Genomic DNA, 72,089 nt, shown 5'->3' with positions numbered 1-72,089 from the left:
CGATAGAGATGAGAAAGGTTTAGAGGGTTTTGGGAGTACTTTAGGTAGTTTCATTTTCGGTGTATAGTCAATTATTTATTTGAATACATTTTTGAGGATAAAGTTAATTGTAAAAATTTATTGATAGGTAAAAAAATTGATTTTAAAACTTAAAAAGGCTTTCATTAATTAAAGTTTGGATGATAAATTATTTGAATTTTTTTTTATGGTAGAAGAAAATAAATTGTGATGCAATGTAAAAACACAGAAAGAAATTTACAACTCAGAATCAGTTGTAAATGCCTAAATGGGTGGTTAAAAGGAATGTTATTTTCAAACTTGTTTCTCTTTATTTAAGAATGCATTTGAGAGATTAAATTGTCAAATAAATTTCTCTAATAATAAAATTTGAAGAAGTTATGTTATTTTTATCAATAAAACTATGTATACCAATTTTTGATATACAATTTGTATACACAGATGAGGTGTTATCATGTGATTGAATGTTTCTTTATCATATGATGACACATGTTTTAAAATCATCTAATTACATGATGACACATCACTGTGTACATGAATTGTGTACCAAAAATGGGTACACATAGTATTACTCTATTTTTATATCATTATTGCGTGGTTAAAATTTATAAAACAATGAATTAGGGAATATTTATAAAATTGAATCTCTATTATAAATAATAATCCCTTTGTAAAAAAAATTAACCGCTTAAAAACATGAGCATAACAGTTAAGAGGCTTGATATAAATATAATTACTAATTCAAATATAAAATAATTTTTGTACCAAAGAATAATAAATTAGTAAGATTTCAAAGAATGAAAAAAGAGTTTTAGATTTTTTCTAAATGTCATAATTTTTATTAAAACTTACACAGATACATAATTTCAAATTAGAGTTAAAGATTGTTAAGATTAATAAATCAAACAAAAAAAAAATCATTACATCATTAGTATGATCATATTTTGCTATTTTAAATGAGTAATACTATGTGTACACACTTTGGGTACACAAATGTATACACACTCATATGTGTCATCATATGATTGGTTATTGTTTTATTCTTAATTCAAAATCATCCAATCACATGATGACACATATAAATGTGTACATATTTGTGTATCCAAAGTGGGTACACATAGTTTTATTGATTTTAAATTTCATGTATTTGCTAAGCGTCTAAACGTTTTTTATTTTTTATTTAAGTTTTTGAATTCATGTTCATGTTCATGGATTTTAGGGCTGTTGGGTGAGTTTTATTTTTATTTTTTTAACAAATTTAAGTTTTAATAAAAGGTTCAGTTGCCATGGGTTTATGGTTAAAATAAAAAAAAAAAAACATTTTTCTAAGGAAATCTTATAAAATTTTTTACAAAACCCCTAAAATCGGTGTGAAAAAATCGTTAGCTTCTCCATGCTCCTAAAAGAAATTTTATCTACCTCAACATTTGCATAAAAAATTGTTGCAAAGCCCTTACAAAAAAGTATGTGACATTTTTTTTATACATTGTGTGAAAAAAATGTTACAATTTGGGTATTTTCTTTCTTGTAATTATCAATTTTTTTTCCATATTTTATGCATCTTAAATCCACGCATAAACATCTAATAAGACAATTCATACTGATATTTACATATGGATGTAATGATGTTTCCAAATTTTAAAAGTTGATAGAACAAACAAGATTTTTCGATTGAATGGGCTAGGGTTTAAAAGGGTTTTGACAGATGGTTAAAAATATAAACAAAATTATATTTAATTACTCGTTATTAATTACATAAGTATATGGTACTGTAATCAATTTAGCAAAATGAAATTAAAATTTAAAAACTACGTATCAAAAAACCTAGAATTGAAATTTAAAAGGGTTTTGACAGATAGTTAAGAATATAAATAAAATTATATTTAATTACTCATTTTTAATTACATAAGTATATGGTACTCGTAATCAATTTAGCAAAATGAAATTAAAATTTAAAAACTACGTATCAAAAAACCTAGAATAGAAAAATATCAATTTGCCTCCCTAAATGATAAATATAAAAAAAACCCCAACCTTGAACTCCCTAATTCAAGAGTTAAGAACTGCTTTAAAACTGACACTTCCCCACTTCTTGCAATCCCACAAGCTCATCAAATTTGAAAAAGTGACTCTTTCCCTTTACTCATGATCCCAAGAGTCTAACAAGTTTCAAAACTAACTTTTTATCCCCTACCTTGTGATCTTACGAGTTATTCATTGTTTAAAAACTTGTAAAAACCTCCTTTTCCCTAAATGGTTTCACCTCATGATTTAGCTTGCGGATTACAAGTTGTGATGACAACCCACAAGGTTGGATTTCCCAACCCAAAATGCATTTTTCAACTCTCATTTCAACAACAATCAAATCTACACCTATTTTAATACAAAATTTCTAACAAAATTCATCCAAACACAAAAGATTTGATATAATCATTATTCAAAACTGAAAATTTAATATAACAAAGGCCTAAAATCTTCATTCAATCGCTTAAATCTCAACATCAAATTGAATAAAACATGACAAGGAACGATGAATTAACCACTTTTGCCATTTATGTCACCGAAAAACTAGAAAAATCGTCGGAGAAAAGAGTTGGACGTCGCCTCTCAGATTGCCTTACGTCACCTCACGTTTTTTCTTGAATTTGCATAGTGAATTCGCAAGAATTATGAAGTGGTGGAAATAGTTAAGGTTTGTTTAATAGGGGGTATGTTGATAAGCTTGGATAAATTTGTTTTGCACGCTTGACTTTTAGGTATTTAATATAATTTTCCAAAAAAAAAAAATCATGATTAATATACAATTCAATAGTCATCAAAAATGAAAATATTTTTATTTTTAGATTGGCCAAAAGACTTGTTCTCACCTAAGGTTAAGTGTAATCTCAAACTTCTACCATTCAACTTTAAAAAACCCATAGTCCAACCTATAAGTAGGGTTGGACGCGAACCGAGCTCGTTCGAGCTTGAGCTCGAGCCCGAAACGAGCCAACCCTATACGAGCTCAAGTTACTCGCCAAAATTTTCAATTAAAAATTTTGATACAAAATAACGTCGTTTTGACCAATATGTATTAAAACGATGTCGTTTTAATAACAAAAAACAAGTCGAGCTGAATTCCAACCGAGTTCAAGCTTAGCTTTCACAAGCTCGAGCTCAGCTCGTCTCAAATCTAACCTTAACAATAAGCAAAATTCTATTAAAATTCTCAATTAAAGTTAAAAGCAAAATCGTCATATAACAAAAAAAATTTTAAAACTAAAGTTTTATCACATTTCCCCCTCAATTTCAAAATCTAACCATTTCCTCCACCCAAAGTTTGAAAAGTATTAATTTCACGTCTAGAGTTTTGGAACCATCATCAGAGATGACGAAATTCGTCATTTTTGGTCGCGTTCATCTTCTCACTCAGATTATCTCTCCCTGTGGATGGGAACAAATTGATAGGAGGAGATAAGTTGAGAGGGAGAGCTAACATGACCAAAGAAGGCGAACTTTACTGTCTCTAGAGAGAAATTGTCACTTTTCAAACTTTGGGTAGGAAAAAATTGTTAGATTTTCAAACTAAGGGGGAAAAATGCAATAAAATTTTAGTTTTTTAAAGTTTTTGTTAAATGATGATTTTACCTTTAACATTAACTGAGTTTTTAAATAAAATTTTACTTATGAGTGAGAGTTTGAATTTTTTGAAAATTGAAAGGTATGAGTTTGGGTTTACACTTAACCTTAGGGGGGAACAAGTCTTTTGGCCTTTTAGGTTTCACCGAATCTTATGTAGTGTGGTACCGAAATGGTTAAATCAAATCTAGAGTCACAAGATTATTATACTATTTGGCCTCTTGCTAAAAAGGCCAAAAAGAAATTTTTTAAAAGGCCAAAAAACTTATTCCTACCCAAAGTTTGGTTTAACCCCAAACTCCCTCATATTAACTTTTGACACTTTAAATACCCACATTTTTGTTAAAATTATTTGTTAAGGTTAATAGTAAAATTCTTATATAAAAAATAGGCCAAAGGACTTATTCCCACCCATTGTTTACTCTTTTCCTAAGTTCTCACTCTTTATCTTTCAAAAACCCTTTTATCTTTCAAAAACCCTTTTATCTATCCATGGATTGTTAAGTCTGTTAGTTTTAAAGATAAAACACTATTTTACCAGTAATATTAAAAGTAAACTAAAATTTTATCTCTTTTTCCCCCTAGACTCTAAAAACTAATAATTTCTCTCTAGGCTAACTTTTAAAAGTAACATTTCCCCCTTAGGGTTTATGTTTCATTCTTCAACACCATCTTTGACGGCTTCTCCCTCCTAAGGCCTTTTCTCCCTCTAACGACCTCTCTCTCCCTATCTCTCTCTTCGATCGATCGTTTAAGATGGAAGATGAAATATCGTCTTCCTTGACAAAGATGAAAAATCTTGTCTTTATTAGGGAAAACAAAGCCAAGCAATGCTTCATCTTTCCATCTTTGTTTTCCACATTGAACGACTGACCAGAAGGAGATATAGAGAGAGAGAGAGACTGTCAAAGAGAGAGAAAACCTCGGGAGGGAGAAATCGCTGAAGAATAAACATAAACTCTAAGAGGAAAATGTTACTTTTTAAAATTTGATATAGGAGAAAATTATTAATTTTTAGGGTTTAAGGGAAAAATGAGATAAAATTTTAAAACTAATGGGTTTGGGTAAAAGGGTTTTTGAAAGATAAAGAATAGGAACTTAGGAAAAAAATAAACTTTGGGTGGAAATGAGTCCTTTGGCCAAAAATATATAAAAAATTAGAATTTTATCTCATTTCTCCCATTAGTTCAAAAAACTAACAATTTTCTCAGGTTCAAAGTTTTGAAAACTCACATTTTCCCTCTTAGGGTTTATATTTTCCTTCTTTTTCTCTTATGCCTTTTCCAATTGATAGCCGACGTTCTTGCTCTACTGCAGGTGATGACCTTCTTTCTTTGTCAATCTCGATGACACGATTCTAGAATTGGTCTTGAGCTCAACTGTTTTCTTCTTTGTTCTTTGATCTTAGTCTCGATCTTGATTTTTAGACAAAAATGCCTATTCTTTGTTTGTCTATCGATCTCGATTGATTTGATTTAGATAAACCTTCACCTTCATATTGAAAATCAATTAAAATTGAAGTAGAAGGTCGTCGTTCAAATCGGAGAAGAAGAATAGGTGCTAATGCATGCAATTTCACCGAACACGAGCTAGACCGTTAGAGAAGAGAATTAGGCTAAAATCAGCTCTATCTTAGGCAGAGAGGAAAGTTGGAGACTGAGGATGTTGGCCATCTAAGAGAGATCAATAGTTTATGGAGAAGAGGCAACTGTGGATGGTTGCAAAAATATGGGGTGGCAGTGAGAGAGGGAAAAATATGTGGGGGTGAGTAGAAATTGCCAAATAGTAAAGAGAATTGTAAATTTTTTAAATGATATTTTTATCCTTAATAATAATAATTAAATTTATCAGACAAATAAATATTAGAGCATTTAAAAATTAGCGTATAAAAATTTAGGGATACAGTAGCCGTTGTATTGGTCCTTTTAAAATGACAATATTGGTTACTATTTAATGTTTCCTATAAAAGAAATTAAAATGTCAAAACTCATCAACGGTTAAAGTTGTTGAATTCCATCGAAAACAAACATAAAAAAGTTATGTATTTGTATTAAAACTTATTTTTAATATAAATTAATATTACAAATTAAATTTTCATTATTAAAATTTCCCTCTCTTTCGCACAAAATTTATCTCTTTCTCGTTCTTCCGAACAAAATGTGCAAGAAGCTCTCGACAACTCTAATTCATTCTAAATCCAACTTCATCGCTCAAGGTGATTGAAGTTTTAACTGTTACAAATAATATTTTCAAATTAGGGTTTTAAATTTTAATTCTTTTATTTTACTTTTCTGTTCAAGCCCTAATCCCAATTGAATCAATTTGTTGTTTGATTATTATATGACTACTTGTCAATATATGAGTGGCATCGAGGGCTTATAGTCATATGACCAACGGTTAATACCATTCTTCAAATAATATCAACTTCGTTCTTCTCCCTTTTAATAGGCATATTATGAAGAGAAAACCAATAATTTATTATTAAACTAAAAAAAGTATTAACAAAATGGGAAGATCGAAGATGGGTTGATATTTAGATTTTTAAAAACTATGCGGTAAAACTATGCCATTGAACTAAACTTTGAATGAGATTAAATTTTCGGCCAAATTAAAAACATTAAATAGTGTCCTTACATAAATATAAATATGTTAAAAACTATAATGTAAAAATTATTAAAGCCTGCAGCCAGCCGCTCTGCCTCCTTCCCCTCATACAAATTATAATACACCAACCATTCCCTCCTCTATTATCACCCAGCCGCTATTACCCGCTCCTTCACCGCCGTCTGACATTCATGCATCTTCTCTCAAAGCAGATTGATTCCTAGAGGCAGGAAAGCTCTCTCCTTCATCATCCATTTGTGTTGTTCCAACGAAGACTTTTGCGTGAATTGCCACGCTCTGGATATTCCAACGGCTGCTCTGGGAGTTCTAAAGGTTTACTCTAATTGATTGACTTCGATTTTCCTTTATTGTTGTTGATTGTTAGAAGGTTGTTTGTTTTTTATTCTTTTATTATGTTGTTATGGTGTCAGATACTTTTTCATTTTAAAATTTTTGGTGGTGGGTTAGTTTCCCATTTTTCGGTTGTGGAGAAATGGTTCAATTCATGACACTGCAGTTGGTTTGTCTGTGTTGACTGTGGGTTGCGTGGTGGGTTTGTGAGCTCTTAGCAGCCTAGCCGTCAGGGTGTGAGGGATGATTTTGGACATAGCATTGGGCATTAAGTATTGAAAAAGTTCAATAGTTAGCAGACATGTGAAATAATTTCAAAACTTGGTTTAGTTTGTTAAAAAAGGCTTTTGCTTTCTGAAAATCTATAGGAGAAAATAAAAATGGCTACTGTAGGGTTTAGTCGAGAGGTTTATGGCTTTTTTATCTTTGTAACTTAATTTGGGCAATTTTTGTATAAGAGTGGTTACTTTGAGTTGGTTTTCACTTATTGATAGTTGAATTTAAGTAATTTATTGGGTTTAATGTTTTCATTTAGGTTTCTCTGCTAGCAAATAAAAATGTGCATTGGAGCTGAGAAAAGATTTAAAGATCAAGTGCTCTTGTTGGTATACTCTTCTGCAGTATCTGTTTGTTGATGTGTTCTTCTATTTGTTACAGCTTGTTTTTGTTGTGTCATTGTTCTCTGAAGTAATGCTTTTGTTCAATTGCAAATGGACTTGCTTTGGCTGATGGAATCTGCATGTAATAATTAAATTAATCAAATTATATAGAAGTTTTGATTAATCAATTATTTAAAGCTTAATCATACTAAGATGTTAGATGAATTACAAAGTTATAGACCAATATCAATGTTAGATGATATTAACCTCTGCCTAATTAGATTTGAGGTATTTTGGTCTGGATTATGTTTATATGAATATGGTTTTTGTTGCTTGATTATTCTATCAATGGATAATTCATTTTATATATTCTTGATTAGAATTCTTGTATGTGTGGTACTATTTTCAGGAGCAATGGATGATTTCTTAATAAGATGCAAACAACTTGTGCTGATCATGGGATTGAAATTCTAATCACTGTCTTGGACCACTGTTGTGAATTTATGGATTGGAAGAAGCATATCTTTGATTAAAACCCTTTTCACCATTCAGCCCTCTTTTTTTTTTTGGTGCCACTTTCTGTTATCCTTTGAATTTGCATAGCTCGATATGCTGTGGAGATATAGGAGTTTGCTACACATTGTGCAACAAAGAAAATTTTGGAATACACTATCTTTTAAATCAATCCATCACATATGTGCAACAACGCACCATGTACCAAATAATTATGACCGAGATGAATATTTTCACAATAAAAGGAAACCAATCATTCTTACAGCTCCTATGATATATTCAACTTTGTTGAATTGCCCTTCTGATTTGATTGCTTTGTGTTTTTTCCTTTGGTGTGCAAAACAAAGAAATTATTTTCATGATAGTCAATCAATTGGTCACATGATTAGTGTCGTTGCTCGTTTGACTGAACAATACAAGACTGTGAGAGGACTTGTTATTGAATTAGTGAATATTGGATGTGTAATAAAGGCACAAACTTTTATGCTTTTGTTGAGGATTTATTGGCGTGGAGGATTGCATGAGAGGGTTTTTGAGGCTTTTGAGGAAATGAGGCGCTTTGGCTACATGCCTAACACATTTGCACATAATGTTATTATGGATGTCTTGTTCAAGGTTGGGCATGTTGAGCTAGGTATCAAGATTTTGAAGGAGACCAAGGTGCCAAATTTCTTGAGTTTTAACATTGCATTGTGTAATTTATGTAAGACTAATGATTCAGATACGTTGCGGGATGTTATTAGGATTATGTTGAGAAAGGGGTTTTATCCCAATGTTCATACATTTGAGATGATTTTAAATTTTTTCTGCAAGAAGGGTAGGATGGTGGAGGCATATCAAGTATTAGGTCTTGTCCTTACATTGGGAACTTCTTTATCTGTCAATGTTTGGAGTGCATTGATAGATGGCTTTTGTCGCTTGAGCAAACTTGATATTGCAGGTTATTTATTGGGAAAAATGGTTGAGACTGGCTGTACTCCTAATGTTGTAACATATACATCTTTGATTAAGGGATTCATGGAATCCAAAATGGTGGATAATGCCTTTGGTATTTTAAATACTATGGAGTTAGAAGGACAAGCCCCTGACTTGGTCTTTTACAATGTATTAATAGATTGCTTATCAAAGAATGGGAGATATGATGATGCACTTAGTCTGTTTCATAGTTTGTCACAACGGAAATTGGTTCCAGACTGTTATACATTTTCTTCTTTATTATCTACTTTATGTTTGTCTAAGAGATTTTCACTTTTACCGAAGTTAGTAAATGGACTTGTGGTAGAAGCAGATCTAGTAGTTTGTAATGCACTTTTAAGTTACTTTTGTGAGGCTGGACTTCCATCTCTTGCTGTGGAATTATATAATGATATGGTGGGTAGAGGTTTGAGACCTGATAGGTACAGCTTTGTTGGATTACTTTGTGGACTATGTGGAGATGGAAGAATTGATGAAGCAGTCAGTGTGTACCAAGGGATTGTCATGACTCAGAATGCTCTTGATGCACATGTACATACTGTTATTATAGATAAACTTATAAAAGCTGGTAAATGTCATAGAGCCATTCGATTGTTTAGAAGAGCCATTGTAGAGAAATACCCACTAGATGTTGTATCATATGCTGTTGCCATTTGTGGACTTCTTAAGGGTGGGAGGATTGGAGATGCATCTACGTTGTATGGTCAGATGAAAGAGGTTGGATTATCTCCTAATGCTTACATTTACAACATGATGTTGTCTAATTTCTGTAGGGAAAAAGATATTAAAATGGTCAAACAATTGTTGCAAGAAATTATTGAGGCAAGAATTCATCTGAACTACAGGACATTCATGAGGGTAAATAATTTTGTATTTGAATTTCATCTATCTTTTTCATCCCCAAATGAATTAATGGAAGTGTTGAATTGTTCCTTGATTTTGTAGGTATCTTTTCTTCGACATGCGCTTAGGAAAAGAGATGATTCAGATGATATATTGATGCAGAAATTGATTGAGCTCTGAGGCAGGTAGAGTGTTTGTTCCTTGATTGCAGTGAGTCTAGGGATGATATGCCACTCTCTGGTGCTCCTTCTTTCATCATAGGAATCTGCTTGCTTCATGGTATCTGTCCTTTCCTCTTTCTGAACAAAAAACATACAAGCACCAAGATAGCTTCAGTTCTTAGGATTTGGATGCCATGTTTTCTTGCAATAGCTTGTTAATGTATTGATAATTCAGGGACCAATAATTTTTTTCTTCAAATAGAATGTCTAGTCATGCCCAACTATTGAACTTTAAGAATTTCCCCACTCCCTCTAAAATATGAAGTAATGGTATCTGCTTCTTGTTAGGAAAACTATTTGTATTCTGTATTTGAAACATGGCACATGATAGGCCCTTCAAATTAGGTCATCTTGATACTTTCCATTTCTGTGGAGTTGAGATTATTATATTCACATCATTCATGTGAAGTTCAGCTGAGATTTGACGTACATTCTACCTTGTTCAATTTGTTAATTAGGTTTAGTAGGGTGGTAATGAACTATGGTTTTGATGCCTACACGATTGAAAGTTTCTTTGTGCTAATGCGAATAAATAGGATTCTTCACTTGATTTTTTTCCTCGGTGCCTTTAGAGGAGTTGCTTAGATATGGTGCATGCCAAAAAGTGGAAAAGGTTTCTTTCTGCCTTGAAGGGCCACATTGAATGTTTGACTGATGTTGCATTTTCTCCTGTGCAAAATTATTTGGCTACTGCTTCTCTTGTCTGGACTGCAAGGTTGTGGAACTCTGCTGGATCTCTCCTGAATATTTTTGAAGGCCATCTGAATCGTTATGCGCAAATTTCTTTCCATCCATTAGGAAAATACATGGGAGCAAGCAGCTTTGGTAAGACATGGAGACTGTGGGACATAAATACCTGAGTAGAGTTGCTTCTTCAAGAAGGTCACAGTAGGAAAGTCTATGGAGTTGCCTTCCACCATGATGGATCAGTGGCAGATTTTTGTGGACTGGGTTCGTTGATACGTGTTTGCAACCCATGCACAGGAAGAAGTATTCCTGCCTTTGAAGGCCATGTGAAGCTGGTGGAACTTTAAATTTGTGTAGTACTTTTTCTTTTTGCTATTGAATTAATTTTCTTTTGTGTTTGTCTAAATATAATATTTCAGTAAGTTAATTCTTTTTGTGCTAATTTTTGTTTTAGGTCCTTGGCCTTAGTTTTTCATCCAATGGATATCTATTGACTAGTGGTGAGAAAATACGTGTTGCATATGGGATTTGAAGACTACTTATATTATTCCAGCACACTCGAGTATGATATCACAAGTGCAGTTTCAGCCTCAAGAAGGGTACTTCCTAGTGACAGGCTCGAATGACATGACAACTAAGGAGCATTTTCTTTGTACTATATACATTTATATAGGGGTGTGACTTGGCTTGAGCTCGGCCCGATTATCTTAAAGAGAGCTTGAGCTTGCCGAGCCAGTAATATCTTGGTTCAAGCTTAAGCTCAAGACAAGAATGAATGGTTCGAGCTCAGCTCAAAAAATAACATTTGACCCTTTAATTTTCAAAATATTAATTTAAACCCTATAATTTATATATTTATCAATTACCCTCTATATTCAAAGTCATAAAGCAAAATTTCAGGGGTATAAATATAAGATTTGAAACTATTAGGGTATATTGATATTTTACTCTAGTTAAGCTTTGAGCTCACTAGCACACTGAGCCAACCAACATCAAGCATGAGCTTGGCTTGAGAGTTGAACAAGTTTTTGTTTGGCTTATTTCAATTTGTGTGTACTTAGGTTTGATCTGGTGAAGACTTTAGGCTTATAAAATTCTAATAGGCCACATGTCACCAGAGTATATAAAAGGAAGAAGGGCAACTTGGGAGATGCAACACAAGATAATGTGGAATTGGTTACAAATGAAGGCTTGGGATTGAGACGAGGAGGAGGGAAGTAGAAGCTTTTCGGGATAGAGTTGGAACTTTTAAAAAAGGCTGGAAGGGAGGCAAACATCAAGGAGGGAAAAACAGAAAGGAAAGGGAAGGATTTTGGGTGCTATAGCCTAGAGCATCGAGCACCTCTGTTGCCGGAATTTACTTTCTGTTTCTGTCACTCAATAAGTACTGGAGAGTAGACTCCAATAAGTTGTAATTCAGAACCCAATCAATAAAAGAGAGTTTGATCGTTCCCTAGTTGTCATTTGCATCTCCTGCTTATGTTTCTAATTATATGATTGACTGTTTTGTGGTTTGGTAATTAATATACTGGAAAAGGAGAGGATTCTGCAGGTCTGTGGCAGATAAATCAGTGTGAGGCAAGACAGAATGCAGGAAGGATGTTCAGCTGAACCCAGGCTCATAACAAATCCTTGTAAGGGCTGATGTATGTTGGTGCAAGTTGAAGTGGCCTTGGTTAACTATAGCCTTATTTTAGTGTGCCTAATCGATATGATACAATTGAAGTGGGTGAGTATTGTTGCTGTTGGTTGACTGCAGATATGTTTTCCATTGCAACCGTGGATTTTGCTGACAGATGTTTAAACAGATCCCGATTACTTGTGTCTGCGTAATTGTTGGGGGCAGTTGAGATTACTTGATTCATTATTACGAATGTACAACTTTATCAAATCATACATCTAATTCATATTTTCTTTTTCTTTTGTCCATTTTAACTACCATCTCCACATTTTGGCTGGTATTCTTGGAGGAGTAAGTGCCGCGAATGTTGTTGTATTTCACAGGAATTTGTGTGGCAATCACTTTTGTTTCCATGGCAGTAGGAGGCATATCATTAGGGGACTCAAATATTCCATCCCTCCAAGCGGATCACCACAAGATGATTACGGTTTCTAGGCGCCAACTTATATTTATGTAATCATGATCGGCAACTCTTTTTGTTCCTTATAAATAAAGTCATGCTCATGATTTTATAAAACAAATTTTCTGTGTCTTCTTTTATATGTACACTATTTACCCAAAGAAAGAGCATATAAATTATATAAAACTGTCAAGTTCTTTGTATAATTTGTGTTCAAGAGACAATTCTCTATGATTATTCACACCCAAGGTTTTGATGCAGCGACAAACTTTCACTTGCTAAGTCACTTATCAACCGTTCACTTTAACAAAATCTATTGTGTTACTGTAACAAGTAAATGACAAAAAATATCCCACTTGTAAGAAATGTTAATATATATCAAATAAAAACCCTGATAAATTAATATACGATGAAATAACAGTTTTGTTGGTCTAAATTTGGGTTAAATTAATAAATTTCATAAATTTATAAAAGGCCAAAGGACTTGTTCCCATTTAGGGTTTTTTGTTTTTCAAAACTTTTTACCTAATAACTTTGTAAAACGTAAACTCTTACTTATCAAGAATTAAGTTAAACTGTTTCTATTACTCTAAGATTTAAATAACTATTTATCTTTTATCTAGAAAAATAACCAAACTATCCTCCAATTTAAATTATTAATGTAGTGAATTAATCAAACAATTTAATTTAAATTGCCAATTTACCCTTTGCCATATTCATAAATCAGTACTGCTCTAATTATTATTCGTTAATTATAGTAATTGCATTTGTTACAATTTAGTAATTTTTTTCTTTTGTATATCCAATTTGACATTTGAAATACACGTCTCCATATCCAATGAATAAAGTTAAATTCATTCTTAAAAAACTGTAGAACAGAAAAAAAAAAAATGTTTACAGATAAACAGCACTCAGTACTCTTCACAAATGGAAATATACATCTTCTAATTATCAATTTATGGGCATAATATAATGAATTATGGCACACAAATTTTCAAAGAGATAGAGCGACTCTCATATATTATCATCCATGTTCCTCACAAATTTAAAAGATAAAACTCATTAAATCAGATTTTTTTTTTTTTTCATATAAGTGGAATAAAGGCAACAGTACCATGCCATATACGAAATACAAAACCCTGAATGAATGATTTTTTTCTTTTAAATGAACATAATAATACATAAATTAGATTGATGGACATAAAAATATCAAAATCTTAACATACGCAAACTTTACTAGAAAGTTTTAGTACACTATTGAAGATATTAACATTGTCGTCATCATTTTAACTGTCATTGTTATTATCATCTTAATTGTCATTGTTATCGTAATTAGTGCTTCGATGTTTTACAAAATATTTGTGCTATTACTTTATTGCTTTTTTTGCTAACTATTTCTGTTAATTTTAATATTTTCATAAGTGAATTAATTACAAGTATGTTAATTAGATGTATACTCATAAGCACATTCATGATTCAATTGATTTTGTTTGGTTAATTACATAAGTACATTATCTATTGATGATTACTGAAATTGATTGAATAAGAAAATTTAGTAGAATAATAAGATGATTATTTTACATAAAATTAACAAATTAATTTATTAATTTATTCAAATAATTATTAATTCAATTTATAATATTTAGTTTAATTACCATAGGTAACTTACGTTCAATTAAAAGAACTTATTAAGGATGGTTATTTTGAATAGAGTAATATTATATACATAAATAATTTATATAATTTTATTCATAGAAAATGATATATCATAATATGATTGAATAATTTTAAATTAAAATAAAACAACACTTAATCATATAATGATATATCTTTATTTATACATAAAATTATACTGTTCTAGTTATAGTTTTATTATCCTTAACAAATAAAAAATGTCTTTAATAAAGTAAAAAGGTAGCATAAAAGACCAATGTCTTGTACTCATTTCATTATATAAATAGTTAATCTAATTTTTCATATGAAAAGTAAATGTTAAAAAAGTTCTTTTTACTACTAAATAATTTTTTTTGAAACTATCTATAACAAAGTCATCAAATACATTTTAATCCTAACTTTTAAAACGTTCTCTTTGTACAATTTTGTAATAGTGAGATTTTGGTCATATATAGATCAACCGACTTAGTACTCATAATGATACATCAATTTTTTATTCATCTTTGAAAATTTGATAAGCAAGTTTACAGTAATTGAATCCCTGTCATGCTAGTGAAGAGAAAACTAAATTAGGTTTACTACTTTCAGATATTTAGAATGCTTGGTTGTAATTATAAGTCCATATTGTTGTTAAAGTTGTGACAGTTTTGTTGTCACAATAGCAAATATATTTTTATCTATTTTTTTAATAACTGATGTTAAAGCTTAAATAGTTAAGAAACTAATATGCAATAACAGTTGTAATGTAATGAGTCTAGTGGTTATAGTAGTTATAATTTTAGAAGTTAATTCCAACATAAATGGTTGTAAGAGTTACAAATTGTAACTTTATATAATCATGTTTGAGGTATAAAAAAGTATGTATTTTGCCTCACTTCTTTTCTTAAAAAACCTGTATAAGCCTACATATGGTATTAAAGCTTTCAAGTTCTTAGAGGGATTGTGAAAAAGAGAGAAAACCAATAAGCTTTTCTTCACAAAAAAAAAAAACAACAAAAAAAACTTGAGAGATCAATCATGGTTTCAAATGGTTTTGTAGTAGCTTCAATTTCTATTTTTTCTAGAGAAAATTATCTTGTTTAGGCTATGAAAATGAAAATGTATTTGAAAAGTCTTGACCTATGGGAAGTAGTAAAGACAAATACAGATCCTCTTCTACTTGTCGATCTCACAATAGCATAGATGAGACACTATGTAGAAGAGTCAATTGAGAAATTCAAGGCCTTATCATGCTTGCAAGCATAGTGTCTAAAGCTATTTTTGAAAGAATTATAGCTTGCAAAACACCTAAAGAAGTCTAAGACAAGCTCAAGTAGGAGTTTTTATGCAGTGACAAAATAAGACAGATACAAGTCTTGAATCTTAAAAGGAAATTTAAGCTTCTTAGAATAAAAGATTCTAAGATAATTAAAGATTGTGCAGATAGACTTTTAAAAGTGGTGAATAAAATCATACTAGTGGGGGAAGAATTGACTGATAAGAGAGTTGTAGAGAAAATATTAGTGAGCTTAAGGCAAAGAATTAACTGACAAGTCTCGAAAGGTTCAAATAAAAAATCTCATCCCTTGAGGATTCAAGAGATCTTAATCAGATCACCTTGCTAGAGTTGGTGAATACACTATAAGCATAAGAGCAGAGAAGATCAATTAGGCAAGAAGAAGCTATAGAAGGAGCTCTCTTGGTTTAGTAAAAGGGTAAAGCTCTATCCACAAGTGAAGGGAAAAAAAATTGGTGGAAAGAAAGATAAAGAAAAGAATGAATTTCAGGAGGCCAAATGTGGAGGTAGAAAAGAAAAATGAAAGCCATGTACTCACTATAACAGGAAGTGACATTCACCAAATTGGTGCTGGCATAGGCTTGATGTCCAATGCATAACTTGCAAGCAATTTGGACATGTTGAAAAAGTGTGCAAAAGTTAAGGAGATAAACATGCATAACAAGCATAATTTGTTGACAGTAGTCAACAACAACAACAAAATGACCACTTGTTTGTTGTAACTTGCTATACAACAATCAATAACCATGAGGCTTGGCTTATTGATAGTAAATGCTCAAATCATATGATGTTTGATACAGACATCTGTATTAACATGGATAGAGGTTTCTTCTCCAAGTGAAAATGGAAAATAGAAAATTTTTGGAAATGGAAGGCAACGACACAATTGTTGTCAACACTCCAAAACATACCAAACTAATTTCAAATGTCTTATATGTGCCTAAAATTAGTTAAAGTCTTTTTTGTGTCCCTTAAATGCTCGAGAATAATTATATTTTATGCTTTGAAGACAATGCATGTAAAATTATTGATCCAACTATTGTTGAATTAGTTACTATCAAAATGAAGAATAGAAGCTTTCCAATCAGCTAGAAGTAAATTGAAATGCATGCTTTAGTTGGTTCAACTAATGAATCATCTTTTTGGCATAAAAGGCTAGGCTATTTTAATTATGCTACCTTAAAATATATGCATGATAAAAGGTCTTACATAAGATTTACCTATTGTTCATGATCACAAAAGTGTGTGCCAGCTTGAAAAGCAACAAAAATTGCCTTTTTTTGTATACCAAGCATGAAGAGCATCTGATAAGCTACAATTGATCTATATAGATATGTGTGGACCTATAAAGACACCTTCACTCAATGGTTGTAGATATTTTTTATTATTTATTGATGACTACACCAAACCTGTTTGGGTATTTTTTCTAAAACAAAAATCTAAAGTATTTGAAGAGTTTCAAAAATTCAAGTCTTTTGTTAAAAATCAATGTTGAAGAAAAAAATAAGGTGCTTAGGTTAAACAATGGAAGTGAGTACACCTTATTACAGTTTAATAAATATCTCCAAGAGGTAGGAATTCATCATCAACTTACTGTCAGTTATATTTCACAACAAAATAGAGTAAGTGAACAACAGAATAGATCCATAACAGAAATGGCTAAGTGTTGGTTGTTTCAAAAAGCTTTTCTAAAGCAATTTTGGGTTGAGACAATCAATACCTCAGTGTATCCCCTAAATATGCTTTTGTAGCATCACATGTATGCCTAAGTGCATGAAAATTAGCTAAGTCTGGGAGACACACACGCCTGTATAGGTTGGGTTACACACCTGTGTGGTCAACATGTTTAAATTTTGGATAAGGATCAGTGTTATAGTGATTTCGAAAACTACCATTAATGGGTAATGACATGCACGTCTATGTATATAGTCTACATGGTCGTGAATCATGTTTGCTAGTTAAATATAAAAAGAGTCTAGACATGTTTGGTTGATCATTTTTCATAATTTTCAAAAAATTAGAGAGAAACTGAAGAGGTTTTTGAGGCCAAAGAGTCAAGAACAAGGAAAGGATTGTTAGAGCTTGCTTATTGCCATGCAAATATTTGCTTGAACTTTGGAAGAGAGTTAAGTAATGTGGCTCTCCACTTTGTGCATTTGTTTGGGTTGATTTTGGAAATTCTTATGATGATATGTGATTGATTATGCTTGTCATTTGATACTAAATTGATTGAATTGCTAATTGGATTATAGCATTTTAAGAAGGTTTATAAAGTTTTTGATAATTGATGAATGATTAAGATGTCATGTATGTATGGTATGGGTAATAAAATTGATAGCTTGATTAGTGTTGTGGGATGATTGTGTGCTTGAAACTATGCTTATCATTTGTATTCCTAATAGAGGCTACCTTAAGGTGACTCAAACTAGGAAAAGTTAATGTATGTTAATGTTGTATACTTATATGTATTGTAAGAAGATAATCTCGATTTGAGGATTTAAGGGTAGAAGGATACTCTTTTTGGGTGTAGAAATATGTTAGGAATGATAAGTGTTGATTTTGTACAATGCTTAAATCACGGTATACTTTGATTGATTGGAAAACAACAAGTTTGACAAGTGGCATATTTTGCAAAATATGCTACGTGCCTATGTGTTGTTAGATGTATGACCATGTATATTTAGAGGGAAACAATTCCCATGTAAGAGAAACTTACAAGCATGTTAATTTAGGGTTGGATACACGTCTGTGTGGTATGAGACACACAATCAGTCACACCCTTCTCTAGAGATATAACCTTATACAAAATATGACCTAAAGAGACATGCACAACTTATTTTCTTAACTCATTCAATGGAATTATAACATGATAATAAATACTTACTTTAAACATGTGCAAAAAGGTGTAAAGGAAAACAATTGAAATACTTCCATTTATTGCAATCATAATCCAAGTGTTTGAAAAATTTATCCTTATAAATATAGTGCAAAAATCATCCATACAATCTTAATTGAAATAACAAATACATATTGTCAAATAAAGAGAAAATAACTATTTTGCTCTCGCCCTCATACAATTGTCACTATTTTCCTTGCATGTCTCATTACTCACTTTTACCTACAAACCATAGAAAAATAAACGCATGAGCGCAAAACACTTAATAAGTAGGTGACCTTTCGGTACCTTGCATAAAACAATAAACTAAAATTGGTGCGTCACTACCAGGTCTTGATGTGGTCATAACTTGGCACCTTCGTGCCTTATACATAGGCCACTCATAAAGACTACTAAAGCTTTAGTTGATCTCAATATATCTTATGCCTTAGTGAAAGTAATTGACACCTTACTTGTCAACTAACCATCATGCCTTATGGATATGCCATACGACCTATTAGACTAACTATGATACCTTGTTCACATAGGAAAGCTGGTCACAGTCCTTCCTTTACCACAATGTATATCAATAAGACTGCTAACTGAAAAACCATCTTGGATAACCCTTACCATGGGTATGTATGTAATACATCTTGTTGACCACGTGTGGAACTAACTAAAAATCCATTATCCCTTACCATGCATATCTAAACTGAACTATGTGGCTAGTGCGCTTTGGCCTTAAGTACATCATACATCTTATAGGTATCCATATCTTATAAAACCCTATTGCTTTCATGTATCCTGCCATTTATGCATATAACTAGCGACTATCTAGGTGTAGTTCACTTTCTTTAACTTTTTTGATTTTTTACTCAGATTCAACTTGCTCAGGGTCTGTGTCATTTTTCATATAGTTAGACACCTTTACTATAGTTGACTAGCTTTTATCTTGCTTGTTAAAAGTCTTTCTATTCCCTTCTTTCTTTTCTACCCCTTTATTCTACATAGCCTAAAGGTAAAACAACCTTTTACCTTATGTTGGCACATGCATGGGCATGTTTTGAGCTTGCACCCTTATGCTCTTTATAATCACACATGTACAGGTGTGGTGTTGGCTTGCATAACTTGTGCTCTTCATAATACACAAGCACAAGTATGCCTTCTTATAAGCATAGTCGTGCTTCTATTTAACCACTAAGAAAAGAACTTTATGGCTAAGGAAAAAGCCTATTATATAACACTCCTATTTCTTAGCCTTAAACTTAGCCACCTCCTTTGAGAGAGCAGTGTAGGTACGATTAGGGTCCTTTTGAGAGGGGTAATGAAAATAAATAAGTTTGGAGATGATTTTCTTTCTCTTAAATAATTTACTCCATGGTTTAGCAACCATAACATCTTTATTTGACATATCTTTTATTAGAGAACAAGACTTCTTAAATGAAAAAGAAGCTTACTAATATAGTGGGGAAGTGGCAACACATGAATCCCCTATGAGAAAGGAAGGGAGAAATAGGACAGTAAAACAAATGCATGGGATAGAGATGACAAAGAATAGTAGAAGCAAACCATGCACAAAATTGCCAAAATTAAAACAAACTAGAATTACTAAAAAACCAACTACTAACTTACCTTAGCAAAGAAACCTGCTTCCACGTTGGTAGATACTTAACTACCTTGGTAACATAAACACAAGACAGGCCATGCCAACAACAAGGGACTAATGACAACACACCACTGGGCATACTCAAACAAAGACACCAGTAAAACCAAGGCAAGAAACATGCCAACTTCTCTTAAAGCAGCAAACCTCGAGCATTGATCGAATAAGACAACTCAAGGACAAGGCAACTAGTAGACCACTACCAAAACCAATGCCAAAAACACACCATAATAGAAAATCAGCCATAAGAAAACTAGTGACACAAATTAATGAACACAACCCACAATATATAAAATACCACCCTAACCACCAAAACTACTAATGACACCCTATAAAAGATTAGATGAAAGAAAAAAAAAAACTGGCCAAAAAGTATTACCAGAGACCAGTAGGGACCCTGAAGGAATGATTAGCACTTTTAAGGCCACTAGTCACAACAGGGGTGAAAGGATAAAAGCTAAAAATTGGGAAGGGAAAACAAGAAGGAAAGAAAGTTAGATTCAATAATAAACTTATTTTATCATAATCACATTTATGAAACTTTGAAAAACGATGTATTACCTTATTCTTACCACTAAATTGTGTACATTATGGTTATTCTATTGAACTTTGTGTAGTATAGACTTGTCACTGGGTTTTGTATAGTGCGACCTACCATCAAGCTATGTGCAATATAGTTTCACCATTAAGCTATTTGCAATATGGCCATAAAAGTATTAGGGCTAATTTGTGTGATCGTCTATGTGATTTTAGTTTAAAGCTTAATTGATAAGTGTACAAGGTACACCATATGTATGACATCTAGGATGCCACATACTTTTACTAGACGTTCAGGATGTTGATATACATTGTTTGATATCAGTTATCTAGGATAACATAATCATTGGGATTTTGGCACAAGGCACTAAAATATTTGGATGGGCATTTGTGATGCCAGTTTAACATTTGGGATACCATAACTAGCTTGGATATAGAATATATTGAATTAAATTATTGTTTTATAGTTGTGTGCACGGTGCCAAAAGGTCGCCTATTTACTAAGTGTGTTCTCTCACTTTGTTTCTTTGTGATTTTATAGGTATGATTGTGGAGCAATGGGGTGGTGATAGGACCAGTGGGTAGTTTGAGATGTTGCAAGAGGCAAAAGGCAGTCATTCATGTTTTTGGAATACATTTGCTATACTCATTTTGGGATTGTTTTTATGCACAATCTTATTTTGTTTGTTGATTTGATTATGATATTGAATTGCATCTTTTGGGTATATGGAATCTTATTTATTATCATGCATTTAATAGTAGTTGTGTGTGTTTGAGAAAAGAGTTTTTAGTCAACATATCTCTTTGGGAATGTATTTTTGTAGGAATATGTGTTTGGAGAGAGGTGTTATAACTTTCAACCAAAACCCTAATAGACAAAACTTTATTTGAAGCTTGGTTTGGAGTCAAGCCATCAATAACTCATCTCAAAATTTTTGGATTTGTATGTTACATTCATGTACTTGAGGCTAAAAGAGATAAGTTGGAATAAAGAGTTATGACTAGTGTGTTCTTAGGATATAACAGTAATAGTAAAGCATATAGACTATTTGATTTATAAACACCAAAAGTTATTGTTACTAGAAATGTGAAGCTTAGTGAAATTGAGACTTAGAATTAAAGTAAGGAAGTTGTAGAGCTTGATGAAAAGAATTTAATTGAAGGATATTTTGCCCATGAACAAGATGTAAGTGTGACAAGATCTGAATCAAAAAGTAACTTAGAAAATGCAGTTAGAGGCATAAGACTATTGATTGAAATTTATGAAAGATGTAATGTTGCCTCCTTGATTGAAGTTGCCACTTATGAAGAAGCAACAAATCTACATGGATGGATGAATGCAATACATAAGAATTTATGAATGGTTAACAAAAATGAGACTTGAGAATTGGTTGACAGACCTAACAATAGAAAAGTGATTGGCCTAAAATGGGTTTTTAGAACCAAAATGAATCTAAATGGTTCTATAAACAAGTTAAAGGCTAGATTAGTTGTGACCAGGTGTTGATTTTTCAAATATATTTTCTTCAGTAGCAAGGTATGATATTATAAGACTTCTTTTAGATAGATCATAAAATATTTAAACTTACATTATTATTTACTACTATATGCATAAGATCGAGAGGTCACATATTTTTTGAATGCATTTCATTCTCCACATTGTTTTGTGATTTTGTAAGTAGAATTGTTGAGCAATAGGATAGCGAAAGAGCTAATGGATCAACTTGAGACTTTGTATAAGCAAAGGGCATTTTGGTCATTTGCTTATGTGGACCATACTATTTGTTGTTTTGCATTAGACTTGTTTTGTAATTGTTTTTACATTTGAGTTTTCTTACAGACATTGGATTTAAGTAATAATTATGATGATGCCATATTCTTTAATTACTTTTTTAGGGATTATGGAAATTTAAATTAAATACCATGCATTTATCTTACTGCTGCATATGTTTTCTCGAGATGTTTTAAGATAACACATGTCTTCGAGTACATATTTTGGGTAGGGATATGTATTTAGAGAGAGGTGTTATATATTTTTGTATCAGAGCTTGGTTTTAAGAACCAAAAAATGTTAAGTTTCATTATATGCATAAGTGTTAGAGGAGCCCTTCATACAATGTTGAGTGCTTTGTGCATCTATTGTTGTAAGTATTTAACCTATATTTTAGTTATGGTATATATGTCTGAGCATGTGTGTTATTTCAAGATGAGGAGATCTATGAGGCCAAGCCTCTGATCAAGTTACCCTAACTTTGGAAGGCAATTAAGAAAAGATATAAGGACAAGCCTCTGATGCAACTATAGTGCCACAAATTGATAGTTTTATTATTTGATAGATTGTTCAATAGGTTCTTTGAAAGAGTTGTGAGGTATCTAAGAGTTTAAGACATCCAATTAAGGTCCTTCCTATTATTAAACATCCATTTGTTACAGATTTGTCGCCCTAACAGGATCAAGTGGGTCAGGAGGTTCAAAGGAATACTGTTGCAAGTGGTAGTAAAAGACAACCTACCCTATATATAGTTTAATTAACATACATTAGCCTTTAGATTTGCGAAGTAGTGTTGGGACTGGATTAGTTCCAATTGAAAAGTGGCTTGAGGCTGTAAAGGATGTCATGAGTTTATTTGAGATGACAGATTATGAGAAGGTTCAATATGCTAGTCATTTACTGAAAACTTATGTTAAGATTTGGTGACAGATGTTATGTGATACCTACTAGATTGATGTGACAATATAGGTTGATTTTAGAGAGGCTTTCAAGAAAAAGTACTTTTTTGTAAACATTTTATACATTTGAGCCTAAAAGTTCATTAATTTGAGACATGAGTAGATGACTATTAAAGAGTTCTCTACCTATCTTAATTCAGTTGCCTGTTATGCCTCTAGGGTGGCTAGTATAAATAAGGGCAAGATAGAGATTTTTATCAATGGATTAAGGTTAAACATTACTAAGGATGTGTTGATAGGAGATAACACTTCCTAATCTTATTCCAAGGCATTGAACAGAGCTTTGAGATCTAAGGCCATCAGATTGAAGATGACCCAATGAGGGATTTGACAAAGTAGTCTAGATTAGTAACCCTAGCCCCAAGGCATGATCAGGTAGTATCAGGTGGCACTATGTAAGGGGCAAATGAGATTCTAAAGGCAAGAAAAACTTTTAGTCTAAAGGATCTAAGAGGAATTAGAAGGGTAAAAGGCCACGGTAAGATAAGTAGCCATGATGTAGGGATTAGGTGAGGCATGATAACCTTCCTCCTTCCACAAGTGTAGGCATAAACATGTTAGAGATTGTGTAGGCTAAAAGTTATATTATTGATGCAAGCAACTAGGTCATTTTGCCCATGAGTACACTATAGCAACACCAACTCTTGCTAAGAAGACCATTAAGAAAGGATAGACTAAAGTTTTTATAGCCACCCAGACTCATGCTAAAGCCAACCTATTTGTTGTGACGGGTTAGTTGATTTTCTAATCATGTTCTTTATATGTGCTAATTGATTCTAGTGTCACTCATAGTTTTATTAAATGAGGGATCATTGAGAGACTAGGGTTAAAGCGTACATTTGTTGAAAATATTTGTATTGAGATCCTTGAAAATACTAATAATCTAATGTTGTTAGATGAGATAGTGACTTTGATAGGTTGGGAGATGATAATTGATTTAATTAAATTTGACATGCCTAGCTTCGATTTAATTTTAGGTATGGACTTTCTAAGTTAGTATGGACTCGAGATTAACTACAAGAAGAAGAAAGTTCTATTTCATCTGGTTAATGGTGATGAGTTTACATTTGATGAGGGTTGTTCACTTTATATAATGGTCAATAGTGTAAAAGCAAGGATAATACTGAGTTAGGGCTATACAAGTTATTTGGCATATGTTGTGAGTAAAACTAATGGATCAATCCCAAGTTTACAGTTTACTCCTATTATATGTAAGTTTCTGGATATGCTTCCTGATGAGCTATTAGGGTTAAGACTTGAAAGAGAGGTCAAGTTCAATATTGAGCTAACTCCTAGGATAATGCTTATTTCTAAGGTACCGTACAAAATGGCCCTAACTAAACTTCAAGAATTAAAGAAGTAATTGTAGCAGCTTATTGATAAGAGTTTCTAGATAGTGGCTTTATTAGACCAAGTCATTCACCTTGGGACGTACTAACCTTTTTTTGAAAAAGAAAGGTAGGTTAATATGTATGTGCATTGATTAAAAGGAGTTGAATAAAGTGACTGTTAAAGATAAGTACCTGTTGCCAAGGATTGATGACGTGTTTGATTAATCAAAAGACGCTTTAGTATTTTCAAAAATTAACTTGAGATCTAGGTATGATTAAGTCTAGTTAGTTGAGAAAGATATTATGAATACTACATTTTGGATTAGATATAAGCATTATGAGTTTATGGTGACGTCCTTCAGCTTGATTAATGCTCCAATAGTAATAATGGACCTGATGAATAAGGTGTTTAAAAATTGTCTTGACAAATTCATCGTGCTATTTATCAATGATATTTTGATGTTTGAAGTTTTCTGAGATTGGTAGGGTACTGCAGATGATTTATAAAGGGCTTTGCTAAGTCGACCCAACCATTAACTGAGTTGACTATGAGTAATTTTCTTTTTAGATGGTCTAATGCTTATGAGATAAGTTTTCAGGAATTAAAAAGAGGATTAACTTTAGCATTAATTTTAGCATTGTCGACTGGGGGTGAGGAATATGACATTTATACATATGCTTTGCAACTTGGCTTAGGAGTTGTGTTGATATAGAAAGGAATAGTGATTACATATCCTTCTTAACAAATTTAGAAGTATGAGACCTAGTACCTTTCTCATGTTTGCTTTGAAAATCTAACGATATTATTTGTATGGGGTGAAATGCAATGTGTACACAGATTATATAAGTTTAAAGTATTTTTTCACCCAAAAAGAGTTGAATATGAGACAAAGAAGGTAGTTTGAGCTAATGAAAGATTATAACTATGATATCAGATACCATCTAGGTAAAACCAATGTTGTGATACACTTTTTGAGTAGAAAGGTGGTCTTGTCTCATATCACTACCTATCAGGAGTTATAGTAGGATTTGGTAAGGGAACAAATAGAGTTAGTTACTGGGTTTATAGATGGATTGAAGATTCAGTCGACTCTTTTTAATAAGATCTGTGTGGTGTAGTTAGCTAACGAGTGGTATGTACATATGAGACAAAGAGTTATCAAGAGTATCGAGGTAGAGTTTAATGTGGTTAGAGATGTGTTCAGGTTTTGTGACTAGGTTTATGCTCTATGTGATATTGATTTCAAGAATATGATCCTTAAAGAGGCTTATAGCTCATTTTACACTACCTACCTTGAGAGTGTAAAAATGTATTAGGACTTGAGAAGGTCATTTCAGCGGTTTGACATGAAGAAAGATGTTGTCAATTTTATTGTTAAGTGTTTTATGTGTTTGCAGGTTAAGGTTGAGCATCACTGACCGTTTGGGGTTGTTACAACACCTGAGCATTCTTGAGTGAAAAGGATATCATATTTCTATGGATTTTATTGTTGGATTACCAAGGGTCAAAGCAGATTTAATACTTTATGGGTTATTGTGGATTGTTTGACCAAGTTGGCTTATTTCATCCTGGTTAAGAATAGTACTAGTATCAATTAGTTTGGTCAAATATATGTTTGGGAAATTGTGAGATTGCATGGCATGCTCAAGACAACAGCGTTAGATAGAGATACAAGATTTGTTTCAATATTTTGATAGAGTTCACAAAGATCTATAGGTACAAGATTGAGATTTAGTACGCTTATCAGTTTTAGACTGATTGATAAACTGAGAGCATGAATCAAATGATTAAGTACATGTTGAGAGCATGTTGTATGGATCAAGAAGTGAGTTGGATTGATATGTTAACACTAATACAATTCGCTTATAATAACATTTATCAGACAACCATCCAAATGGCTCTATATAAGAGGCTTTATTAGAGAAAGTGTAAATCATGTTTTTTTGGGATAAGATAGGTAAGAAAGATACCCTCACATAGGCTTTGGGACTAGAAATGACCTAAAGGATGATTTATGATATGAGATTGATCAGGGAGAGAATGAAACAGGTCTAGGATCACCACAAGAGTTATGCAAATTAGAGAAGACAAGACTTGGAGTTTGATATGGGTGATATAGTTTTTATGAGAATAGCCCCTTAGCATCATGTGATGAGGTTTGAACAGAAAGGTAAATTGACTTCGAGGTTTATGAGACCTATTAAGATTTTAGAGCATTTAGGCAAGGTCACGTATCGACTTGTGTTACCAGTAAGTATTGACCATATTCATAATGTGTTCTATGTGTCACTGTATGAGTATATCAGTGACCTAACTTATGTGTTGAGAGTAAAGGATATGAAAGTTGAAGATAATTTAGTTTATGAGGAGCGTTTGATTCGAATTTTGGATAGACAGGTTAAACAACTTAGAAAACAATAGATTTGACTCATAAAAGTTCTTTAGTAGAACCTTTAAGTCGATGAGGCTATTTGGAAGGTGGAGTAGGGTATGAGATCCCATAGTTGTTTGAGTGAATTTTGAGGATGAAATTCTTTTGAAAGGATAGAAAATGTAATACCTACAGGTACATCCAAGGTTATTTTCATCTTTTGACCTTTACCTGAGATTGATTATACTTGATTAATTATATGTATGTGATTTTTGGATTACACAACTGTATGGGAAGGCTACAAGGTTGTGTATCTTTTGGCAAGGGCAAAGTAGTCTTTTCTTAAGTAACACATGAAAATTAGTTAAGAATGGATGACATACATGCCCGTGTATAGTCAACATGTTTGAATATTGAATAAGGATTCGTTTTGTGATAATTTCAAAAATTATCATTAATAGGTAACAACATAAACACCTATGTATGATGAGGCACATGATTATGTATCGTGCATTATAACTAAAATAAAAATACTCCAAACGTGTTTTGCTTTACTTTTGCAATCATATTCACGGAAACTAGAGAGAAAGAAAGGGAATTTGTAAGTTCTTTAAGCTAAGAAAGCATGAGGGATTGCTTAGAAGATTTTTACCCTGTGAAGACTAATTGCACCATTGGAATAGAGGTAAGTACAATGACTAGACTATGATTTGCAAATTCCTCTATATGATTGTATGGACATTAATAGTATTGTATATATGTGTTTATTGATTTGCATTCTTAGTGTTAGTTCGTTCATGTGTACTATTATTATTGAAATTGATAAATTTGGATAACAAGATTTTGATGAAAATCATGAATATAATGATTTATTAATGGCTAGTGATCTGATTTGTGTATAAGGATGTCTTGAGTAAAAATCAGAATTTAAGTATGTTAGAATTTAGAGTTATCATCATCCATGATTATGGTATTAAGCAAAGCTATACTTACTTTATGATTTTGGTGCATTATTGATGCCCTTTTTTTTGTTGAAGAATATTTTAGATATGTTTCTATATGTTGTGGTAAGATTTTGTGGACTTGGATTTGTGTTTGGATGGTCTCAAATGCTACTGTAAGTCAAATTCGTAATCTGACAAATAGACGCTACACAACTATATGCTTTTGAGGATGAACAATCCTCGTGTAGAAGAAATTCATTGGTATGTTATTTTGGGATTAGGTACATGCCCATGTGGTATGGGACACATGATCGTGTATCCTATCCTAAGATACATGCGTATACAAATTAGATGCATGCTCATGTAGGTATATTTGGAAACACACATACATTCTCGTATATAGAAAACATACTCTTTTGTATAATTATGGATTTTTGCGAGAAGAGATAAAAAGTTGGTAATGATTATGTGTAACTATAGTAATGACCATTTTACTCCTCTGAGGGATAAACTTGAGAAAAACTAAGATAAAGCCCTAATAAAGGCAGTATGAGATGAGAATGGTCATAGATGTGCTTGACTTATGGATGATGGCATGGATTTGGACTAGAGTGATTCCAAATCGAAGACTGAAACAATGCATTACCTTATTCTCACCACCAAGTTGTGTGTAGTGTGGTTATTCCACCAAGCTTAGTGTAATGTAGACTTGTCACTGAGTTATGTGTAATGTAACTTATCATTGAGTTATATACAATATGACCTGTTACTGAGCTGTGTAGTGTGACTTATCACCAAGCTATATGTAGTGTGGCTATGAAAGCATCAAGGCTAGTCCTCAACTGACATATGTGCAAGGAACACTATAGAGTTGACATTAGGGATGTCACGTGCTTTCACCAAGTGTCCGAGATGCAAATATACATTATTGGGTATTAGTCATCAGGGATGACACAAATATTTGAGTTTGAGGCTTAAGGTGCAGAGATATTGGGATGGGCATTTAGAATGCTAGTATAACATTTAAAATACCACAACTAGATAGAACATGAAATATTTGGACCTATATTAATGTTTACTACTATATGCATAGGATTGAGAGATCACCTACTTACTGAGTGTGTTTCACTTACCATATTCTTTTGTAATTTTATAAATAGGATTGTTGAGTTACGAGTTGACGACTGAGCTAATAGGTCAGGTCTAGACATTACATGAGTAGAGGGCATTTTGGTCATTTGCCTGTGTGGACTATCCTATTTGTTGTTTTGCATTGGATTTGTTTTGCAATTGTTCTTACATTGAGTTTTCTTGTAGACACTGGATTTAAGTGATAATTATGGTGATGTCATATACTTTAATTACACTTTTAGGGATTGTGAAAATTTTAATTAAATATCATGCATTTATGTTACTATTGCGTATGATTTTTTAGGATGTTTTAAGATAACACATATCTTCAAGTATGTATTCCAAGTGGGGGTATCTATTTAGAAATGAGTGTTACATTTAAAGGGATGCTAAAGTTTAAGTAGATGTTCTTGTAATCTTTAATCATTTGTTTTGATTATAATAATTATTTTCATCTGAAAACTCTCTCAAAAATTCATTTTCACATCTTTTAAATTCTTGGTTGAAGTTGAGTTAAACCAAACTTTATTAAGTTTTTGTTGACTGAAATTTCATATCTTAAAGTTGTGTTTAAATAAGTTTTCCAAAAAATGGGTTAAATTGTCATTTTTAGAGTTTCATTTGTGAAACTGTGAATTTTCAAAAGTTTTCTAATCGATTGGTGTCCACAATTGTGTATACCAAAATTATGAGTTTATCGATTGACATACTCATGCTAAGACATAAAGAGTTCATTGATTGGTGTCCGTAATTGGCAACCATAGTAGGACAAATCAAGACATAGATAGCCTTGGAGATAAGTCATATGGCTAAGATGTTGAATCTCTTCCTTAACATAGTCCAATTGACATATAATGATGATATAAAAGAATGATAGATGAGTTTGCTTTCACCATAGTTAAGATACATATTGTGTACATGCTAGCACTCTAACTTATCTAAGATAAGGTAGATATGAACCCTAGATGACAAGAGAGATTGAGATGTTAAATGTGAGATAGATTTAAATGGGGATAGATATGAATTGATTGATGTAAGATAGATTTTCCTTACTTATTGGGTGTTTTATGTCTCACCCCTTTCTCTTTGGTTTTACAATTGAGAGATGATGTAACGGTGATGAGAAAACTGGTTAGTAATGGAGCAACATGAGAGAGACTCCATGATTCAATTGGTTGATGTTTTTGATTTTTGATTTGATGTCATGTTATTTTGGACATGTAGACACATACTATCATTATGTATGATTTGGATTTTATATGTATGATACTTGGGGTTGTTTTTTTTTTTTTTTTTTTTCTGTGTTTGTATATGTGATGACATTTTAGTAATTTTGATGTATTGAATGTATTTGTTACTGTGAATGCATGTTTAAGAAAAGATTAAATGATACTTTATAATGGAGGTTAAACTTTTAAAGTAAGGTGTTACATGATGTCTTTTTCCAAAGAAGAAGAAAACTCTCAATCGTCACTCTTTAAGGATTATTGTCAAATAAAATCGTTAAAACCCTGAAACTCTCAGTTGTTGACTTTTTAACACTGTTGATTTGTGCCTCTTTTCTTGCAAGTATCAACAATATCGAAACAATGAGTTTTTGAATTTGAGATGAATGTGGTGAAGGATACAAAAGAAAAGACCATAAGTTAAATGTTATTTTGTTTATTTACTTGTTAAATGGTTATTTGTTGGAAGATTGGGGAGGAATTCAAAGTGAAGAGTTTGTTAATGTTGGTGGATTTATTAAGAGTGACATAACAATTTTCAAAATTAAGGAAATGATAGATTAATTTGAGGTTGGGTGAGTAGCCATTGCAACATTACTTAAAAATTGCAAAAGTAATTGAAAAAAAAAAGATTGTTTCTATGAACAATACTAGGTGGAACTATAATCAAAATTGATTAGGCAGGTTTTACTTCAAGTACAAATATGTTTGTACAAGTTTTGGGACTGGTTCGTAAAACTTAAAAACTAATCAGTTTCGATTTCTGCATTTTCAACATGTGTAACCCTGTTCACCCTTATTATTCATAATGTCACTAATAGTACCTATGATAGTCTCTAGTCAATGACATTGTTGGCCAGTTTTCTCAAATTTTAATATTTTTAATTTAAAAAATTAATATTTATATATTCAAAAAGTGTAACGAATTTATTAAAAAATTTTTAAAAAATTATGAAAGTTGAAAACTATTTTAGTCATTTTCCACTCTAAAATTTACTCCTAAATTCAAAAGTTATTTTAAAATTAATAAAAACAAACTCCTAATTTTATCAAAATTTGATTATTTCACAAGTTAGTTCATAAATAATTAAACAAAAGTTACAATAATTCAAAAGTAAGTCTAAATAATATAACATATTAATAATGATAATGTATTTTAGATATTTATTTTCAATCATTTTTATGTTTATTCTTTGAATAAAACTTTTTTGTTTTTGATAGGTGAAAATGAGTATATTACGTAATTTAATTTATAATAGGCTAAAAGACTTATTTCATTGTTAAAGTGATATTTGATAAATTTCAAAAATCTAAATACTCACCCGTTTAATGGTAAACCCAACTGAGTCAAATTCGGATCGAATGTGAGCCAAAGATATTATTCGCGTTATAAATCAAGCCAAATTTGAATCAAATTATTTTCAACTCAGCTTGACTTGTAAACCAATCGAATGACTCAAATTAAAACAAATTTGGCTCGTAACTCGAATTCGAGTTGAATAATTAATAAAATAGTTGTGTTTTACTAATCATAAGAACAACATCGTATACATGTTTCAAATATTCTAGAGAATTTCATGTCTTCCTCTTGATTAAACGCAGTGATGAAACTCCTCCTTTTTGCTTCAGTCATCCTAGCTCCCCTTGACTTTCATTGTGATATAGGTCAATATATAACCACCAGTATTTTGACAACCATATGTCAGTCCCTTCAATTTGTTGTTAGGCGTAGTTGCACCATTCATTATTCCCATTATTCTAACAACCAATCTCCTTCTCTCTGTGGTCATTATGGTTCACTGGAACTTGTTATCATTAACTTTCCTATAACCTCCATCGTTAGTAACAACTTAAACCCAAACCCAAACCCAAACCCAAACCCAAACCCTAACTCTAGTTTTGTATGTCAGCCCCAACCTTAATGTTTTTAAAATGTTTCATTAAATTTTGCATTTTAATGTTTTGGAAATTTGTTTTGAAATGTTTGAATTAGACCTGGCCACAGGCCGGTTTGGCCCGTGAACCGGACCGAAACCGGCCCACCTAAAACCGAACCGGCAAACCCGAAACCGGACTGAACCGGAACCGAAACCGGGGTTCTACGGTTCGGTTCCGGTTTACATAAATTGGAACCGTGAACCGCCGGTTCACACCTGGTTTATGAACCGGCGGTTTACTATGCTGAACCGAAAAAATTTGAATATTTTTTTGAATATTTTTAAAAAAGCCAACGGTTCCCTGCGCAGGGAACCGTTGGCTTGAAGGGAAAATTGCAGGGGATCCCCTGCAATTTTCAGAGAAAATCAGGCGACCAATCCCCTGCAATTTCTCTGAATCTCAATTCAACCCCCCCTATTTTTAATTTTTTTCAAAAAAGTTTTTTCCTATATATCCTCCTTCAAATTCCATTCTCTCAAATTTCAATCTCTCCACTCTCTCACTCAATCCTTCAAACTCTCATTCTCATTCTTTAAATTCTTAATACTCTCTCAATCTTTCGATTCAATCAAATTTTCTTAAATTTAATTAAATTCTTTCTTAATTTTTTATTAATTTTAATTTTTTTTATACAATTCATAATTAATTATAGAATTTATTTCTATAATTAATTTTATTTATTATTTTTTTATTATCTTTTATAATTAATCATATAATTTATTTATATAATTAATTTTATTTATTGTAATTAAGTCCAAGCCTTTCTTTTAATTTTCAATTATTGTAATTAATAATTTAAAAATTAAATTAAGATTATGTATTAGAATTAACTGTTCAATATCGGTTTCAAACCGAAACCGTCGGTTCCGAACCGTGGACAAACCGTCCTGTTACGGTTTCAGTTCAGGGTCCTTATGTTTTCGAACCGTAAACCGGCGGTTCATGAACCATGGCCAGGTCTAGTTTGAATGCTTCTGAAATGTATTTTAAAATGTTTGAAAGTTATAGTTTTTGAAATGCATTGTCTTGTTAGGAAATGGGTTTCTATAATCAAGAAATCCAGATTTTCTATATATTAATGTTTTGAGTTTGTGTAAATTGATTATGTTTCTTCATCCTTGTTACCACTTGCTTGCTTGTATAACATAATTACTACTGAAATTTTTTTGTTTAATTTTTTTATATAAAATTACAAATTAAACTGCCAACCATTTTCACATATCTCATAAGTTAGATATCTCTTATGTTAAACAAATTCTCCTTCCTTATTCATGCACTTTCTTGTACATTTGAATTATCTTTTAGTATTCGAATGTGTTTTTATAACATAAAAATTTGAAGAAGGTGCAATCCCTTTGGCAATATCTTCTAACTACTGAGGATACTCAAGAAACCTTTCTTTGAAAAAAAAAATTGATGTCCTTATATTAGTATTTTAGTTGTTTAATGGTTGATTATTGATTGATTAAATTGTATTTTTTATATTGATTTGGATTGTGATTGTTTCAAGTGGATGGATGCCTTTCATGAGATATGTTTATTCTATTGAGTAGTCTAGGTATATTGAACATTTATTTAGACATCATTTTATGTAATTAATTAGTCAGTATGAATTGCGTTATGTCTACTCTTTTAAATTTGTGTAGTCTTTTTTTATAGTTGACTTGGTCAATTATGAAATGGTTTTTGTTTATATAAAGATTTTAACTTGTCAAATCTGATGATTGCATATGCAGTAAAAAAATTTGTGTAGAGCTTCCAATATTTCATTACTTGATAATTGACATATTCAAGGAAGCAACCAAAACAAAACCGTTAAGTGGAAGGGTTATTATGTTTCAGTTTTATATGAACTCCATACTTAGTTGCTATGGGTATTCATTTACATATAAATAACTTTGTTTCTCCCTTCATATTAACAATTAATATCCTTCTCATACTGGTATTTCAGTTTTGTTGATTTAGTTTGCAATGATTTTTTTTATTTAATTGATTTAGATGGTGAACAAGAGAAGTTGGAGCTAGGAGGTTCAAGTCAACCTTCAGCTCTTACCTTAGTTGATGAAGGTAGAAAGGGTACAAATAGAATGTCTATGGAAGTTAATGTTCAAGGAAATGTTAATGAAGATGATGATATTGTAATTAAAACATTCAAGAAGAAGAAGACATCAACCATTTGGAAGTGTTTCCCCAAGGAATTATTTGAAGTTGAAGGGGATAACAAATATGTTGTTTGTTAGTTTTCCTTGAATAGTCGATTTAAAGTACAAAAAATTGGAAGTACTTCTCATATGAAAAGGCATATATATGGATGTGTGTCCAAAAGGAAAGCTCTTCGACCACAAGTTTTGGAAGGTGGGCAAGCAATGGTCAACTTCAATAGTGTTGAATCAATATAGCCTAAATCTTTCTCTCTTTCGCCCATTTTGAGCATGAGGATTATATGAGTACCATAAGGTAATTTTTTTAACAAATATTATGGTTTAGTGTAATTGTTTATGCTAAATGTATTGATAAAATTAATGTAGTGTGAATATGATAGGTACCTGGTATCAAGTTCTGGTAATCGACTCGGAAGCTACTGCACTGATGTATATGGTGCTGTCACAATGGCTAGACAGAAGCAGTTACAAGAGCAATAAACCAGTAATAGTTGCAAGGAAAGTTGTATTAAAATAGAATGATAAATTGAGATTTCAGAATGTATCTAAGATACTAAAGAAAATAACATCCATAGAATTCGAATATAGCTTTATTTTCTTTACAAACCAGTTCAATAGAAAAGAAAAAAACCACGAAACTAAACACTGAAAGAAACTCTAAGCTCAGGGCTCCATCACCAGCATTCGAGAGGTTGGGCTTTCCTTCTCTGCTTCTTTTTCTGATTTCTCCTCTCCCCAAATGACCTAGCTTTCGAGAGGCTAGGTACTTTCTTTCTCAGTCGAAGCTGCCTACTTTTTCCTGAAAAATGTCTCTCCCCTCTCTCCTTCTTTTTTTCTATTTTTATAACCTTTTCTCCTCTAACTACCCTTGATTTTATTTGCCACGTGTTTGCATTTTCATAGTGGTCCAGCTGCTGCCTTGCTTTTGTGTCTTCCTTTCTGTCTTGCTTTTGTGGTGTGCCTTGGTTTTGTGCCCTGCCATTATATGAAGTCCTAACAGAATAGTGTTGAAATAAATTTGGGTTTTTTTAAAGTCAAAGAAGTAGTGGCTCATATGGTTTTCATGAATGAGAAGCCCTTTATGTTGGTTGAACATGTTGTGTTCAATTTTTTGCTTAGATTTGTTCAGCCTCTATATGAAAAAATTGGAAGAAAACATTTAAAGGCAGATTGTGAAAGGTTTGTATGAGACTAAACGAAGGAAGTTAAAGAAAATTTTTGTGGATTTTAGTTGAATTAGTGTAACTATTGATCTTTAGAGGTCAGATGTCTAACATATTGAATATATGGTGATCACAACACATTGGGTTGACCATAATTAGTGTTTGAATAAAAGGGTGATCAATTTTGTCCACCTACCCCGCTTTAGAAAAGTTGTTAACATTGCCTATGTATTATTTAATTGTTTCAAGGAATTGGGGATTGAAAAGAAGGTAAAATAATTATATTTTTATTCAATTTTCTATTAAAGCTATGTATTTGAATGAAATACATTTTTCATATGAGTTTTTTTATTTCAATGTCTATTGTCTTAAGTTCATATGATTACTGTAAACAATGCAAGCACAAATGATACTTGTCTAGTTGTATTAAAGAAGGATTTAAAGTTCAACGAAGGTTGATTTGTGATGGGAAGCTTTTCCATGTTTGTTGTACAATGCATATTATTAATTTTTTAGTACAAGATGGGGTCGAAGGGATCAAAAAGGCAATAGGCAATGTGAGAGAAAGTATTAAATATCTCAAATACAGTGAGGCCCGATAGAATGAGGTTGCTCAATAGTTAGACATTAAGTACAGGACACTCATCTTAGATTGCCCTACAGATGGAATAACATTTATAGGATGTTAGATGTTACATTAAGATTCAAAGAAATGTTTCCTGGATTTCAAAGGAGAGATAAATATGATTCTAATTGCCCAATTGCAAAGAAGTGGCAATTGGTCGCTGTTGTTTGTGATTTTCTTCATATTTTTAATGATGTTAGTAATATTGTGTTATGATTAGATTACCTTACTTCTAATTTATACTATGTTGAGGTTTTTAGAATAAAAGAAATACTAAGAGATAGAGAATTTGATCCTGATCCTTTTGTTCGTTGAATGATTTCTAAAATGATAAATAAATTTGATAAGTATTAGGGGTAGTTTAATTTGCTTATGGTAGTGGCTAGTATGTTAAGTCCAAGGTAAATTTCAAGAAATCTTGCATTTTGTTTAATAATTTTTTATATTAAATTTGATGTTTGCCTTATTCATTTTTCTTTTAATGTTTGTGTCATGATCAAATTTAGGCTGATTGAATTTGTTTTTCCCATTCTATATGGTGAAAATCAAGCAACTGAACAGATTGAAAATGTCAAGAAGGTTCTTCAAACCTTATATAGCTAGTATATGGAATTTTTATCCCTATAAAGCACTGAAAATGTACAAACACAAGCTAGTGACTTAGATAAGTTTATAATTCCCTTAAATTAAGAAGGATAATTTTTAAACTTTGAAAGTTTTTTATGTAATAAATGTTTTTAATGAAAATTTTGGTAGGCACGTATATGATTATCGTATTACTCATTGTTTATTTGTGCAAAACGAAGGTTGACAACGCTTAAGACAACACTTAAGGAAGGTAGAATTTGAACCAATTGTCAAGACAGAGTTGGATGTATACCTCAAAGAAGATTGCTTATAAACAAATGAGGAAACCAAATTGTCTGACTTTAATGCTCTTCAATGGTAGAAGACAAATAATTTGAAGTTCAAAGTTCTTTCTCGGATGGCTGCAAAAATTTTAGCAATTCCAATATCTTATGTAGCATTAGAGCAAACCTTTAGTGTTGGATCAAGAGTTATTGACCTTCATGGGGCATCATTATCACCAGAATCTGTCAACATGTTGATTTGTGGGGGTGATTGGATTAGAGCCATGCATTGAGTGAGAAAACCATCAAAGGTGGTTAATATTTGTTTCAATTTGTTGGATATATATTGAAATAGTTCTCAATCCTTTTTTTAAAAAACTGTATTCATTTATTCTACCTAATTATTTACAGTAAGGTTGAGGTAACATTACCTTCGCTCAGAAGACACTGCGAGAAGATTTTTTGCCCACCCATTTGCATTTTTTAGGTTGAGTTTTTTGTTAACCTTTTCTTTTTTTCTCTTTTTATGACCATTTAAATGTATGATGTAGTTAACTAATTTTGTTTCTTTTCTCTTTCAAACATGTGTATTTATAGCAATAAGTCTTGCGGGAATGGGGTGATTTTTATGTTTTTTGATTAGTTTTGAAGAAGGTGAGATGAGGGTTTTGCTATAAATAGAAGATTCATGCTGCCCTCAAACTACCAAGCTATCCCTCCATTAAATATTTTGTATCATAAGATTATTTCTCATAAGTGCCTTAGCTTTCACTTTCCCTTTTCAAATTTTTCCGCCTCTTCATTAGTTTTTATTGGAATTTTTTATGATAGTTGAATATGCTCTGTGCACTTTTCAATTTTGTATTAAAATCACTATTTTATTTATTGTTGAGAGCTTAAGCTACTACTAATAGTCCATGTTTTTTTAAGGGGCTATCAAATATGTGTGATAGCTAATAGATATTTCATTGTGTGTAATGATGCAAGATATAATTTGTGTAGGTTATTTTGATGAAATGCTATAACTAGTTTAGAAGAGAAAAAACAAATGACACCAATGAATTTGTAGATGAGGTTGTTATTGAATATGCACATGGGTAGCAGTACCCGTTGTTTTTCTAAATTATGGATATTGTTTGGTAAATTTGGCACAACCCATGCTATTACAAGATGACAATCATTTCTTTTTATATGCTATTATTATGAGAAGTTAATCTTAATTTATCAACTTATTTTTTTTTAAACATGGATATTGATATTTTAGAGCATATGTTAAGACTGCAATCAAGTTTTCTAGTGCTGAAACCGGTCTCAATTGTAATGTTAATGATTATAAGAAAGATATGAAACATATAAATTAATAATAATCAGATAATACTAGTTATTCTACTTGATATATATTGTATATTGGTTAAATATTTTGTAACTTCACATTGACCTACTTTGTGAGGAAGCTATTTATAAAGCGCAGGCTGAAACAGGTGAAATTAAAGGTCATTACTTGAATGCTACTGCAGGTACATGCGAAGAAATTATTAAAAAGGCTATGTGTGCAAGAGAGTTGGGAGTTCCTATCATAATACATGACTACTTAACAGGGGGATTCACCACAAATACTAGCTTGACTCATTATTGCGGAGATAATGGTCTACTTCTTCACATCCGTCGTGCAATGCATGCAGTTCTTGATAGACAGAAGAATCATGGTATGCACTTTTGTGTACTAGTTAAAGCTTTATGTCTGTCTGGTGGAGATCATATTCATGCCAGTACAATAATAGGTAAACTTGAAGTGGAAAGAGACATAACTTTGGGCTTTGTTGATTTATTACGTGATGATTTTATTGAAAAAGATTGAAGCCGTGGTATTTATTTCACTCAAGATTGGGTCTCTTTACCAGGTGTTCTGCCTGTGGCTTCAGGGTACATGTACAGGTTGTTCTATGTGAAAGAAGAATCAACTTCAACTGCAATGTTGGTCCTATCATTGGCTATATGTAAAGGTTGTTATTGGTAAAGGTTAATTGTATTATTTTACATCTATTAATATCTACAGATTTGTGTAATTTGACAGGTTGGACTGGGGATTCTTCAAGATAAATTTTGAACCATTAGACTCACTTGTTGATTTCTTCTTGACAGATTATTAGAATTTGGTTGGTGTCCCTGAATCACTCATTTACGATTACCATTTTAGTTTATAAATGATTAAATGGTGTGGAACTTGGGGTTTTTAACGTAAAGGATGTTTCGATCTTCTTCATGGATTATACTCTAGGTAGCACGGAAACAGAAACGTGGAAACGCGAAAACGTGGAAACGGAAACGTAGAAACGTATTTTCTTAAAAAAGTAGGAAACGGAAACGTGGAGAAACGTGTAAATATAAAAAATATAAGGTTTTTTTTATAAATACGAAATTTTTATAAAAAATACAATAACCTATATTTTAATTAAAAAAATACAACAATTGATTTTTTCTAGCCAATTTAAAATAACATATAACAAAATAATTTTATACCAAAAATAAATTATAAATTCAAGTTCTTGAAACATGTATGTATAAATTAAATTAATATTTATATATTCATCTTTTAAAATGAAAAATAAATATATATATAAATCAATATATTTTATCAAAATATATTGAATGCTGTCCTATTTTAATAGAGAATGAATGTTTCCAGTGATAATCTCAAGGACAAGCAGAAAGAAAATTCTATTTCAAAGATTTTTTTTTATATTCTTTCATTTTTACCAATACCTATAACATTCATTCTCTTTGAAAAACATACATTGTACCATAATGAGCTTTTTTATGCTTTCTTGGTGAGTTTCTCTGCTAATATCCAGTATTATATATGCTGCCAAAATTTACATTTTTTTTGCTGGAACAAATTAATTTATTGAGACACCCAGCGGAAGAAGAAGGCGCCTAGGCAGCAAAGAAGAGAAGAAGACACCCAACAAAAGAAGAAGATGCCCAGCAGATTGATGGCAAAGGAGATTGACAGCAAAGAAGAAGACGCCCAAAAAAATATTACGCACAGAAAACTATTTTTGTTATTTACTTTCAAAATCCTTTCAAGAATCCAATTATGATACACTTTCAGAATCCTGGTATGCATAGAAAACTCTTTCTGTTAAAGAAACGCGTTTCCCTTTTATCTAAAATTACCGAAACGGACCCGAAACGTTTTGTACCAGTTTCGGGCCGTTTCAGAAACCGAAACATTTCGGATTCTTGGAAACGTACACTCCTGTGCATTTCCGTGCTTCTTAGATTATACTTATGAAATGAACTTGTGTTTTCAAATTTTATGGATTCAAAATCATGCCAAGGATTAAAGATTGGGAAACTTAAATTGAGTTGAACATTTGAATGTGCATTAATTATGAAATGAAAATATATTGATAAATAAAATTTAATAGTCAAATTTGAGTTATGAATTTGAGCTATAAATTTAAATTACAAATACGAACGCTAAATCCAAGCCATGATTATGAGTTGAGCTACAAATCTTGTATTTAAATACAAAATCAAATTCGAATTAACCTAAGTTTTTAGTTTGATGAACTTGAATCAAACTCGCACTGTCATAATTTTTTATCAAATCGAATTTGAGTTAATCTATATTTGGGTTTGGCTCGGTTCGTATCTAAACCTACACCCGTAATTCAATTATGCAGAAATTGTTTGTTAGTTTCAAAGGTAAAAACGTAATTTCGAATGTAATACTTAAAAAAATGATTTTAAAAACTTTCTTCTGGGTTTAGCACTTTTTGGAAAATTCTCTCAAGTCTTGGACTGCACTGGAACCAAATTGCTAGCCTCTTGTTAGAATCTGGGCGCCACTTGATATGAATTTAAATTGTTAAGACTAAACGTCGTTGTCCACAACTCCAACGCTCTGTTTCACTTAAAGCTTTTGCTATCTTTTTGTTATCTTTTGTTAATTGATTAAAATGTGCAAGAGGTGCTAATGTGGCAGTAGTAGTCAATTTAGGATAAAAGGCTACATAGCTGAATTTGGATTTTAGGAATGAATATTTCATTGTTGACTTCTTTTTGCTTGTTGTCGAATTCTCTTTCAATATTTTTTCTTATTCTTCAATCTTTCTTCTGATCTCTAATTTCTCTTTCAAGATTTTCTCTTAGTAATTCAATCCTTTTGCTAATCTCCCAAATTTCGATATTGGCACGTGTCAATTAGTATCAAAGCAGCGATCCTCTGCCATGGATGAAGAAATAGAGTTTCTATGTGAAGAGTTATAATGGTTTCAAGAAGTATTGCTAAAATCGGAGAAGTGCTCTTATTAGTTACTTAGCAAATCCTTTAATGAGGTCAAAAACTTGATTAGAGGTTTGAGTATGCAATATATATAAAATTTTGAACAAAACATTACATCAAGATTTTCAATCAAATCGAAGTCTCTTTGCTTCATGGAAAATAGGTTTCAATTGGTTTATGAGGAGAGAGATTATGAGTTTAGATTATCATACGACCACGCTAAAGATCAAAGTGCCTGTGGAAATGGTTGGGCAACTAATCATGTTATTTCCATGCACCAATAAATGGTTCTGTTGTTCCTGTTTTAATGGTGGAAGATTTGGTTGTGCAGGTTGAATTGGAGATAGGTGCAAAACATCTCTCAGTCCAAGAGAACGAGACTATGGTGCATAACGATGGTGACTTAGTGAGGTGGTGAAGGATGCGAGGCAGTTTACTGAAGGTGAAGAAAGAAAAAGAAAAAGAGACTTATTGTCGAAATTGTTAAGATTATCCAAAACCATATGGTGCAGATTGCTATAAGAGGTCGGGGAGACTTTTTGAATAGGTATGACAAAAATTTTGGCTCTAGTTTAAGTGTTTTGGCAAAGAGGTCCAATGATATTTTGGTATTCTTTCTAAAGGAATTTAATAAGTATGATGAGCTAAAGCTCATTGGAAAAGTGTTGCGGTGTGATTGGAATCATGATATATCGGAGTTGTACTGAAAGTACTGAAAGAAATATCTAGATGATAAATTCCCGAAGCAAAAGTTGTTGATTCGTTTAACTCTTCAACACCCTTAGTATGCCTTGCATTATATGTTTCCATCATGTAAGGAGGAGTGGGTAGTTATCAAGCTTGGCAACAAATCTGAAGTGATGACATTAAAAACAAGGTATTGTGTTGATTATGAAGGGTTCTTTGCAAAGATAAAAGTGAGGCCTGGGTGAGGGGATGTGTTTTCAATCACAATTAAGAGGTGAAGTTAGATGAACATGTGAAGTATAACAAATTCGTTGTTGACTATAGATTTGAGATAATTGAAGTTATTACTGAATGTCAATTTGAGTACACTGTTGTGTTTGTTTTTCGATTATTAATGTTTATAGATAATGGATTAGTGGCTGGAATGGGATTGGATTTTGAGTGACAGTAGAGATATGCTCATTTTTGTGGAAGAGTAACAGTTAAGAAATTGTTTGTCGGAAGAGGGAATAAAATGGAATTTCTTCATTGGCTTACTTTCCTGTTATTGTGGACTTCTTTACCTTGCTTGCATGTCCATGGGAAAGTGGTTAACAAGAAGAGACTCTCCCCTGTTGCGTGTTGAACATAGAATTCCTATTTCAAAATATGGGGTTTTGATCGACTTGAGTGGTGTACTCGAATTAGCATTCGAAGCTACAAGTCAAGAGATGAGAGGCACTGGCCAAGATGTTGCGGCATACCAACCTGGACTTTATTTGACTGCAACGCAGGGAGAAGCAGTGAAGGCACTCATTCAAAAACTTCTGAAGTTTATATTAAAAGTTGTTTCTATTGACTGCAGTGAATGTCCCATCAGCTCTAAAGAGTTTTTGTGATGAATAAGGTAAAGATGCAACAACGAATTGAGCGTGAATTGAATATTGTTGCATCTCAAGGTGCTTACAATTATTTCTATCATATATTCAGAAGCACACTTGAACACAAGATGACGCGAACCTTAGCTATACTCTGCGAAGACCCAACATTTGAAGCGGAAAATAACCCGAGATTGAATTAAGATTTTGAAATTTGGATGAACCTTGACTCGATTGATGTAAAAACAACCGAACTTTGATATAATTAGTTGATTAAATGCCACAAGAACGAATTCTTGATAAATTCTTTGATGATTGAACCAAGAATGATGAAATCTTGAATCAAAGCAACAAACACACGAATTTTGGTGTAAAAACGTCATCACTTCATTATAAGATAAAAATATTTATATAGTAAGCAATCCTAATCCTAAAAGGAGTAACCTAACCCATGACTTAATGAACTTCCATACTTTTTAAGCCCATTACCTATTTAACTATCTGAAAACTCTTATTAAAATTAATATAATAATTGAGCTTGTAACAAATATTAACTTAGCGTATTAAACACACATAACTCAACTAATAAGGTTTGAGTTTTAGTAATAATTCTAGCCCAATACAAATTATCATAAAATAACATAATATTAAGTCTACTTAAATAGTCTTAAACGTTACCCTTGAAACTTCTTTGGGTCGAAATTACAAAAACTCTTGGACTTAGGCTTCAATTAGATTAACCTCTATTTTAGATCTTTCAAGTATCAAGTCCTTAAACAAACTTGTCCTAGCCTTCACGCCTTTAATAAGCCCAATTAAAGTCTGCTATACCTTCTTAACTCTTGACCATGTGATTGGTTCAATCGAAATGTGCGAAAGTTCCTTATTGGACTTGTTTGACTCTTCAAGTCTATTCCAAGCTCCGGACGTGGTAGTTGCTCCTCATTACCGCTATCATAAGAGGAAAAGGATCAGTGATGGATTAATTGACATGTTTTCATCACTGATGGTTGCTGTTGGGTTGTTGTTACATGCATGCAAACTTACAGTCATATATTGAAGAAGTTCCAGCATAGTCCATCACAACTAGTAAATCAAGATGAAGTGATTCTTGCTGCGCTTGAGCCTCCTCCCTATGGAAATAATCGTATTTGGATTTTAGAAATGAATATTTCATTGTTGACTTCCTTCTGCGTGTTTTCGAATTCTCTTTCAATAGTTTCTCTTATTCTTCAATCCTTCTTTTGATCTCCAATTTCTCTCTCAAGATTTTCTCTTAGTAATTCAATCCTTTTTCTGATCTCCCAAATTTCGATATTGGCACATATCACTATTCGCCGGTGAAACATTTCCGTCCAGCCTTTGCCGATCAAAACCCACTGTTAGCTACTGATTTTCTCCCTTACTGGCGTGTGTTCGTTGTGCTCTTTGTCTGTCTTTATCGCTTCATCACTGCCACTTTCACCTCTGTTACTGTCGTCGCTTTTCCGTTGTTCAGCCGCCGTCATCGACCTTCGCCGTTCATTCCTTGTCACTGGTTTGTCCTCCATTCGCCATTTTCATCTTAGTGATGTCCGGTTTCAGTTGAACTGTTTTGTGGTGTCCATTGAATTGATTGGAAGCTGTGTTGTGAGATTTGATTGTGTTGAGGATTGTTATTGGAGTGTTGTTTTGTGACCGGAATTGGTTATGGGGATCGGAAGTCCTAGTTTGTGCACATAATCTGTTTGTTGAAATTCCTGTGTGCCGGGAAAGAAATGCTTAGATAATAATCAGCTAGTCTTAGGTTATCCATACATAAAATAATAATAATCCTCTTCCAGTACAACTTCAACATCGTGTTTCATTTCTTCTAAGTAAACTACTATTATAAATTGATACCTAAATACTTTTATTATAATTATTTATTTTAAAATAGCATAATTTTAAAAATTGTAAAGTAAGCTATCAAATCACTAATTGATCCGTTGAATATAGGTTGGATTTAATTAGTGAGTTTTTATAATTAAATTAAGAGAAATTTATCAGTCTTTTAAAATTAATATAAAAAATAAAATTTTATTTTTTTAATATTATAGTTTAAATAATATTTTTATTTTATAATTATAAAAAAATTAAAAAAATTAGATAACAAATAAATAATTATATTTTTTGAAAATTAGTAAGAATTACTTTAATAATGAATTAAACCTGGTGGGAATAAGTCTTTCTTTTCTATCTTTACAACATGAAAACATCTAAAATACCAGGATGATATGTCGTCCCCGTGGTTTGATATAATTTTGCTAATGTCATGTCAGAAACCTAAATATTACTGATAACGAACGAACACAGACAATAACTTCGACGATGAGCCGACGCGACATCCACTCGGTGTTCTACGCTGAGTTGTACCATCCGATTCAAGCCGGGAGCATTGACGGCACTGATATTCTCCCTCACGACAACGCTGTTTACCGTGCACTTCTCTGCTCCTCTGCCGGTCTCTGTATGTACTTTTCCTTATTCCATCCTCACACTCTACTTTTTCTATTTCAGTTTTGTTTAGACATTTTAACTTGTTTCATTGCAGATGATCCCCTGGGTGATCCCAAGCTCATTGGTGACCCTTATTGTACTGTTTTCGTTGGCCGTCTCTCGCACCTTACGACGGAAGACACTGTTTACAAGGTTAGGTTGTGTATTTGTTTAAATTGAATTTGTCATTTGAAACATCTACAGAAGTCTATGATTCTCTTTACTAATGATAATTATATAATTCTAGGGGAATATGTGACAGTCTTGATATAGATTAGAAGAGTTTTATGATTAATTTTATAATTTAGTGGGAGACACGTTAAAAGTTTTTGATTTTAAGAATTTCAGTGAAGGTTCCTTTGTATATTTCTAAGAAGAAATATTTGATAAATTTAGTTCAAGTGCAACTAGTGCAGTAATTTAATTGTTTATGTGGAGTCTCAGGTAATGAGCAAATATGGGCGGATTAAGAACTTGCGTTTGGTGAGGGATATTGGTAAATTTGTCTTTTTGAAATTTGTGTTTGTTGTAGGAGTTAATAATTTTGGAAGGCATCTGAAATTTGGTATTTTGTGATTGCAGTAACTGGTGCCTCTCGTGGTTATGCTTTTGTTGAATATGAAACTGAAAGAGAGATGTGTCGTGCATATGAGGTGCTGAGATGCGTTTTTAATTAGCTTTTACTCCTTGAGAAACTTTATTTTAGTTTGGATTCACCATTTCCACTGTTAAACACAAAGTTTAGTAGTAGTTCATTTTAGAATTCCTAATGAATAATTGCTTATTGGATTGCATGTGTGCATAGTTAGATCTTATAGAATACATAATGATAAGTGAGAAGTTTATTTGAATAGTCTCTGTAGAAAACTTATAGTGACTACTTTATATTTATGTCGTTGATGTGATGTGAACATCTTAATATTTAATTGTGTGGATGCTGAACGTGTAGACACACTTGTCTTGCAAGAACATACTTTGACACACAGAGCACTTTTTGGTGCTTGTGATTCTGTTTTGTACAATAATGTCATGCATGTTGCTTGCTTATTTGTGGATAGTTTATAGGATATTATAAATGATGGTGTTTGTTGATATGTCTGGTGTGCAGGATGCTCACCATACCACTATTGATGATTTTGTAATTATTGTTGATTATAGTAGACAGCAGTTGATGCCTGGCTGGATTCCCAGGAGGTTAGGTTAGTTATTTTTTATAATTTATTTTTCTTTTGTAACAAATAGTGCCATAAAGTTCAATTCTAAATTCTTTATTCCTTTAATCCAACAACAGGGGGTGGCCTTGGGGGTAAGAAAGAATCAGGACAACTTCGTTTTGGAGGAAGAGAAAGATCATTTCGTGCTCCCCTGTAAGCATCTTAACTACGATAATGTTATCACTGTTGTGTTTGCCTCAATAAGTAATACATGATACTGAAACACTATCGCCATTTTCTATTCTTATTATCTGAGGAACTATGAGGAATGGTTTCAATGTTAATTTTTTCTTTCCTCAATCTTTTGGGTATAGTTTTTGGGGTGGGTTTTTTTCATTGGAGGCATGTGTGGTGGAAGTGAGGGAGGGAGGACGAATAAAGCATAGATATGTATTGGAAGGGAGATAATTGTTTATTATAATACTGTATAATTAAGGTAACAAGAGTTACTGGTTTTGGAAGAGTAAAAGAATTAGAAAGATCTGATCGTTTATTAAACTACATTACAGGGAAATGACCTTGTTGGAGAATTGAAAAATTAAACTAAATCAAGTATGTGGTTTTTGCTTTGTCGTTTCTCTATTTTACATTTTTGATAATATGGTTGGATTTGATGACTTAGATTAGAAAACATATTGGGAAAGAAGTATTCAATTAATTATCTAACAGGTTGTGATTGGTAGAGAATTTAGGTGGAAGAAAAGTATTAAGCTGGAATCTTTTTGACAATATTTTGTAAAGGATCTATATAGATTTTGTTGAGTCATCTTGATTATTTGTATAACAATTAAGGTTGCAATATTTATAGATCATTCTAGTTTGAGTGTAAGGACCATGTATTTGGCCTTGGAGATAAACTGGTATGGGACAATTGGGGGTACAAAAAAAAGTAAATGGGATGCTGGCACACAAATGGGAGGACCACATTCAGAAGAGGTCATGTGGCTTAAGGGAGAAGGGACAAAAAGGATAAAAGGGAAGATGAGAAGGGAAGAGGAGGGTAGATTGATATTGAATTTTTATGGGCAACTTTGGCTAATTAAGGGAGAGAATTTAGCCTTTTGAAAGCTAAACAATCCTGGGGGAGATTTCAGCTTCTCAAATAGCTGGACTTGGGGAGTGTTTTTGTTATCTTTATTTGGTTTTTGGGTGATGACAATGTAAACATCACTATTTCCTTCATTTCATTGTCACTTTATTTGATTGCATTGGTTGAGAATTGATTTACTGTTGGGATTCTAACAATTTTGGTATTAGAGCATGATAAAAAAGGAGACCAGGGTGAAGGGGGTGGAGAAGGATTTGGAGTTGGTGAAAAGTAGGTTGGATGGAGTAGATGAGAATCTGGAAAACATGAACTTAAGAATAGAGAATTTAGAAAGAAATGTAGATCAGTAAAAGATTATCTTAGGGAGTTGAGGGAAATGATGATGAATAAAGACTTACTTGGTGGTGACTGAAGTAAAGCACTGATGGAACAACCCTCATTGTCAGCACAATCGTCGTTGGTGAGAGAGACAACACCACCTTTACTGACAAAACGAATGAATAAATGAGGTATGGAGACACTACAATCGGAGAAAGGCACCGAGGAACGAAAAGTGATGATTAGCAAAATGGGTTGACAAGACACACCCCATTTGAGACTGGAGTTAGTGTTCATCATGGAAGATCCATCAAGAGGGACTTTTGGGCAAAGAAATATTTCTTGGTGAACCACATCATTTTTTTTTTTTTTTGATAAGTAACCTTTGTATTAACCTAAAAAAGGAAACAACAAAGGCCTGAAAAAACAACCCCTTCAAAGGCATACCTTTGGAGGAAAGAATGAAGGAAAGCAAGTCAACAAAGAAACAAGAGCTTAATCCTCTTGTTTGACTATCTATAGGGGATCCTAAGATAGGCAGCTAGACGATTGACAAAAGCTACAAACCACCTGTACAAAGTGTTAACTTTACAACCTTTAATCATATTCAAAAGCCTACTAAAAATCAAGAGACAACATCTAGGAGATTAAGTTGCGGCCTGGCTAGACCAACAACTTGATAGAAAATTGTAAGCTCTAGAGATCTTCAGATTTATCTTTAGACCACAAAACATTCCCCAATCTTCATTAAAGAGAGCCTGCCCCCGACTAGAAATAGCCGCTACTATAAGGAGATGCATAAAGAATGTTCATCTGACTGGAAACTCCATTAGCTTGTCTATTTAGCCGGATCAAAAGCTCCTGGGACTGCTGCTAAAAATTATGATCCTTCAACGCATTGGACCAGGCGTGGTTTAAGTCATCCAGAATGCTATCCAAGATGTTTGAGTTGCATCTCCTATATAAGTTAGCAGGAATCTAAGCATATGTACACTCCAAGCTAAAAATTGTTGAATTAATCACATTAATCAGATTAGGACTTTGCTTCATTTCTTTAATCATATTCGTCCTTGAAACATTAGAGTTATTGTTGCATTGCCATTCTGAGTTATATCCAATGAGCTTTCTTTGTTCAAAAATATTTGTTGTGCAATCTTTTAAGCTTGTGTTTCTGATTTTCTTGAGTTGATTGACAAAAATTAAAAGGATGCTCTGAGCTTCGCTCTTCACTATTTTGATACCTGCACCAAAACAAATGTTAGTTGAAAAATTACAGCCCCTCAAAAACAGCCACAGGTTCGTTAGATGGTTATAGTGGAGGGAGGCTAGGGTTTTGTTCAATGATTGGGACTAATTGAAAAGGGCTTGTTATAATGATTTTGACCCTCTAAGTATAGATCATTGTGTGAAGAATTATTGTTGCTTCGACAATTTGATAGGGTGGCTGAGTAGAGTTGTAGGTACAATTGTCTATTGATGCCGCTCTGTTAGGAACCCAGATTTATTTAATCAAAACACAAAATACATAATAACAAAATATTTCATTACTAAAAACATTACAAGATAAACCGAATAGTTCGAGGAATTCGGAACCTCCCATTTTCCGGCCATTCGAGGCGCCGGAGACCTCCCCTTTTCCGGCCATTCGAGGCGCCGGAGACCTCCCTAAATCAGCCAAAGGTGGCTGCCCTCAAACCCCAAACCCTAATATTTTTTTCTCCTCCTTTTTAAAACTCAAACATATATATTTATAAAAGAAATGAGCCATTGGATTGGGGACAAGTGTCCCAATCCTAACATTTCCCTCCCCTTCAAAATCATCTTGTCCCCAAGATGAGTTTTCTGTTTTTTTTTGTTTTTTTTTTTTTTTTTTTTTTTTTTTTTCAGCTGTTTCTTCCTATCCAAATTTGTTTCCCGCCTACTGTTTTTTTTTTCTTGTTTAAATTTTTTTTTTTTTTTACAGCTGTCTTTTTTTTTTTTTAATATATTTTTTTTTTTTTCTCTCTCCTCTCCTCTGCTTCTTTCACTTTTCTTTTTTTCTTTCCAGCGCCCCCTTTTCTTCTTTTTCCCTTCCCAATAAACCTACCACTGCCTCCACCTTTTTTCTATTTCTTTATTTTTTTATTTCTCTCTCATTTAGTCACCCAAGAAACTTCTCTTAAGGCTGTTTCGAAATCACTTAAAATGGGTACCCATTGCTATTGGATTCAGTTAGCTGCCTCAGAAAATATTTCAGAAGAGCCTCCAGAAGCAGTTCAGAGAATTCTGGTAAATTTCCAACATTTGTTTGAGGAGCCCATGGGGTTACCGCCATGCCGAAAACATGATCATGCCATCCGTTTGTTTGATGGAGTCGCACCGCCTAACGTCCGACCTTATCGGTATCCTCATCACCAGAAGACTGAAATTGAGAGACAGGTTCGTGAAATGCTTCATGCTGGAATTATTCGCCCAAGCCACAGCCCATTCTCCAGCCCTGTTCTCCTGGTGCAAAAGAAGGACGGTGGCTGGCGTTTCTGCGTTGACTACCGCGCCCTCAACAAAATTACCATTCCAGATAAGTTCCTATTCCTGCTATAGATGAGCTGTTAGATGAATTATCTGGTGCTACAATCTTCACCAAACTTGATTTGAAATCTGGCTACCATCAAATCAGAATTATTGATTCTGATGTTGAGAAAACAGCTTTCCGGACACATAACGGCCATTACGAGTTTCTGGTCATGCCCTTCGGCCTGTCCAACGCCCCTGCCACTTTTCAGGCCCTCATGAATGAAGTCTTTCGGGCCCATTTACGGCAGTTTATTCTTGTCTTTTTTGATGATATTTTGATTTACAGCAGCACCTTATCTGCTCACTTGCATCATCTCAGTTTAGCTTTGCAGCTTCTTTCCGACCATCACCTACTCTTGAACAGAAAAAAATGTTCCTTTGGGGTTTCTCGCTTGGAGTATTTGGGCCACATAATTTCAGCTGAGGGTGTAGCTGCTGATCCTCAGAAAATTCAGTGTATGATTGATTGGCCGCGACCTCGCGATATTACGGCACTTCGAGGGTTCTTGGGACTTACAGGCTATTACCGCCGCTTTGTACGCCACTATGGACAAATTGCAGCCCCATTGACACAGCTGTTGAAAAAGAACTCCTTCCACTGGAATGAAGACTCTACAGTAGCATTCGAGAGGTTGAAGACAGCCATGACTACTGTTCCAGTTCTTGCCATGCCTGATTTTATCCAGCCTTGCTTCGGGAATTCCATTCTTCACCTTTCGGTGGCCATTCAGGGTTTTTTCGCACTTACAAGAAAATAACAGCAGTTTTTTTTTGGATTGGCATGAAAAAGTGTATTAGGGATTTTGTAGCCCACTGTGAAATCTGCCAAAGAAACAAATATCAAGCCATGAGTCCTGCAGGCCTCTTACAGCCTCTTCCCATCCCTGATAAAGTTTGGGAGGACATATCTATGGACTTCATTGGGGGTCTTCCACGAACGAAAAAGGGAGATACCATTTTGGTGGTAGTGGACCGCTTGACCAAATACAGCCATTTCCTTGTGCTCTCCCACCCGTATACGGCCAAAGAGGTGGCTGCCTTATTTGGTAAAGAGATAGTTAGGCTTCATGGTTACCCGCGTTCGATCGTGTCGGATCGCGATCGCCTATTTATGAGTCAATTCTGGGGGGAGCTTTTTCGTTCCGTGGGTACAACTCTCAAGTTCAGCAGTGCATATCATCCACAATCTGACGGTCAAACTGAAATTGTCAACCGTGGCCTTGAAACATATCTCCGATGCTTTTGCTCTCAACAACCAAAGGATTGGGTTAAATGGATCACTTGGGCGGAGTATTGGTATAATACCACTTTCCATAGTTCTCTTGGGATGACTCCTTTCAAGGCTTTATATGGGAGAGATCCCCCAACGCTCTTTCGGTGGGGTTCCGAAGCCTCCAAAATAGATGAGGTTGGCGCTTTTCTACAGCAAAGAGATGCCATTCTGCTTGAGTTGAAACAGCAGCTCCATAAAGCCCAAGATAGGATGAAACGTCAAGCCGATTTGAAACGTCGCGAGCTCCACTTTGAAGTTGGTGAGCAAGTGTTCCTTAAAATTCAGCCTTACCGTTTTAGGACTCTTGCTAAGAAGCTCAATGAAAAATTGAGCCCTCGCTTCTACGGCCCTTATGTCATCCTTGAAAAAATTGGTGCGGTTGCCTACCGTCTTGCTTTACCTTCCACAAGCAAAATCCATCCGGTTTTCCATGTGTCACAGTTAAAAAGGGTCTTAGGGGCTGCTATACAGCCACAACCTCTGCCTGGCTGCCTTTCGGGGGACTTAGAATTGCAATTACAGCCGGAAGCTTTATTGGATACTCGTTATTCAAAAACTGGTCACTTGCAGGTCCTCATCAAATGGCATTCTCTTCCGGACTGTGAGAACTCTTGGGAGGATTACATCGCTTTACGGGACTGTTTTCCCGAATTTCACCTTGAGGACAAGGTGCGTCTCCGTGGGGGGGGTATTGATAGAGGCCTAATTACCAAAGTTTATTTTCGTAGGCCCAAGAAGAGATTAGAGGAAGCAGACCCAAATTCAGAAGAAAGGATGAAACTCTCAGCTGAAGACTCAAGGATGGATCTGATGGAGGGCAAACTGGGAATGACAGAAGCTGATCTGGAGCAGAATAAGCTTGGCCATTCAGCTGTGACCACTTGGCAGCCTATCAGTGGGCAGGAGGCAGAATTCGGTTAAGGAGGCTCATGCTTTTATAGAGCAGCAGAAAAAGGAGACGGAGCCTGGTTTTTTGTTATGAAAATGATGTACTGAAGTTTGTTAAGAAGGAGGAGGGGTCTGGCTCTCAAATTCCAGAATTATTCAGTGTCCATTTATTTTGTTTGTTCCAGTTTATTTTCCTTTAGTTTCATTGTTCTGTTGTTGCTTGAGTTGAGTTGAGAAACATTGGTGTAAACATTAGCATTGACGAATGAATGAATTTCAGATTGGAATGCTATTTCTATTGAATTGATTGAGTTTGTTACATTGACTGAGTATACATTATACAAAATAGAGGCGGCCTGCTGAGGTCCAAAACATTACAGGATCTTCTTTTCACTTAATTCTGCCAAGAGACATTGAAGCTGGAGCAGCAGGGAACTTGACCTGAACAGGTACGCAACACGCTCCTAGATGTCTTTGATGAGTTATTGATGGGAACTTTCGTGAATGGACCTTGAGAAGAGATTCAGATGGAAATTCAACTTTTAGACTAAAAAACTCAGAAAAAATGATGGATAAGGTGCAAAAAATCAAAGAAAAAAATTGGATTATAGAAAATTGACTTGACCCAAGACTCAACAACTTTGGATTTAAGCCCAAGAAACCAAACCTAACCTGTGTAGCTAGCCCAAACCATTTCACCCTTGCTAACACCAACCACACCAACCCAACCCAACCCATCACCCTAGCCCAACGACCCCTTACCATTAGAGTCCCTACCCATATCACTCTAGCCCAAAGTCTTCTACCCTCTCAGGCTCAAACAACCTCACCCCTTTAAGTGCTAATGTACACCACGCAAAGTCATACCATTCAACAATCTAGACCCAACTTGAAACTAAACCTAATTTAGTAATTCACCATCAAACAATTCTAGGCCACTTGATTTTAACCAATTGAGCATTTCAATAGACCCAAACAAAAAACTTGCTAGCTTTAGTGGGTTGGTTTCAAGTCTCCAAAGGACAGGAATTTTTTAAGGCTGTCGGATGTCGAAGTTCTATCAAAATTGGAAAAGGGACTACGTTTTTTGTGCGATGAGAAGTATGGGCTGAACCATTGTTGCAACTTTTGACGATTGCAAGTTATGTTAACGTGCGTAGGGGATGGGGGAGAAGAAGGGGAATTCATGTGTATTGAAGACAAGGAATTAGAAACGGTTGATAATTGATAAGGGGTTTTAATTATAATTCTTTGATTTTAAATTTTTTGTTCATTTACTTTCATTTTATTAAAAAAGGAAAAAAAAAAAGAACCGTTCCCATTTCCTCACCTTGAGGATAAGGTGGATCTAAAAGGGGTGGGTATTGTTAAGACCACGTATTTGGCCTTAAGAAACAAACAAGTGGTGGTGGTTGGGGAACTTAAAAAGAAAAGGGATGTTGGCGCAAAAATGAGAGGACCATGTTCAAAAGAAGGCCACGTGGCTTAAGGGAGAAAGAGAAAAAGGATGAAAGGGAAGATATGAGAAGTGAAGAGGGGGGAAGATTGATATTGAATCTTTTGGGCAGCTTTGGCTGATTGAGGGTGAGAATTTAGTCTCTCAAAAGCTAAACAATCCTGGGAGATATTTCGACCTCTCGAATAGCCAGACTTGGGAGTGTTTTTTGTTATCTATTTCTGGTTTTTGGATGATGACAATGTAAAGAGCTTACTGCTCTATGTGAATACAGTCCATGAACAATATAAACATCACTATTTCCTTCATTTCATTGTCACTTTGTCTGATTTGCATTGGTTGAGAATTGATTAACTTCTGGGTTTGTAACAGAGTGACACATTTTATTTTCATTTGAAGCACCTTTCACGTGTGGTTCAACATGGATGGAAATAATTGCTTAGACCAAATATTGGTTTCATAAGTCTTTTAGAAAAAAAAGACAAGTGGAGCCATGATTTAGACAAGTCATATCCTTACCAAGTTCTGTGACAGGGTACCTTAAGCATGAGATATGATTGGGATGAATATAAAATACTTTATGTTGATTTGTAAGTGGATTCTGGGGAGCTAATTGTTTGCATCATCTTGTTATTAGCTATGTGGTTCTCATTGTAAATTTAAGGAATATGCACAGTTTTATCCACATGGTACAGTTTTTTACACACTTATTTCTTCTTCACTAAATTGACTACCGATCACATTTTCCTCAGTTTTATTATATCTTTTTCCATTATCTTGATTTTGTTAACTAATATGTAACATATTGTTTATTTCATTTCAGATGCATATTGTTTCTGAAATTACATGCTTTTCCTTTTTTGTCTCATCTGATTTTAGACGACGTGCAAAATTCTTGATAGCCAGATGTCAATGCTTTAGAGTACACTAAGTCAAACAAAATATCCAAGAATAGTAATTATGTAATGTCAGTTAAACTGTTTATGATGAGTTAGAAGGTCCTTTGTTGCCAACCCTGGCTTGATTGATCACCTCGAAGGCTGGTTAGATAGGATGTAAGTAGTGCTTTATTCCTCAGGATTTGCTTGTATTTCATCCTATATTAACCAGCTTTATTATGCATGGATATTTCAATATAAATTAGTTAATGAATTATTAAAATTTTCTTTTGTTGGGCTGATTCTTCCTGATTCATCTTAGTATTAGAATTAGCCTGAATTTGACCTAAGCTATTCAGATGGATGGCAATAAATATTTTTAGAATTATCTGCATTCAACTCAGACTTGCCATATTATTTTCTTAATGATGTCTGATTCAGTAAACAATTTGTTTAGGTATATTATTGCTGTAAGAAAGTAAGTTTAATTTCTGGTTTTTAGTAATGTTGTACAACTGAGTAGGTTGTGCTTTAGCTTATCTGAGTAAAAGTTCCCAAAATGGAGAAATATCAAATAACAATTTGAAAGTTCATTTTTATTTGGTAGCTATATGGTGGAAAATTATGCACAGATTTTCATATGTAGTTATTATTGATTATGTATATGTTCTTTTTTGTTTTTTTGGTAAGTAAGATTACATATATCTACCTCTTTACAAATGCAGGCGACCCATTCCGTATGATGATTTGAAGAGACTTGGCATTCCGCCTCCACCAGAAGGAAGATATATGCATCGCCTTAAGGTAGTTTATCTTTTACAACTCGCTAAACTGTAGTGTGTATATATAAACTTGCTTGTGCAATGTTATTTGCCAATATGCGTTTCATACACTTTTCTGTCTTACAGCTGAGACTCTGCGAAATTGCTAGTCATACAAAATGCTATGACTTTTTAGATTAGTATCAAATTCCAAATTATCAGTGTGAAAAAAACTCCAATTGCAATATGTTTGTTTTAAAATTTGTAAATCTGACCTTGAAAAATTTATTTTATGATGATTTTTCTTTCATGTTCCTGATTTGTAGGTTCCATCACCACCCAGAAGAAAGAAGAGCCCTGTAGACAGGGAAGAAAGCTCTCACAAGAGGAGCTATAAGCACAGTGAAGAACGAGGTCATATTGGTAGCTCTAGGGAGAGGGAAGAACGGCATCATCATAAAAGCTCAATTGAAAGGAATGAATGGACTCGCAAAAGAAGCTCAGTGGATAGAGAAGAAAGTTATTACAAATCTAGTACTGCTGAGAGGGAAGATGGTACTCGAAGAAGGTCAGTAGATAAGGAAGAACACTATCATAGATGGAGCTATGCCGACAAGGAAGATAGAAGTCATGAAAAGAGCTCTAGGGATGGGGAAAAACGCCCACGCCATCATCATAGTAAACGGGGTTATAATCACCAATAGTCAGGATCACTCCACTGATAGATGAATTCATTGCATCTTTGTATTTGGTTGCTCTTTTTCTGCTGGTTGAAGCTTTATATAAGCATTTGGATCGTTTTCAATCATTAGCAGGTATGTTTTCAGTTGGTAGTTACGGATGGGATTCTTGTTTTGCGGGTAATCACAAACAAAGATTCCTGGCCTCTAATTACGACATGCCACCTTACTGAAAACTTGCTCATGAAGAGCAAGTGTAACATAGTCGTTGAAGTAAAGGGTTGACCTTGGGCAGTATGGTTTATAGTTATTTTTATAAATTATTTATTTGTACATGAAGTCTAGTTTATAGTTCATATTTAATTTTAAATGCTTGGGATGAACAATATTATAATTGGAAAAACGAATTCATTAGCTTAATTTAATAATGACCAAAGTACTTATTCCTATATAAAGTTTACTTTTTTTTTCAATTTTTCTCTTATTAATTTTAAAAAATCTAAATATTTCTCTATCTAATAAATTCTATTGTTATTGTTAAGAGTAAAATTATTATTTTAAAAAAGAATAATTTATTCTTATTTCTCACAACCATCATCACGGGTTTTTACGGTTTTTATATTTTAGAATTAACAGCCATTCTCTTAAAATTTAAAACATTACACTTACATTTTTAAAAATTTATCTTCTCTTTTTAGTGATTGTTTTTTCTAGTGCTTCACTTTGGCACATTCTTAATCACTCCAGTAACATCTCCTCTTCCTTTCTAGTGGTTTCTCTATATGAAAACCACCAAAAATTTGACCGAAATAGTTGAATTTTGTTACACAGGTTCACATAGATTTATGTGGCGAAATCTGATTATTTTAGCTTGCTTTTTGGTGATTTTCATATCAGAAAACCATTAAGGAGAGAGAGAGGAGGTGTTGTTGGAATGGTTGATGATACGTTGGATTGAATTGTCGGGAAGAATGGTTACCGGGAAGAGGGAATGGATTTTTGGGAGTGTAAGTGAAATATTTTGAACTTTGAGGGGGTGACGTTAACTCTAAAATATGGAAACCTTAGGAGTCATAGATAGTGGAGGTGAAAAAGTAATTTTTTAAAATTAAGTTAGAGGAAAAATTGTCAGTTTTCAAATTTTAAATAGGAAATGAGAATCAAATATTTTTTTTAAAAATAAAATTTTAAATGATGATATTACCCCTATCAATAATATCAAAATATAATAGATAAGTGGGTGTCTGAGTTTTTTAAAATTATTGAATGAGAATTTGATAAAAGAATAGTCTTTGGGTGGGACTAAGTCCTTTAGTCTTTAATAATCTGTTAAAAATGATATGAATTAAAAATTTAATTATAAGATTTTAGTTTATGCTAAATAGGAAAAAAATATTAAATATTTGAAAAATGTCATGATCGAGAGAGAATAAATTAGAAAACTGATGGAAAATTTTAATTATAATCTTCATCGAAAAAATAAGATAAGTAATTTTTAAGTGGCAAACTCTCCTAATTGGCATGTTCATAGAGAATTGGCTTAAGAAAGCTTGATTTTAACACACAAAAAAAGTAAGAAGAGATGAAGAGAGTTATAGTGCTATTTCTCATTGAAATGACAAATCAAACTATTTATACATGGAAATTCAAATTGATAAGTTCCTATCTTTCCACAATTATACTACATTTTATATTATATTACTATTAGTTTATAGAGATATAATGATTGAAATGATTAGTTAAAGTTGTATACAAGACTAAGACTATATTTTATATTTTTAATCACCTTGGTTTAATTTAAGTTTGCTTCATCATATCCTCCATACTAAATTATTTTGGTTATATTATAAGAAAGCAAAAATGATTGAGATGGAAACCAAAAACTTTCCCTTCAAATTGAATTGAGCAAAAGTAAGTGTGGAATCCATACCGTTTTTATTGTTTGGGAAATCCTACTTTTACCACTTAAGTTACAAATATTCTTAAAAGAAAAACAATGGTTTTTGACCAAAAGAAAACATTTTTAAGATAGATATAAAACTAATTTATCGGTCATTTTATAAAAAAAAAAAAAATCTATTGTTGATTCTATCAGTTTATTAAAAACATTTTTTAAATTTAGAATAAATGTTTTAAAGTTCAAAACATTTGTTTTATTATACCTATAAACTAAATCGTTTGTAATTTTTTTTCATTTAGAGCACGAGAAATGAGTTGTTGCTTACATTTTTCTCTTAATTTGGCACTTGATTTCAAAGACTAAACACTTGTAAAGGTTAAAGGAGTCTAGATCTACCAAATTTATCACTTTTGGGGAATATTTTTTTTTTTTTTAACTTAGTTTTCATTATTTCTTGTTTTGGTGATGAATTGAATATTTTCTTGAAAGGATTTGATGTTTAATATGTTAGGAATAACTAATTTCTTAGTCTAAGACTATGTTAATATATTGTGTTGATTCAATGTTAATTGAATAATTTAAATGTTGTAAAGTTGTATGACAAAAAGTATAATGCTTATGTAAGTGTTGAGTCATCACTTAATATAATTTGATTTCTAGTTTTGAGACCAAAATGGGGTAATAACTAGATTTAGCATAAATAATTTTCATATACCATAAAGTAAAATCAATTAGACATAAAATTTATAATCTTGAATAAACACTTAATTTGGCTAGTATACCTAGTGATCTTGTTCTTTTGATCATGGATTGTATTTCCTCTGTCTTTTTCCAAGTTTTATGGAATGGCACTTAAACTGAAGCTTTTATGCCATCTTGTGGAAAAAGGTAAGGGGATCCCATTTCGCCTTATATATTTGTCCTTCACATGGAAAGATTGACTTATCACATATCTAACGCAGTTAGTAATAGAAAATGGTGTCCCTTTAAGGTTTAAAGAATTCACTTTCCTGTGTCGTATCTGATAATTGTTGATGATCTACTTTTTTTCGATGAGGCAAGTCTTGATCAAGATGAAGTAATTAGGACTTGTTTGAGGGAGTTTAGTGAAGATTCTAGTGCTAGGGTGAATAAGAATAAAACAGTTATTTATTTCTCCATAAGAGTTGACAATTTATTGGTTGAAAGACTCCTTACTATTAATGGTTTTGTGAGAACCCGAGCAATTGGTAACTATTTAAGTGTTCCCATCTTCTCAAGTCGAGTGACAAGACATACCTTAACAAAATTTTGGAGAAAGCTCAAAGAAAATTATTTGGTTGGAAAACTAGAACTCTCTCTTGTTGGAAGATTAACTTTATTTAAGTTAGTCTTTCAGAGTCTTCCTCAATATTCAATGCACTCTTCTCTCCTACCTAAAGCCATGATTAATGATCTTGAGTGTATAACTTGCAGTTTCTTATGGGTTGGTAATTTGAATAGTAAAAGATACATGTTGTTTCTTAGAAAATGGTTATTGCCCAAAAAGTCAAGAAGGGCTTGGTATTCGATGCTTATACGAAGCAAATATGGCATACAGGATGAAATTTGTCTGGTCCCTTCAACATGAAAATAGCCGCTAGAATGATGTAATCATAGCTAAATATTCATCTACAATAAGCAATGCGTGGTCCTCAAAGCAAACTAACTCCCCTCTTTAGAAGACACTTTGTGTTGTGTATCCTTTTATGCAGTCTCACTGTATTTGAAAAATTGGAAATGGCCACAACATGAGCTTTTAGGATGACCGTTGGCTGGCTAATATTGGCCTTCTTGTCTCTTTATGCACATCTCATATTCCACACACATAGAGAAGTGCTATAGTGATATGAATAGGAATTGGAATTGACATATTTGCAACCATTTTTGCTAGCAGGTGTCTACTCCTGTTGTCCTTGTCTCTTCCTCCCTCTGATAAATATCTTGAGGATCGATGTGTTTGGCTCCCATCCAAAAATGGCCAATTTTCAATTAAATCAGCTTAAAACACTTTAATGAATTATGATTCGACACCTCCAAATAAACTATAGAGAAAGATTTGGCATCTCAAAGTACTTGAGAGAATGCAAATTTTTTTATGGCTTTTTAAACATGATAGATTGCTTACAAATGAGAGAAAGTTCAAATTAGACCTTTCTAACACTAGTTCATGCCTTTTGTGTAGTCGTGAGGTTGAAAGTGACATTTATGTGCTTAAAGATTATAGTTATGCTATGTCTCTCTAGTTGAGTCTCATTTGCCTCAGTTAGAAAGCCCAATTTTTTATGTCGAGTAAGGAAAAATGGTTCTAACATAGTCTTTTATTATCTAAGATTCAAACCTGTTCCAATTAGGACATTAAATTTTTTGTCACTACTTTGTCACTATGGTTTTGGAGAAACTAGGACATTCACAACCTGGATTACTTAAAGCCATGGTAGATGGCCAATACATCTACCATGGACTTAAGTTTGCTTAAGCACCTATGAACTTACTTCTGTTGTCTATTAAGTCTTTAAATAGAGTCTGATTCCAAGGATGCGGTTGACACCATTCTTAGTAAGGACACTATTCTTGGTCATAGTGTCAATCTTATTGCTAGCACACAAAGCATGCTTTCTTTGAATTGAAATATAAACATTCTTCATTTTGTCTGAGAAGCAAACTGTGCAGCATATTGAATTACAAAAAAGAGTCTTGTCTCTATAGATGCTTTCTTTATGTTTCTTGAGATTTCTCTTGAGTTTAAAGAGATTTTAGAATATGATTTTAAGCGAGGTATAACTCCCACTTGATTTATTTTTCTTTTCTTTTCTTTATTTCCAGGCTTTGCCCCTATTTTACCCACAAAAAAAAAAATTATAATCTTGAATAGTATTATAATGAAACAAAACATGGCAAAGTATACAAAATGTGGTTACTTTATTTGGACTTCAAGTGCTTTGAAAACATTAGAACTCAATTGTTAATTGATAAGCATATTGATCACATCATTTATTTGAATTACCAAAAAAAAACACATATGGATCTTATCAAGGAAAAAGTACTATAAACTACAACTTGATATGTATATGAATGTAGTTTACTTAAATGATGGGATCAAGGAAAAACTGAACTTAGCTCACAAATTGGCTGAACAAAAGTACTTGCTCTTCAAGATCAATTGGTAGCATACATTATATTAGTATAATTTTTACTTGAAGTTTTTTCGTTGCTCAAGCTTATGCCTTTTCTCTTCTCCTTTCCAACTTAGTTGAAGCCTTGAAGGTTTTTTACCCTTCTCTTGAGGTTTTTTTTTTGTTAGTCTCCTCTCATGTATTACTTGTGAAAGAGATTTTTATTTTCAATAAGGGTGAGCAAGGGTGGCACTAGCCCTATTTATGATAGGCCTAGGTTGACCTTTGAAGGGCGTTTGATTTGGATAATATTTTATTACCAAAATAAAAAGATTACCTTGAAGATAGATTACTTAGAAGATTACTGGGTATAAATGATTACTATGTTTGATAAAATTTGGTAGGTATAAATAATTATTGTGTTTGGTTAAAGGTAATAAAAGATTACTAATAAATTATTTTACTTAAATATCCTTGAATATAATTATTTTTAAATATTTTTTATATTATTTATCATATTAATTAAAAATAAATTTATTTTTGTCTCAAAAAATTAATAAATAATAATATAATTATAATAAAATTAAGATTACTTTGGTAATCTTTAAATACCTAAGGTAAAAATGGTAATCAGATTACCAACTATATAACCTACCACGTCAGCATTGGTAATAAAATATTACTGTAATATTTTATTACTGACAAACCAAACAAAGGAATAAAAGATAGATTACCAAAGTAATCTTAAAAACCAGGAACCAAACGCCCCCTTAGATTTAAAAAAAAGTGCAGTAGTACAACTTAGACCCGTCCTTATATGCTATATTGACTATTTCCTCCTTGAGCATGTTTCCTTTTGCAATATTTCATTGAAGCTCATCCCTACAAAAGACGATCCCTAAAATTTGTGATTTGCTTAGTTATTTGGTCAGTGTAACTTGTGAACTACAGTGTTAGTCTTTGTCTACACTCATTGATTCTGCCAAACTAACATTAGAGTCTCTAATTTGTAAGGTTATAGTTTTAACATTAATAATTATGCTTAGCATTGTTTTTTTATTTTGTGTATTTTATGTCAAAGGGATTGTCAGCATTGCTAAAAAAATTGTTAAGTTTAAAAAGGATGTTATTTACGACAAAATTTTCTTGATTATAAAGTTAGCATATTGGTTAATGTAATAATTGAAATGATGTTTTTTTCAATCAAAGATAGAACCAACCCCTTTTAGGGTAGACCTAGGCCTACTTTTAGAATTCAAAAAAAAGTAGTAGTATAACTTAGGCCCACACTTATACAACATCTTGTAGGTTGTAGACTACGTAGTCATTTCCTCCTTCTAACATGTTTTATTTTTTCAATATTTCATGGAAGCTCATCCCTGAAATGATGATCCCTACAATTGAGGATTTGTCCAATTGTTTTGTCGATGTGACTTACGAAGTAAAATGTTAGTCTTTGTCTACCGTTTATGATTCTATAAAGTAAACATTTAAGTCTTTAATTTGTAAGGTTATAGTTTTAACATTAATGATTATGCTTAACATTTTTTTCTTATATGTATTTTATGTTGAAGAATTTATCAACATTGCTAAAAGAAATTGTTGAGTTTAAAGAAGGATATTCATACGACAAAATTTTCTTGTTTATTAAATTAGTATTGTGATAACTATAATAGTTAAAAGAGTGTTCTCTGCAAATGAATTTTATGAAAACTAGTTTGCATAATCAAATAAAAGACGAATGAATACTTGGTTGTTTACATCAAAAGAAATGTTTTTGCCATAATTGATAATGAAGATATTATTGAACACTTTTAAACATTAATGAAACAAAGAATCGTGTTATTGGCATGTATACATCTAATTTATATACTTGTTTTATTGAATTTTATATGTTTTATTTCAATTATGTGGTCAAGATTATACTTCAACTAAGATAAATTGGTTATGAGATGTTCTGTTGATAATAAATTGTAAAATTTATATCTTTTTTAACTTGAGAATAATCTACTAATATAAATAAAGCTTATATATTTTTGTTTATCTTTATGTGAGTTTCTATGTTGGTTTATACATAAGTTTGTAGTTACCAAATTGGTTTAATAGTGTTTTTCTAAGTTTTTACTCGTTGTTAGCATTTTGACAATTAGAACATAAAGGAATTATTTGTATAGAAAGTGATTTCATTACCTCAATTTCCCATATCAATTAGAAAATTATCGTTTATGGTGAAAGAGAACTTAGTATTTGATTTAGTGTTACTTCAAAGCAACATATGTGTTGATTGTTAAATAATAGTGAGACACATAAGTATGGATGGATTTAAGTAAAGTTGAGCTCGAACAAGAATCAACTCAAGCTTGACTCAAATAATAGCTCAAACTTTTGTTTGAACTCATTTGAGCAAAAACACAATGTCATTGAAAGATTTTCAATGAGTTAAATAAACCAGCAAAATAAAAAATATTATCAAAAGGTTGAACAATGTTATTGTAAAGTGAATAATATTATCAAAAAGAGTAAATTAACCGAACTCAACCAATCTTTTAAGTCGAATATAGATTAAAATTCAAGTCAGCTCTAATCCACCCTTATATAGAGACCCATTGATAAAAAACGCGAATCTACTACTAGGGTTAACATGACTAGAAAGTATTGAATGATTTTTTTTTCTTTTGAAGAGATAAATATGTTTTTTTTTTATTAAAGAAACCAAATTTTTTAATTTTCTTATTAAACTTTTTAGAATTTATCACATAAAATTGTTAATCAATAAACCAAAAGAAACAAAACTTTATTCTTTTTAATTAAGGTAGTCATAAAAAAAGAAAAAAAAACCCAACCGAATAACCATGTTTATTAAGGAAGAAATCGTGATCAAATCTTTCTTTGTTTCAAATCATGTACAGAATAATTATGCTTTCGAGTATAAAATCCAAACAAAAAAAAAAAAACCAATTAGAAAAAAAATGAAGATCTCTCTCTCTGCGCATTTGCTGACACAAAAGCCTCAATGGCCAATCGCAAATTTAGCTCTCTTGATAGTTTTCAGTTATGAATAACATTTAAGAAAACGCAGAGTCACAAATCTCTTAAAAATTTAATTAGATCGATACCTAGTAGAATGTAATGTTGTTTAAATAAATGAAGGAAATCAAACAGTTGGGAACTCGCCGGCAAATGTCAAAGAGAAGAACCCGGCCATTGGTTAATTTTGATAGATACATTCACATGCTCCAGCAGCGACCAGGAATCTGATGGCATATTTGTAAGAACGACTTCTTCCAAAGTGGTAACATTTTGCAACCCTTGAATGGATTTCAAATTTACGCAGCTTCTCATATCTATTTTCTCTAAGGCCTGCCATACCTTCTCCCTCCACCATCCAACTTTTCAATTGTAGCTTCCAAGGTTTCAAGACAAGTAGTTCGGGAAATCCTCTGGAGACACATTTAATTTCTTACACATGATGGATTCAGCGAAAAGTATAAGGATGCTCAGTTGAGGCAATTTCCCCAGTATCGGCATTGGATCGTAAGCTATTTATGATCGTGACAAAGTCAAGCTCCTGAGGTTGGGAGGAAAGAAATGAATAAATACTTGAAAGTTGTCTGGTAGAAGTCTACCTCGCAAATAGAGCTCACGTAGCTTGTAATGCTCTGCCAATGTCAACAAGCCTGGATTATATTCGTCCACTAAACATACCAACTTCAATGATTGAAGTTCAGTCGAGTGAGAAACCCATTCAAAAATTATACTCTTGAGAGGTGTCTCAAATAATAGCCCCCGCTTTCTCAGGCCTGTCAGTTTTGTGAGATCATCCTGTTTAAGAAGATCACCTTCAGCCTTAGCCCCCATAAAGTACGCAGGTTCTTTAGTAATGCCAGAAAGGGTTCGTCAAAAGACGCCTCAATAATCCAGTTCAAATGGAGATGTTGCAGCCTCGTTGCAGTACATACAGAACTACTCGTTAACTGGGTGTGCTTCAAATCTAAAGTCTCCAGTTATGGCAACTCGCCCACAGAAGATGGAAGGCAGTCAATAAAAGTTGATCTCAAGCCCAGCTACGTCAACTGTAACAATTTTTCGAAAATGTAGTCTATCTCAGGTCTGTATACACCGTCAAGATCAAGCACTTTCAGCAAGGAAAATTCCCTATTACCTCTAGAAGATTTGAGAAAGAATTCCATCCCTTTAGTACTTGTGGCTTGTATTTCGGAGTGAAAAGCTACATAAGAACGCATATGTTGAAGATGATGAGGATGATTAGAAGAGGAGAACTTGTTGACGTCCAAGTATAGTGAAAGCCTCCAAACACCAATTTCGTCTTGAGATGGAAGGAGTGGATTGCAGACAAACCACAGATCAGATGCTTTCTGAAAGAAGGCATCTTATACAACTCTAGGCATGCGACATGATTTCGGACGGCCATCTAACCTCCATTTAGTTATTTGAATCAAGTTTTTGATAACTAGTTCTTCAAAGTACAATTCGGCTATATCTTCTGGGACAATTTCTTCCGAATGAGAATCAAACAATGTCGTAAATCCCTCAGCACACCACAGATGTATCAACCTTCTTACAGGTATCTCAAATGATCTAGGGAAAAGCATGAGATAAAGAAAACATGGTTTTACTTGTGAAGGTAAATCTTGGTAGATTAAATCCAAAATATCTCCACTAAAACAATTTGCACGCTCAATCACTTTATATACCTCATCATTGTTTCTTTCTCTGGTAGGCAACAAACCTCCAGACAACACTACTTGTAAACATAAACCACCGCACAGATTGAGAATTTGCTCCTTGAATTTTATCAACTCTGACTCATCTTCATCTGCTGCTCGTATCTTCTTTAAGAACAATTTCCAGCTATTCTCGGGGTTTAATCGGTATGCGTAGAGTTGGATAAGAAGCCTCCAGTGGTAATTCAAAGCCAGTGATGATTATTATTCTGCTACCATGAGATGAGGAACAAAGAGTATCTCGAAGAGACTGAAAAACTTGAGACGTCTCAACATCATCGATGACAATAAGGTGGCTGGTAGCTTCCAAGAGTTCAGTAAGCTTTAAAATCAGTTCTTCATCTGAAATTCTTACTTCGAGAAAGAACCCATCTGGATGAATTTGATTTAGCATGTCCATAAAGACATCTCTGGCTTTGGCCACCCGAGAAGCATTAATCCAAGCACGTTTGGTGAAGTGTTTCTTCACATCAACTCTGTTGTAGACACTTCTTGCTAAAGTTGTTTTGCCGGAGCCTCCCTCACCAATCACTCCTATTACTTGAGCACACTGACCTCCATCAGTGCTATCGGATTTAGGGATTAACTGAGCTACCAATTCTTCTATTAGTTATTCAACACCCACAATATCTTTTTCCTCAGAAAAATCAGAAATTCTTTCCCAAGCTCTGTAATTTTCAAAGTTGGTTTCAAATGAGTGGCCAAATCCGCGTTCATTATCCTTTGGAAAGCATAAGCCCCTTGCCTCATATTTCTGTCTCTTCATCTCGCGTGTGGAACGAATATTATTCGGGCTAAACATTCCCTCTCTCTCTAGAATCCTTCGCCACTTCTAATTCTATCTCTTTCGTATTCTTCAATTTCCCGAGATCATTTACTGCCAGCTCGAATGCCCACATTCTGTCTAACAAGTTCAGCAGTCTCTTATTGCAATTCTTCATTCTCTTTCTGCAATTGTACTCTCTCTCTTTGTCCAACTTTTTTCCCTCTCTGTGCAATTCTTCACACTCTGTCAGCAACTTTTGACTCTGTCCCAGCAATTCTTCACGCTCTGTCAGCAACTCTTTACTCTGTCCCTGCAGCTCTTTACTCTCTCTCTGCCACTCTTCACTCTTAAAGTGTGCCGGCCGTATTTTAAAAAATATACTAGTAACACACAGATCTTCACTCTCCCTGTACCATTTTGTTCTCCTTCTCTGCAATTCCCTTCTCATAAGCCAGGTATCAATTGAATCCTCCGCAGAATAAACTGCTTGCAGAAGCCGGGTCATCTTCTGCCCATTCGTTGAAGGATCCGGTAAGACTTGGTTGTCCTCTGCATGATCAAAGAAAAGCTTCAACAAATACAGATTTTCGATAGCTGATTGGACGTGTTTATCAATTGTAGGATGAACTCTTGTTGACTCAAATTTCAATTTTTCAATCAAAGTAGAAACAACAATTGGAGCATCCATATTTGAAAAAATTTGTTCAAGAAAAGGAAAGAAATGGAGGAGTATTTGTTCAAATGTTTCAACTCTTTTCATCTATATTGTTTTACTTCAATCACAAGCTCATGTCTTAAACATCATTTTTAATTTAGGAATCTACTTTTAGCTGTTCTTTATATTATTTATTTTTCCTTAAGAGTGCCAAACTTTAAAGTCCTTTCCTCTCTCGTATGACAAGATTATGCTTTTGATAGAACCTATGGCATCTTATTCTTTTTTTTTCAGAATTAAAAGCAAAAGAATACAATTTTTAGGATATATAATTTCCTAAGGGATAGTTTGCATATTTCTTGATGAGAAAGGACAGAGAGGTGTCTGATTTCGGCAGTCTAATTTTAACCCTGTGTTTATCCTTCACAACTTTGTACTTCGACCCTGGTAGCAAGGTTGGTATTTAAGATGACTTTTGTCTTTTGAAAGTTATTATTTTCTTTCCTTCTCCTTAATAGGATCCTATTAGTAAATTATATATATATATGTGCTAAAAATTAAAATATACATACTAACAGCTTGTGTAAACTTAAAAGTATAAATTAAGGTGATAGTTTGTGATTGAGTAATGTGATTATTTATTTATTTTTTAACTGCAATATCACCCAATCAGATGTTAATAAATTTATATAATTTATTTATACATATAGTATTATTCATACGTTAATTTAACATCTATATCTACTCTATAACTGGAGCAAAGTTCCAATAATTATTTATTTATCTGAAAATGAGGTTCATATAATGAAATCTTTTAATTTAAATTGTTGGCATAATTTTACTCATCAATCCATTACAATTTAATATTTCAACAGATGATAAGTGATAATGAAAAAATATATATATATATATATATATATATATATATATATATATATATATATATATATATATATATATATATATATATATAGGTGGCAAGAGGTTTGGGTTGACCTAAAACCTCTCCCGAGCCACCTTTTCTCTTCCCAACTAACAAAATTGTAGGTCGTGTCAAGTTTGTGAGTTAGGCAAGTTGTGCTTGGGCTTAAAAACCAAACTTGCAGATAGACCTAACACTACTCGCTACTATAATAGACCAAAAGAATTTAAAAAAAAAAAATTGTATAGAATGATAGGAATTTGTTGCTCCTTGTTGTTATGCACCTAATGACATCAACCCAACAACTACTTACTCTTTTTTAAATTTTCATTTCCTGTATTACACCTCCTAAACATTTTTCATTATCTTACACTATCTTAACTTTTTTCAACTCTCTTAATCTAAATATCAAATTCTCTCAATCAATTAGTAATTTTGTCCAACTACTTTATTTTCATTTGCTTTTACAGTTTTGTCAATTATTATTATTTTCCATTAAAGCAGGTTTCTAACACCCTAGTACATATTTCCAATCAATCAAATGATACAAAACAATTGGTTTCCTATTTACTAAATAATCAATACATGATCAACTATTCCACAACTCATACACATTCGATTCTCAACATATAATCACTAAATTGGCAGACAACAATACTTTCGTCAACCTACAAAATCGACATCATGCCCTATGAACCACATAAAACTTTCCAAACTCAATAGAAATTTTATCACAACGATTACAAACTATAACATGAGAAGTGGACCAAGAAAGCAATGTACTTGTCCTTCTCGATCAAGCTAATCTTCACATGGCAAGAGCTTTCCAACAATCCACACACCTTATTCGATGCTTTTTGGTCTTTAAAGTTGCTGCTCTCTTTTTTTTCCCTCCAAAAAGTATAAGACACAAGTGATCCAAACGCCATCGATGCCTTTTTCTATCTTGTGATAAAAACACCACTTGCAGTTGTGCATCCCCTATTTACAAGCATACCTACAGTTTCGTGGCAAAAACTATGATCCAAAATCAGCTCTTATCCAATATTTGAAATTGATGTACAATCATAACTCACAAAAATATATGGGAATATATCATCATTTTATGGGTGTACAAGCATGCATTGCGTGCATGCACGCATGGGTGTACCTTAACCAACATTTGCTAATTCACATTAAATGACCTTTCTATCCTTTTTCACTCATGTAAAAGTGTACACCTCTACTGTGCACAGTTATACATGGTCCCAAATACAGAAATATAAAAATTTAAATATGAGGAAAAAACCATAATACCCTTGTGCGTATATATGAGTGTTACATTTCTCCTTCTTTATATGACTTTCATTACTAAAACTCACTCAAATACTCTAAGAACCTTTTCCCTTCAACTTAGTAATCCTTTTTATAACCTTAACCAAAGGAATCTACTTATTTTTTAGCTCCTTTACCTGTCTATCCAAAATCTGCATCAAGTGCTTTTCATAGACCAAATTGTCTTCAAGCTTAACATCCTCAATCCTCAACACATAGGTGATGTACTTGTGTAACAATGACACATGAAACACTTTATAAATGTGATTCATACTCACTAGTAATGCAAGCTAATAAGCTACCTTACCTACACAATCTAATATCTCCAAAGGTCCCATAATCCTCAAAGCCAACTTACCTCTTTTGCAAAATCTCATAACTTATATATAGAGGGCTATCTTAAGAAACACCTTATCACCTACCTCAAACTCATGATCCCCTATGTTCTTATCAGTATAGTTCTTATAACGATCTTGAGCTTACCTTATCTTCTTCCAAATTTGCCTAAAATCTTTAATCATTACTAACCTAAAGCTTGGGTTAAGATATCCTTTTTTACTTATCTCATCCTAATGTAATGGTGATAGATAATTCCTCCAACAAAGTGCCTCATACAAAGCCATCCGAATGGTTGCTTAGTAATTGTTATTATAAGCAAACTTTATTAGTGGTAACACATCAATCCAACTCGTTCCTCTCTTCAAACAACATGCTCTCAACATATCTTTGATCACTTGATTGACCTTTTTAGTCTATTCCATCTATCTAAGAATGATAAATTATACTAAAAGCTAGTCTTATACCTAATGACCTCTATAAACTTTGCCAAAAAGCTGAAACAATCCTTGTGTCTCTGTTCAACATTATTGTCTTAGTATCCTATGTAGTCTCACAATCTTCTTAACATAAAACTGACTTAGCTAATTTATACTTGTGGTATCGTTAATGAAAATAAAATGAGTTGACTTAGCCAATAGGTCAACTATAACCCATAAACCATTATGGCTTCTTCTAACTTTCAACAATCCAACCACGAAGTCTATCGAGATGTGTTCTCATTTCCACTCAGGTTTGCTAAGAGACTACAATAAACCTTGTAGTCCTCGATGCTCAACTTTAACCTGTTGACATACCAAACACCAGACCATATAATCTATCATATCTTTCTTCATACCTAGCCACTAGAATGATCTAGTTAGAGTCTTATACATTTTTACACTCTTGAGATAGACAGTGTAAGGGGAATTATGTGCCTCTATAAGGATCATGCTCTTTAAACTCTCATCATAAGGAATATACATCCAACCTCTAAATCTCAAGATGCTATCAACCATATTGGTAACGTTTTGCCTCATTTATACATACCAATAATCCACTACTTGACTCACACAGATCTTATTCAAAAGGGTAGACTATATCTCAAACCTTGCTAACAATTTTATAACCACCTCAATCTGCTCTCTAACTATCTCTTGTTGTAACTTTTGATGAGCAGTAATTTGGGATAACATGACTTTTCTACTTAAAGCACCTGCTATTACATTGGCCTTACCCAGGTAATACTTGATCTCACAATCATAATCCTTGACTGACTCTAACCATCTCCTCTATCTCATATTGATCTTTTTCAGGGCGTAAAAGTACTTGAGATTTTTGTGTTTTGTGTAGATATTACTATTAACCTTGCATAGATAGTGTCACCATATTTTTAATGCAAAAACCATTATCGCTAAATCCAAATTATGAGTGGGATACTAAGTTTCATAATCCTTCAATTAACGAGACACATATGCAATCATTTTACGTATTTGCATAAATACTACTTTTACCCTGATGTGATGGATCTATATAAACATCATAATCTTCACCCTCTGTTGCCTAAGTCAAAATAGGAGTTGATGCTAATCTCCTCTTTAGCTCTTAAAAACTCATCTCACAAGAGTCAAACTATCTCAAAGGAACATCTTTATAGGTTAACTTAGTCAATAATTAGACTAACATGGAAAAGCCATAGGTTACAAACCATATGTAGTCCCTATTAACCAAATGAAACCTAGTGCCTTCTTAGTTGTCTTGAACCTCTCCTACTCTAACACAACCATTATCTTGCTTGGGTCCACTAAGATACCATCTGTTGAAACCAATTTTCTAAGTGATGCCACCTTATCCATCTAGAACTCATATTTAGAAAATTTGGCATACAACTCTCTATCCTTTAATCTTT

At 32.9% G+C, this 72,089-nt stretch overlaps 3 protein-coding genes across 11 annotated transcripts; all 3 read left to right on the top strand.

The window, feature by feature from the left end:
• Window positions 1–6,314: 6,314 nt before the first annotated feature.
• LOC123196791 (putative pentatricopeptide repeat-containing protein At1g16830) lies at window positions 6,315–11,885 on the top strand. Of its 8 annotated transcripts, none has more exons than XM_044610918.1 (6): window positions 6,315–6,573; window positions 7,127–7,196; window positions 7,600–9,536; window positions 9,624–9,706; window positions 10,458–10,780; window positions 10,884–11,885. In XM_044610918.1, the coding sequence occupies exons 3-4, from the start codon at window positions 7,800–7,802 to the stop codon at window positions 9,699–9,701; spliced, it is 1,815 nt and encodes a 604-aa protein (XP_044466853.1). In that variant the 5' UTR covers window positions 6,315–6,573; window positions 7,127–7,196; window positions 7,600–7,799; the 3' UTR covers window positions 9,702–9,706; window positions 10,458–10,780; window positions 10,884–11,885. The 8 variants fall into 8 exon arrangements, with proteins under 8 accessions (XP_044466853.1, XP_044466850.1, XP_044466851.1 ...); XM_044610915.1 differs by having other exon boundaries at window positions 10,306–10,780; XM_044610916.1 differs by having other exon boundaries at window positions 9,624–9,800.
• Window positions 11,886–38,440: 26,555 nt separating this feature from the next.
• Window positions 38,441–39,158, top strand: LOC123196630 (ribulose bisphosphate carboxylase large chain; the record flags this gene model as incomplete). Its single annotated transcript, XM_044610681.1, is given in 2 exon segments — window positions 38,441–38,982; window positions 39,083–39,158. Coding segments are annotated over 2 exon segments (618 nt in total), but the record flags the coding sequence as incomplete, so codon positions are not given.
• Window positions 39,159–43,735: 4,577 nt separating this feature from the next.
• LOC123196213 (U11/U12 small nuclear ribonucleoprotein 35 kDa protein) lies at window positions 43,736–56,764 on the top strand. Of its 2 annotated transcripts, XM_044610139.1 has the most exons (9): window positions 43,736–44,380; window positions 45,144–45,331; window positions 45,416–45,513; window positions 45,805–45,856; window positions 45,943–46,013; window positions 46,469–46,559; window positions 46,652–46,727; window positions 55,714–55,792; window positions 56,076–56,764. In XM_044610139.1, the coding sequence occupies exons 2-9, from the start codon at window positions 45,193–45,195 to the stop codon at window positions 56,451–56,453; spliced, it is 984 nt and encodes a 327-aa protein (XP_044466074.1). In that variant the 5' UTR covers window positions 43,736–44,380; window positions 45,144–45,192; the 3' UTR covers window positions 56,454–56,764. The 2 variants fall into 2 exon arrangements, with proteins under 2 accessions (XP_044466074.1, XP_044466073.1); XM_044610138.1 differs by lacking the exon at window positions 43,736–44,380 and having other exon boundaries at window positions 45,058–45,331.
• Window positions 56,765–72,089: the final 15,325 nt, after the last annotated feature.

The sequence above is a fragment of the Mangifera indica genome, chromosome 14, assembly GCF_011075055.1.
Source record: "Mangifera indica cultivar Alphonso chromosome 14, CATAS_Mindica_2.1, whole genome shotgun sequence".
NCBI classification, from domain to species: domain Eukaryota; kingdom Viridiplantae; phylum Streptophyta; class Magnoliopsida; order Sapindales; family Anacardiaceae; genus Mangifera; species Mangifera indica.
This window is presented reverse-complemented; position numbering and strand designations above follow the sequence as displayed.

What these genes read in the sequence shown, in the direction of transcription:
- LOC123196213 (XM_044610139.1), top strand. Translation starts at nt 45,193, where the DNA reads ATGAGCCGACGCGACATCCACTCGGTGTTCTACGCTGAGTTGTACCAT. An exon ending in CTGCTCCTCTGCCGGTCTCT is followed by an intron (nt 45,332 to 45,415) that starts GTATGTACTTTT and finishes GTTTCATTGCAG; the next exon opens with ATGATCCCCTGGGTGATCCC. An exon ending in CGGAAGACACTGTTTACAAG is followed by an intron (nt 45,514 to 45,804) that starts GTTAGGTTGTGT and finishes GTGGAGTCTCAG; the next exon opens with GTAATGAGCAAATATGGGCG.
- LOC123196791 (XM_044610913.1), top strand. Translation starts at nt 7,800, where the DNA reads ATGCTGTGGAGATATAGGAGTTTGCTACACATTGTGCAACAAAGAAAA. An exon ending in ACTACAGGACATTCATGAGG is followed by an intron (nt 9,537 to 9,623) that starts GTAAATAATTTT and finishes TTGATTTTGTAG; the next exon opens with GTATCTTTTCTTCGACATGC.